The 72,089-nt window shown below is 41.5% G+C and overlaps 2 protein-coding genes across 4 annotated transcripts; one reads left to right on the top strand and one right to left on the bottom strand.

The window, feature by feature from the left end:
• The first annotated feature begins 34,197 nt into the window (after positions 1 to 34,197).
• LOC310992132 (nocturnin-like) lies at positions 34,198 to 40,554 on the top strand. The gene is made up of 3 exons (XM_083980135.1): positions 34,198 to 34,545; positions 38,888 to 39,166; positions 39,532 to 40,554. The coding sequence occupies exons 1-3, from the start codon at positions 34,350 to 34,352 to the stop codon at positions 40,395 to 40,397; spliced, it is 1,341 nt and encodes a 446-aa protein (XP_083836261.1). The 5' UTR covers positions 34,198 to 34,349; the 3' UTR covers positions 40,398 to 40,554.
• Positions 40,555 to 44,192: 3,638 nt separating this feature from the next.
• LOC310992126 (ETS-related transcription factor Elf-2-like) lies at positions 44,193 to 71,497 on the bottom strand. 3 transcript variants are annotated; one of them, XM_083980123.1, is made up of 9 exons: positions 71,225 to 71,497; positions 68,988 to 69,071; positions 61,368 to 61,659; positions 57,561 to 57,668; positions 51,350 to 51,466; positions 49,226 to 49,309; positions 47,516 to 47,708; positions 47,151 to 47,408; positions 44,193 to 45,326 (listed from the first exon to the last, which is right to left on the bottom strand). In XM_083980123.1, the coding sequence occupies exons 2-9, from the start codon at positions 69,060 to 69,062 to the stop codon at positions 44,771 to 44,773; spliced, it is 1,683 nt and encodes a 560-aa protein (XP_083836249.1). In that variant the 5' UTR covers positions 69,063 to 69,071; positions 71,225 to 71,497; the 3' UTR covers positions 44,193 to 44,770. The 3 variants fall into 3 exon arrangements, with proteins under 3 accessions (XP_083836249.1, XP_083836250.1, XP_083836251.1); XM_083980124.1 differs by having other exon boundaries at positions 51,350 to 51,463; XM_083980125.1 differs by lacking the exons at positions 68,988 to 69,071; positions 71,225 to 71,497 and adding an exon at positions 64,520 to 64,545.
• Between the last annotated feature and the right edge of the window lie 592 nt (positions 71,498 to 72,089).

Raw genomic sequence — 72,089 nt, 5'->3', positions numbered from 1 at the left:
TCTAGTTTGACTATATTATTCCAAACTAAAATTGAGTTTGCGATAATTGGTCCAAATTTGTTCAGACAGAATTTTGGGGAGAGGCCTGAGAAAAGAACATCTTTAAGCATATAAAAGGGGATACAATATGATGCTCTATATTCACCCAAGGTGTGTCTGCATTTTGGTCAAACCACCTTGATACAGATTTCAGCATAAAGGATAGGGAATACAATTCAAAATTAGGCACTGAGAGGCCTCCTAAGGTCTTACTCTTCTGAAGCGTGGACCTACTGATTCTTGGGTGCTGGTTTTGCCATATAAATTTAAATACCAACCCCTGTATCTTCTCCCAAAAACCAGCTGGTGGGGGTAAATGTAACATATTTGCATAAAAATTAACCATGGGAAGAATATGGGACTTAACCACTGATATTCGAGTAGAGAAGGAAATTGATAGTGCAGACCATCTGTTTAGTTAATCAGATATTGAGTTCTTTAGGCGCTTATAATTTTTAGAAACAATTGTTTCAAGAGATGGATATATGTCGATTCCAAGATACTTAAAATGTGTGGTTACTGGGATCCCCGCATCCAACTGCAGGTTGTTCATAGCGGTATTTAAAGGAAGCAGAGAGGACTTGCTCAGATTTATCTTGTGTCCAGATATTAAACTGAAATTATGGAAAATCTTCAATGCGGCAGGAAGGGAAAACAGCACATCATTAAGAAATAATAATAAATCATCCGCATACAGAGAGGTCTTATGATAAGTTCTGCACACTGATATTGGCTTTACCTCATCTGAAATTCAGATTTTTTTGTGCTAGGGGTTCCAGAGATAATGTGAACAACAGCGCAGAGACTGGACACCCTTGGCGAGCTCCTCTTTCTATAATAAAAGGAGTAGAGCTTTGTTTAGATGTAATGACCACAGCAGTTGGATTACAGTACAGCGTTTTAAGCATGCCAATGAAATTGTCACCAAAGCCCATAGTTTCCAGAGTATGCCACAGATATTCCCATTCGAGCCTGTCAAAGGCTTTTTCAGCATCTACTGAAAGCACTGCACAAGGTGAAGCCATATTAGTACCCGCATCGACAATATGTAAAAGACGTCTCATATTATCAGATGCATATCTTTGTTTAACAAAACCCGTTTGGTCAGGATGGACCAAAGTTGGCAAAACTGTCTCGAGCCTTTGAGCCAAGACCTTTGCATAGAGCTTTATATCTGCATTAAGCAGTGACAGCGGGCGGAAGCTGGAACATAAGGTGCTATCCTTGCCTCTTTTATGTAGCAAAGTGATGATAGCTGTATTTATATCTCTGTTGAAGGATCCCAAATTAATGGCTTGTTGAAACATTTCAAAAATAAATGGGCCCAAATCATCCCAAAATTTTAAATACAACTCGGGAGGGATTCTGTCCAGGCCTGGGGATTTGCCATGATTCATGCATTTAATTGCCTCATATAATTCATTACTTGTAAGTGGGGAATCTAATAAGTGTCTCTGCTCTTCTGATAATTTGGGTAAATTTAAGCCATCAAAAAAGGAAACAAGATCATTTTTTGAAAAGGTTGCTTCAGAAGAGTACAGCTGTTGATAGAATAACTTAAATTCATGATTAATTTCCAGGGGATCATATATCACTTCACCCTCTCTGTTTTGGATTGCGACAATGTCTGCTTTTTTTTATCATTACAGTGATTTTTTCTTGACAGAACAAAACTAGGTCTATTTCCATTTAAGTATTGAGTTTCTCTCGCTCTATGGATTAGAAACTCTGCTTTTCGCATAAGGCCCCCACTTGACCAAAAGGCCCTTTGAAGACCCTTTAAGTATAAATGTAGATGTTACTTGGTGCTCACAAAGGATTTCCACAACACACACTGATCAGATACAAGTGAAAACTCACTTCATTCAACTTTTAGAAAGTGTTTTTTCATCTCAAGTTAGAGCCAACTGTCTGTAACACCTTGCCATGGCACCAAGGTTGGCCGTCTTGTTTTGATCTGATTTCTGAAACAAGTCAAAATTCTCTGATTTCAGCTTCTTAAATGTGAATATTTCTGGTTTCTTTGCTCCTTTATGACAATAAACTGAGTCTCTCTATGGTTTGTGGAGAAAACAAGACATTTGCGGACGTCATCTGGTGGTTTGAGAAATACACTGATATTTTTCAACATTTTTTAACAGTTTATTGACCAAACAACTAATCAATTAATCTTACAATCAACATATCAACAGATTGATCGATGATGAAAATAATCGTTAGTTGCTGGGACCGGAGCGTCCCATCCTCTAGCTGCTGTGGAGCTGCTGGTGTTTCTTCAGGTTGTGGGACTGGCTGTAGGCCTTCCCACACTGCCCACACACGTACGTTTTTTCTCCGGTGTGGACGCGTTGGTGGACCATTAACCCACTGGACTTAAGGAACGCCTTCCCACACTGCTCGCAGCTGTACGGCCTCTCTCCGGTGTGGATCCGCTGGTGGACCGCTAACCCACTGTAGTTAGCAAACACCTTCCCACACTGCTCACAGCTGTACGGCCTCTCTCCGGTGTGGATGCGCCGGTGGATTGTTAATTCTGAGGAGGTAGCGAACGCCTTCCCACACTGCTCGCAGCTGTACGGCTTCTCTCCGGTGTGGATGCGCTGGTGGACCGTTAAATAACTAGAGCTTGTGAACGCCTTCCCACACTGCTCACAGCTGTACGGCCTCTCTCCGGTGTGGATCCGCTGGTGAATTTTCAGTTTGGACAAGTTGGTGCACGATGTGCCACACTGCTCGCACTTGTACACTGTCTGTCCACATTGGCGCCGCCGGCGGTGAGCGTTCAGATGAACTGAGGTCCTGAACGTGTTACCACACCCATTACAGCTGTGTGGTTTCACCATGGTGTAGTCCTGTTTCTATGGCAACACACAGGAAGAGAGAGAGAATCAATGATGATGGATGGACATTAACTCTTTCCAACCCCTCTTGGCGACTTTTTTTTTTACAAAAGCGACTGGCGACAAATCTGGCGACTTTTTCCGGTGCTGTTACAAACGTTTCTGGTTTGGAGACTCGGATCTGAAAGCCCGTTATCTCTGCTGTTTTCACCGTGCAAACAGTGCGGGCGCTGTGCAGCGGGTGCTGTGAGCCGGCCGCCCCCGCCCCGAAGCACTCAGCGCCGGCCAGTCACACAGCAGTGTCACGGAGCTGCTCCGCTGCGGCCAGAGACCCGCACCGCTGCACTGCTGCTCTCCAGGCTGCCACACCCCCCAGATTTACCTACAAATATATTTATTTAGCCATAGAAATAATTTGGGAGACATGCCACACTGCAGAGTAGCGGTAAAATGAGCGGATTGCCACTTGACACAAAAGTGAATTTTTCTGAAACTAGAGCGGCAGCTCCGTTTTTGGAGAAACCCAGCTCTCTTCTTCTCCTTCGTACTCACGAACGAAACCGCGGAAAAACTTGCCGTTTTTTCGAGGAGCACGTTGGAAAGTCACTCTTCAACCACGTGAAAACCGTTTGTTTGTAGGTGATGTGATGATGTAGGTGATGTACAGAGTTCGGTTCGTCGTGAGAAAAAAGGTAAAAAAATAGCCAAAAACATGTGGTCCGGAGCGGATGCGCTGAGCAATTAGTGTGGTTGCGAAAGAGTTAACTATCATAATCATACAGCTTGTTGATGTTTTGTTTTCCTTTTTAAATTCTTCATTAATACAAATCGTACAAGCAGAATTTGTTCCAGTACAAATTATACTTTGAAACTAAGCAAAATATGTCAGCGTTTTTCGTTTGATATAGCAACCAGTGATGGGAATTAGGCCATGTAACGGCTCAAAAAGTTATTCTTTCCCCCGTTATAACTCTGTTACCATTACTGACAATAAAACGCTCTGTTACTTGACTCAAGAAGTTAAACAGTTACTTTCTCGCATGAAAAAATATTAAAACTTAATAAAGTGATGTAACAGCACTACAGCAGGAAATAAAGTAGGCAGGTTAGGTTTTAGACTTTTTAGTGAACCACAATATAGAGTTCACAGCTAACAGTTAGCTTGAGCGCTTGACTCGCTCCCATTGAAAACAGAAACACAGACCTGTGGACCGGAACCGGACGGACCGGAGGGCTCCTTGTCCTGGTGGACCGTGTCCTGCTCCTCTCCCGTAGTCCCAGTCTGCCCAAACAAATCCGGATCCTGCTTCTCCTCCTTTATCATGATGTAGTCCTGGTCCTGGTTCTCCTCATTTATCATGATGTAGTCCTGGTCCTGGTTCTCCTCTTTAATTGCGGTTGTGTTCTTATCCAGGTTGCTAATTTCCAGGTCCAGGTTTTCCTCCTTCATCCAGGTCCTGGTCAGACGTGACCTCCTCTTGGTGCTTTTCCACTAGCTCAGTACGGTTCAGCACGGCTCTACTCGGTTTTATCCTCTTTTCCTCCAGCCCCTCCTACCTGGTACCTGCTACCAGGGCTGTTGCTAGGAATTCTGGGCCCCCTTAAAGAATACTAAAGTGGGCCCCTCCCCCTAACTTTTCCAGTTTTTTTTTCTTAGACTACGTATGTATTATCATTTATTATTTAGCCTACTTTGTTTTGATGCTAATGCAGCATTACACTGCAAAAACTCAAGTATCTTACCAAGAATATTTGTCTTATTTCTGGTCAAAATGCAAATATCATTCTACTTAAAATAAGACACATCATATTAAAAGTAGCTTGTTTTTAGACACTTTTTATTCCTTTCAAGCATATTTTCACTTGGAATAAGTAGAAAAAATCTGATAGTGGAGCAAGTTTTCCTTCCTTATTACAAGCACAAAAACATGTTTTCACTGGCAGATTTTTCTACTTATTTCAAGTGAAAATTAGTTTGAAACAAGTGAAAATGATCTAAAAACAAGTTAATTTTTAGGTTATGAGTCTTATTTTAAGTGGAAAGAGATTAGCTTTGGCTAGAAATTAGACATTTGGACAAGAAATAAGACAAATATTCTTGGAAAGATGTTGAGTTTTTACAGTGTACTATGAGTATTAGTCAGGGTCTTATGCAGAATAATTCAGTCATACAAAGATTAGACTACTGGGGTTTTTTATGGGCCCCAATGGGCGCTGGGCCCCTAGAATTATCATCACCTTTCTCCCCTATACAACGGCCCTGCCTGCTACTTCCCCTGATTGGCCAGAGCGTCGTCACTGGAAGACGAGTGAGTCTGGAGCTGACAAGAGGAGAGAAACAAGAGAGAAATGATGTGATATGACGACCCCACCCCCGCTGAGGAGCAACTATGAAGAACTCAGAGCTGGAGAAGCACCTCAACCGAGCCGGGTCGTTAGTGGAAAGCGCCATCTGTTTACCTTTGTATTCTTGCGATCTCTCACATCGCTAAGTCTCCTCCACTTTGATACCATTGCTAAGGTGTCGGAGTTGACGGTTGGAAGAATAGACTGGGCTGTAACTTCAGAATCATGTGACCCTGTAGAAATGTTGAGGAAGAGTGGAAAATGAGCGTGTGTTTACACATTCATTTCACCAGTCACACAACACTGTCTGGCTAACCTATTATACTCTGTGATTATCATCCTAAAAGGTATGCATGCAGCCCCCAACTTACCACCACACCCTACACTCCTGAACATTCACACCTGCTCCAGGACATTACCACCTCCAAGCATCCCCCACCACTGCTTTGACTATGACTGGATTAGAAAATGAGCAGGAATTTCTTTAGAAAGCCCTGGTCAGCTTTCTGTGATGAGAGGAAACTTCTCACAGAATTGAAGGTAGGCCTAGTTAGAAATTAAGTAGTAAATTAAAATGATAAGCCATGGAAATATATTTAATTCCTGTTGTAACAAAAAAGGTTATTAACAAAACAGTAGTTGATGTGGATTGAAAATCAAATCCTTTCATGATCTAGCCCAAGTGTTGTGATAAGAATTTACTTTAAACATATTTTGAGTTAAAGTATATTGGCGCTTTGTTTGAATGCATTTAAAACTTTATTTTTTCCAAAATTGAGTCTTGTGATATTTCCTCTGCCAGAGTTAAAGGTGAGCATAGTGACTACCAATAGTCGAGATATCATGGAACATTTGTTGTTTAGGGTATCTGTGAAGTGTTGAAGCAACAAAACAATTCATAGTCACTATATTTCATGTTTTAGGAGACATAGCTTACACTCAGGTAAAAAAAAAAAACATTTTATTCAAAGTCCTATGGTTAAAAGGTGAATTCATCTAGGTGTATCAGTTGACTGTGTATTAAAAAACTAAGTCCAAATTACTTTTGAGAAAATGACTTCAAAATTAGGGTTAAAAATACAATAAATGAACCCAGAAGCCTGCCCTAATGTGAGGTGTGGATATCACGAGGAGTCAGTTAGCAAGTAAAAAACTGTAGACTTTTTAAAAATTCTACATGCACTACAAATATGTGTGGCGGCCTGGGAAAACCCGTCGGATGTCGCGGACGTTCGATTGTGGCAAATAGCCAAAATAGGTAGAAATATACTATTTCCACGATTTTTATATTTTGTGTGATTCTGGTACTTTGAACTCCCTACTACATCGTTACGTTCGGATTAGCATCGATGCTACACTAGGTTAGCGTCTGTTCCCATACCATGTGATTACACGCACCCCATACGGTCCCTTCTTGTCACAGAGGCATCATTCAAGGACCCTCGGAAAGAAGAAAATCACACGATTCAGATACAGTTTACAGCCAATCTCTATTATAAACGGTTCAGAAGTTGTTTAATGTTTTGTAAAACACTCGTCTTTAGAGGGTTAAAACAGCAACGTTCTAGTTAAAGCCATTTTTCTCACTTTTAAGTTTTTTGGTCATAATAGATTAAAATGCCCATAACTTTTGATCTGAAAGGGCTATCTCAGTTATTCAAACAGTTATGAATGGCTGAAAACGTCTAGTTTATGGAAATATAAAAAATGAAAATGTCAAAATCCCACCATGTGAAGGGTTTTCCCAGGCCACCACACATGTTAATTGTAGTTACTTTGAAAATGTATCTTTATATTATTTATTTATGTTCTAAATGTTCAAAATTAAATCCATGATTATTTTTACATGAGGTGGGAGAAGTAAAAAACATCTTCTCCTAAAAAAAACAAAAAACAAACCGAAGCTGCATGTTACTGTCCCTTTAATTCAGGTGGCAGTTGTGAGGCGCTGTTTTCAGTGAGGAAAAAAGTGACAGGGGTGTGCATCTTACCTTAGTGCAGATCTCAGCTAGTCCCCTCGACCCTGATGCATGGTGTGTGAGTAGGCTAGATGCTGAAACAGAAGAGAAAATTAAAGAATTAGAACTGAACTGATAAGAACTCAGGAACCAGAAGTCAGGAAACTGAAGAGAAGAGACCGAGAGCTAGAAGAGATTATCGGCGACGTAAACTGTTGAAAACAATTGATTTCCTGGTGAGTCACGGTCAATAACATTAAAGCAGAAGTAAGCGATCCGGTCGTTTTGGCTAATGCTGCGTTCCAGGCAGGCTTTTGAAACCGTAAATTACAGCTTCAAGTCACAACTTACGACTTTGTAGCGTTCCAGGCAACCCACTCGTGTTTTTCCGACCTGTTTTACCTGTGAAAGTCACTATAACGGCCACTCGTAACTTCCGACCGGTGAACTCGTACCAGATTGAACTGGTATGACTTCACAGGTCGGAAAAACACGAGTTACGAGTTTCCTTGAACGCACCATAACAGTCCTCGTCCCTACGTCACCACATTCACGGCGTCCCTTGGCTGCACACACAGCCCTTCATGCCGTTCTCTCTCCTCATTGGATAAAAACTGTAGGATACGATAAATGTTTTCTCCTCGGCTCAGAGCAGAGCAGAGTGACTGACAGACCCGTGTTTCGGTCCAAACACTCTATGTAAGTGATTGCTGTCGGAAGATATAACTATTTAAGACTTATATTAACACAAATATATCACTCACTTCTGCTTTAACTTAGCATGCAAACTCGCTATCGGAGTGCTAGACACTGAAAATATCTCAATAATTAGCCTTGTACTCTCTCTAAAACCAATCGGGATAAACTCAAAACAGGTCGGAATAATTTATTAATGTCTGAAGCCTATGTTTACGTGCTTTATGATTCTTGTGCTGCCATTTCATTACTGTGTGTGTGTGATGGCCACAGCCGTGGCCACACAGCCATGACACATAGCCCTCTGCACCCACACCCACACTATTTGTTTCTATATTTAAGTTTTTTGTTTTTGCACATTATACATTCAATTAAGTTGGTTTATTAGTTTAACATTTAAGTAGGCTACTGAAATAAATCACACACAAGCTTTGGGTTTCATACAACACACTTTATTATTTGACAGTATATTAGTTTTCTATTTGAGCACGCATATTTAGTTAGCTTTTGTACAGTCTTTGTTTCAGTATTGTTTCTAATCTCTTTTTTGTTTTTGAGTTACCGGTGCTGCCGGTGCACCATGGGGGGGGGGATTTAATATTTTATTTAGTTATGTTTATTATTTTCCTTAGACAGTCATTTTATTTGGTTTGGTTTTAGATTGTGTTTGTTCTAATAAGTTACTTATCCTGAATTGCTTTGTTTCTAAGTTAGTTGTGGTCTTTTGTGTTTAGTGTTTATGTTAACCCCTCGTTTGTTAGTATGGGCTGACCACCCAGTATATAAGTTCCCCTCTTGTGTTCATTAGGTAGGTCTGTTTAGGTCTGTTTTGTCTTCTGTTAGTTTGTTCAGTTGACTTTTGGTAAAGTTCTGTTGATTTGACCTCTTTTATGGGCCCAGTGTTCATTTCCATTTGAGAAGTTTTGTTACTGTATGTTTTGGGTAAATAAGGCAAGGCAAGGCAAGGCAATTTTATTTGTATAGCCCGTTTTTACAAACAGTTTGTCTCAAAGGGCTTTACATGGAATCGTAACAACATCCTCTGTCCTTAGACCCTCACATCGACTGAGGAAAAACCCCATGGAAAACCCTTTTAACAGGGAATAAAAGAAACCCTTTTTTTAACCCATAAGGACCCACGGTGACACGGGTGTCACACCGCCTTCAAGTGTCCTGGAAAGCCCCTTACACATATTGATGTTGAATTTTTAACTCATGAAGTCCCTAAGTGACATCTACTCAACATCCTGGTGCAGTCACATGACTCTCTGTGAATCTCTCTATCCATGACAACATTTCCAAGATGGTGGCCAGCAGAGTTGGCAAATTTCACAGAGGCAGCTACTTTTAAAAAGCTTGCTTTCTGTCAATAAAATAAGCCACCACCAATTTCACAATGCAAATCCTTTTATAACATGTCCCTTGTTGTATTTAACCTGTTCTGACCTCATTTTTTGAAGAAACTCATATAAAACAACTTAAGAAAATATTGCTGTGACATATACGTCACATCGGGCCTTAGCCTTAAAAAAGTCAGGAAAAATACCATGTGACGCCTATGTCACAATGAGAAAAATGGGAAAGAACTGCTCAATTAAATTAGGTGATTCAGGTATTTTGAATTGATATACTCTATGTTGTTCAATTTAAAACATAATTTAAAAATGTTAACATAAAAATAATGTCAAATTCAATCAATATTTAATAAAATGATATATCAGTCCGGAAATTGAACCACAGATTTAGCAGAGACACTCTTCTCAGTAAATGAACAAGATTTTAGTATCCCATGCTGGTCCCATATTAATGTAATTATGCTTTTTTGCTGTATTTTTTGTAATAAAATAGGATACAGTGTTCAGGATGTACTGACGATCATCAGACGTGCAATAGATGTTGTATACAGAACAACAAATACAGCAAAGAAGAATGAGAGTTTACATAAGAAAATATTAGGAAACAAATAAGGAAAGTTAACACAGTCAAACAGTCATGAACCAGGTTTGAGACAAGGGTTCTGGACTGCTGTACTGATGGGAGAGAGGGTCCCATGTGGTGCATTGTGAGAGAAGGACGTTTTACCCAGCTCAGTTCTGACGAATGGAATATGACCCAACAATCAGTTCTGTGAGTGGGTACCAATGTTTTGTGATTTCATAGTTAACAGAGATGATAAATAAGGAGACATAACTGTGACAGGGCTTTAAAAATGGATAAAAACCAATGCTGTTGTCCCCTTACTGTCAGAAATGACTAGCCGACATTTTGATAAAGAGTGCCGTGATGAGTATTATATGAATCATTGGAAATGAAATGTAAGGCTGAGTGGTAAACAGCATCCAGGGGAATCAAAGTGGAACTAGCAGCTCTTCCATAGATGTCATCTCCATACTCTAAAACAGAGAAAAAATTGTGTCTCCAATTTTTTTTCCTGTGGTGAGTAGGGAAACGGTGCTTATTTCTGTATAGAAAGCCAAGTATTGTTCTTAGTTTAGCAATGAGGGTGGTGATATGGTGCTTAAAATTAAGACAACTGTCCATCCAGATGCCAAGGTATTTGTAGTTGGAAAGAAAATTGTGGTTGCACAGCTTTTAAGGCTTCAGTAACTGGTTAAAGCCTTCAATATGAGGCAATATTCGCATTTCTATAGTGTTTGCCCTTTTTTGTTGTGAAACTTGTCTTAAAAAGGTGTTAATAGTAACCAGCAAATTTGTAATTTTGATATATGTTATGGAAATGCAAATAAAAGGTCAAATTTGTGTTACAGAGCAAAAGAAAATGTTAAGCCCATTTATTTTCAAGTGAAAGTTTAAGTTACCAAAAACGCCCGATGTGACATATATGTAACATTCCAGATCTCTGACAATAGGTGGCGCTATTTCAAAAAAAACTTCAAAAATGTGTTCCATGCATTCCACTTGGTCTGTGTTTCACCCCACTTAATTTTCCTTCAAGTAAAAATGGGTCTGGGTTCTTATGGGTTAAGTTGCTATGTTGTCCTCATTGCCGACTGACTTGGTCCCTCACAGTGTGAAACAATTGATAGCCGCTCATTGCAGGCTAATGTTAGGCCCCGGTAGAACACCAATCAGTGTTAGGCCCCGGTAGAACATTTGTGCAGCTTAACGTTAGCTAATGAGTGTGTTGAGTTTAAATGGTGTTTTGTACTGTTATGAATAATAAAATTAAAGGTCCCATATTATGAAAAACAGGTTTTTTCTGGTCTCTACATACATGAACTGATGCTCCCTGAGCATACCAATTCGTAGAATCTCAATGACCATGTACTCATCACTCTTCATCTATGTGTTTATCTCCGGAACTCAATTTAGGTAAAGGCGGGCTTACACTGTACAATTTTGCCACGATTTTGTCGTCCCAGACGAGTCGCAGCCTAATTTGCATAATCTAAGAGGGATCGCGGGGTCGTGAGCATAATCGGGACGTATGGTTAGTGAGGCTCTGTCTGCGTCGCATCCCGACGTCCTAAAGACGAGTCGCCGACCTCCCGACAAATTTCTGACATGCCAGAAAATTTCTCGTCGTGACGGACAATGTATGGGGTCCTACGTCACGATTCTGCACATACGACAAGTTTTTGCCCCAAGTCTCCACACAAAAACACAAAAGCAGCTCAAATATGACTACCAGAGGTCGAGGTCGAGCTCCCGCTGCGCACACCCAGTGGTCCGAGGAGAAGGAGGAGAGATTAGTGGAGCTATGGAGGGAGCAAGAATGTCTTTTTGACGTCTCCGCTGCTTCCTACCATGATAGAAACATGAGGGACAATAGCTGGAGAGCCATCGCCTCAGCTCTTGGTCTACCTGGTAGGAAATGATTAGCTATATTCACATGGCTACAGCTTTGTTGACGTCGATGTTTTCACTGTTGATAATAATATAAGCAGTGGTGGACAGTAACGGAGTAAATTTACTTGAGTACTGTACTTAAGTACATATCTAGAGGATTTGTACTTTATTAGATTTCTTTGGTACTTATTATATATATTATTATTATATATATTGAATATATTTCCAAGACAAATATTTTTACTTTTACTCGAGTTAATATCTAGGAAGGCTGAAAAGTACTCGTTACTTTCAGGTCTGCTCTTTTTTTCTTTTTCTTTTTTTTCTAAAATCCTATTGGACACAAGCTGTGTTTGTCAAAGAAGGAAACCCTAACCCCTAAAAGCAGCACATCAGTGCAGCTGCTTTCAAAGAGTTCATTCTCACTAACAAGAGTTAAAAGCTCCTTACATTCATTTAGAAAAAAATATAGTAAATCATTGATGTGAAAAATAAGAAATTTACTCTTACTCTTACTTTTACTTAAAGTAAATTTAAAAGCATGTACTTTTGGATACTTAAGTACCTTTAAAAGCAGGTACTTTTTTTACTCTTACTGCAGTAACATGTCGACTGAGCTACTTTTACTTGTAACGGAGTAAATTTTGACCAGTAGTATTTGTACTCTTACTCAAGTACTGGGGTTGAGTACTCTGTCCATCTCTGAATATAAGTTTGCAATAGAGTTGCCCAATAGGTCCGTTCATGTTTGTTGCTATTATTGTAATTGCAGTCAGTGAAATCGAGAGGAGGACAGCTTCTCTGCGCACCCAATTTGGGAAGCTTCTGAGGCCAAAGCCAAGCGGGAGCGCTCAAAAGGCCCTGACACCGAGGCAAACCTGGATCCTCATGGAATTTTTAAGACCATTATGTCATTCACCGGCAGAGTCAATCCAGTGTAAGTAAACATAGCCACACATGCATATCCCTGTTCCCACTTTAATGTTGTCTCATCACTGGTTTGTGTATAACAGTACAAAAAGTTAGGCTATATCATAATCAGAATAAACTTTAATGTCCCAGAGGTGAAAACTGTCATCTGTGCTATGTGAGATTGTATCGGTTGCTCTTATACTTGCCAGCTCTTTAGCAATAACTGTAAAAATAACTACAATAATAACTTCATATAACTCATACATAATATGTTGTCATAATGACACAAAGTCTTTCCAAATTTGCCATAGATGTAAGATTAGTCTACAGTACTATTTACTTCTCATTAGAAATCTCAGCCTGTAGAATAGACTGCTTAGCACGGACAACATCAGACTACATTTTGAGAATACATCACTGACTTTTACCCTTCTCTAGTTGGATCTTGAAGAGGATGAATCGTCAGTGGAGGACAGTCAGGCAGAGGAGAGGCAGCAGGACCCAGAGGCCCAACTGGAGGTTCTGGATAAGCAACTGGAGGAACAAGGTATTGCTCCAGACCATGCACCCCACCAGACACTGCACCTTTTGAGTTTAGCATCATGGGCTATAGTACTTTTAAAATATCTCTACACCTGTACTTGCACCTCTATAGTGACAAAGTTCATTATTTTTTCCCTCCAGTGGATGTAGATGACAGTGATGAAACGCCAGCCCCAGCACCTCAGCGCCGGAGGGAGAAAAGAAGGAGAGCTGCAGCTGCTGATGGAGTCGAGCTTCAGAAACTTGAAATACTTAAACAAATGTCTTCTGCTTGCAAACCTCCAGATGACGAGGAAACATTTGGTAAACAGGTTTCAAGTGAGTTGAGGCAGATCAAAGATGAGGGCAAAAAGGAGCATCATGTCCTTGTTATACGATGCCCAGGAGTCAGACCAGAGAGGCTTCATGCCACAGTATGCCGCAGGAGGCCCATCCACTTCAAGACAGAGAGATCACTCACCCATGTTTTCTGCTACACTCATCTTACCTCCTACCACCTCCTCCTCAAGGTTATGCCCCTGCATTGCCCCCTCATGCTTATGCCTCCACACTTAGACCAACACAAAGCCTTCCTTTGCAGGGTTATAGCCCCTCAGCCTCCCACACACAAAGCCAGTCTCAAGGTTATGGCCCCTCAGCGTCAACCCACACTGATACCCAGGGCTTCATGGCATTGCTAGAAGAAGATGATGAGTAAAATCAGCAATACAGCATTCATATAAAAAATTTAAAAAAAAAAAGGTAACGCTTTACATTAACTACATGCACATAACGCATCCATAACACATCCATGACTTAACCGTAACTCATTCATAACCTATACACAGAACTCAGGACACAATCATAACATATGCATTGGATACGACGTTATCCTGCACTACACAATGGATATGTTATGCATGTGTCATGAGTCCCATGTACAGGTTATGAATGAGTGATGGAGTAATGGAAACTACATAAGGCATTTATGTATGCATTATGTGTGTGTAGTTAATGTAAAGCGTTACCAAAATTTGTTTGTTATTGGGTTTATCCGAATTGGATACGAGTAAACTTCTATGTAGTACAGAAATTTAGTAGGCTATATACTACATTACAACTTGCAGACTGTATTTCACCTACAGTTAGTTAGTCCTTTGAGAGTTCTCAGGTCTTGTTTGTTTTGGTAAATTTTGGTACATTTCTTTTTAAATGCAGAAGTGTCAGGTGATATTCCGTTTTTTATAACATAGTTACCTGTTTTAGCTGTTTGCAGTTTCCAGAAAGTCTATAATACAAGAAAGGAAGTAACAAGTAACCCTGTTTGCTTTATATATATATATCTTTTATTTTTTTAAACTTTGTATTTCAAAATGTTAATATTTGACTGAGAAAAATGAACATGTCAATATTTGACTGAGAAAATAAAGGTTCATTAACACAAAACAGTTGTCCAATCTACTTTTGTAATTTAATTGGGAATCTCAAACATAATGCAAAACAAAACCCATAGACTACTCTATGCTCCTGTTATCCGACCATTTGTTCTTCCCAGGGCACACTGCCAGCTGTGGACAGAGAGTACTCCTTGAGTTGATCCCGCTGCTGTTTCGCTAAGACCGTTGGGTTCCTGGCTCGTCCCATCTCTGTGCCTACTGACCGCATCTGTCCCTCCTGCCTCCATGTTCCCAGAACAAGGCAAGGCAAGGCAAGGCAATTTTATTTGTATAGCCCGTTTTTACAAACAGTTTATCTCAAAGGGCTTTCCATGGCATCGTAACAACATCCTCTGTCCTTAGACCCTCACATCGACTGAGGAAAAACTCCATGGAAAACCCTTTTAACAGGGAAAAATCGGAGAAACCTCAGGGTGAGCAACAGAGGAGGGATTCATCACCCAGGACGGACAGACGTGCAATAGATGTTGTTACATACAAGACAGTTTACAGTTTATGTCACAGAATGTGCGAAATATGGAAATGTTAGCAGGAGTTGATGAAGGCAGCCTCTGGTGGGGGGGGGTTGGGGCAGGGAGAGCTGGCCAGCTCGATGGGAGGACTGGGTGGCAGACTGGTCCATGGGAAGGGAGGGTAGGCCGGTCTAACAGCAGGGGAAAGGGTGGGAGGGGGGGACAAGCTGATGGCCCTGATCCTCCCCGTCCACGTAGCCAGGTTGCACATGGCACAGACCTTCTTAACCGCAAGAAGTTGTGGAGGCAGAGGGCGGCCATGGTGATTTTCACAACTCTGTCCGGCTCCAGGCAGATGGTGCTGCGGAAGACTCTCCAGCGATTTGCCAAAATTCCAAAGGTGTTTTCCACAATACAGCGTGCCCGAGAGAGCCTGTAGTTGTAAATGCGCTGCTCTTTGGAGAGCTGACGGTGAGGGTATGGCTTCATTAGGTCTTTCCGCAAGGGGTAAGCTTCATCCCCTACAAACATGAAGGGCATCTCCACATCAGTGTTTGGCAGTGGCTCAGGAGGAGGTATGTGCAGGAGGTTGCGGTCCATGGCGGCTCGGAGGTCAGATGCTGCAAACAACCCGGCATCCCCTACCCTACCCTGGACACCCACATTCACATAGTGAATTGGTAAGTGGCATCAACCACTGCCATCAGCAGGACAGAGAACCTTCCCTTGTAGTCTTGGAATGTGCTGCCAGAATCTGCGGGTGGCTGAATGAAGATGTGCTTGCCATCCATTGCGCCAAGACAATTTGGAAATTGCCACTTCATCCAGAAGCCGTTGGCGATCGCTCTCCAGGCCTCTTCTGATGTTGGTGTCTGAAAAACAATTTTTATACCGATATTAACAAATATATTCAGAATCAGTATCAGAATCACAAGGAACTTGTCTTGGTGTCAGGTGCAAACATAAACATACCAAAAATAGAATAGAATAAGAATTTGGAGACACGCTGCAGTTTGGCCTTGTCTCTGGCCGTAGCTGCAGCACACCAGACTGTCATGGAGGATGTGAGGATGGATTCGATGGTGGCAGTGTAGAAGTTCACCAGCATCTTCACAGGGAGGTGAAACTTCTTCAGCTGCCGCTAGAAGTACAGACTCTGCTGAGGCTTCTTGGTGAGGGAGCAGATGTTCTGCTCCCATCTGAGCTCCTGGGAGATGTTGGTGCCCAGGAAGCAGAAGGACTCAACCAGGGTCCCTGTAGAGTCACAGAGGATGACAGAAGTCCACTATCATCTCCACTGTCTTCAGAGCATTCAGCTCCAGCTTTTTCATGCTGCACCATGACACCAGACGGTGGAAGAAGCAGTAGTCTCTGCCTGGGTCACTGCTGTAGGCAGTCAGGAGCTGTATGTTTCCTATTCTAATACATGTTAACAGGTAAATATTGGGTAAGTATTTCCTTTACAGGCAACATGTTTTGCCACTGCTCGGGCTTCATCAGGGTGGAATGAATCAAAAAGAAAGCAAACAGTCATTTCAAATATTCAGTTCAAATAGTCAGTCTGCTAGGGAACAACGTCATAATTATTCTTTGGATATTTAATAGTGTATTTGTAAACCCCTAGTACATGTAGATCACATTTGTTCTATAGGGTGTTGTGCTGTTGATTCACAAGTGTAGTACCTTCACCTGTCCAGTAGATGGAGGCTGTTTTTTGTTATCTAGCCTTTTAATTGGTTGTGTTACAGCCCCCTATGGGTAGTCTTTAACTATGACGTTGTTCCCTAGACATTGTTTGAACTGAATATTTGAATTGACTGTTTGCTTTCTTTTTGATTAATTCTACCCTGATGAAGCATTGACCAAAAAGCACCTTCCTATTTTTACCATTTGTAACGCCAAAGCCCTCCTTTTTCTTGTTTAACAGTTAAATAATATTCCATGATCACAAATAATCCAAATAGTTATATGGGTCATTGGCTCTTATGGAAAAGGACAGCTACAGCTCCTCCAGGTCCAGGGTGGAGACCTCTTACATCTGATAGGCGTGTCGCTCATGTCGCCCCCTAGTGGAAACAGGAAGTGCCATTTTTTGCATTAACATTGTCTGATTTCCTCGAAACTTCACATGAGTGATGAGGGACTGACCCTGAACACACCTGCACGCATCCCATTACTGCCCCTTGGTGGATGAACCATTAACTGCTCATAACTCCCTCATGCTTTGTCCGATTCACTCCAAACTTCACATGAGTGATGATGGACTGACCCTGAACACACCTGCATGCATCCCATTACTGCCCCTTGGTGGATGAACCATTAACTGCTCATAACTCCCTCATGCTTTGTCCAATTCACTCCAAACTTCACATGAGTGATGAGGGGCCACCCCTAAACGCAACAGACCACATGTGGTGACTGCCCCCTGGTGGATGGATGAAAAATTGCATTTTTTGACTCGTTCCAGGTTTTTTCTCCCTTTCACCTTCACGCCACAGCCCCGGCATGCCTCAGGCCCCGCGGTTGAATCAATAAAGTATATCTAGGCTATCTAGCGTTGGTAGTGATGGCGGATGCGGAGCGCAGCGGGTCAGCTGGCCGCGGGCCTCGTACTAAACCTGAGATCTACAAAACCAACGATGGAAAGGTTATTGTAGAGGATGAATTTCTTAACTTTCTTGCTGTAAAAATGAGGACAATGACTCAAGATGAGATCGTTATGCTGGCTGCTAACACCTTTGATTCCGAGTGGATCGAAGCCTCGAAGAGAGTCCTGTTTGAGGTGTGCACCACCACGCAGCGCTGTGTGTTACACAAAGGCGCACAGAAAGACGTGAACAATGTAAAGAGCTGCCTTAAAGTAATGAACAAGTGTGGTGAGAATATGCCAAGATTTGTCTTGCATTTCCTGGATGAGCTGCCACCCGTCACGTTCACAAGCCTGGATGTTTCAAGCTTGTTGGTGAAACTTGAGCGTTTACATGCGGATGTGTGCTTCATGAAACACGCCATGCAGCTCCAGGCCAACGTCAGCGAGGATACGCGAGCCATCACTGCGGATTTTGAGCGACGATTGGCGGCATTGGAGGAATCAACAGACCGAGCTGCAGGAGAAGGCCGGGCTGGATCGAGCGAGACCGGAGGCTGCCCCGGTGCCGTGGCTGAACCGCGGAGCTCCTTCGTGGGTGATGCATCGCCAGGAGCGGCACGGGAGAGAGCCCCGATGACGATTGCGGAGCCCGGCTCCGAGTGCAGCCAACCCGCCAGGTGCCCCGGAGGATTGGCTTCGGTACCCGCCAGGTGTCCCGGAGGACTGGCTTCGGTAAATCGCTCCCCAAAGTGGAGTCAGGTTGTGAAGAAAAGACGCCATCCTGTTTCCACGCTGACAGCGCAGCCGAAAAAAACGCGGAGGAACGGGGACGGTGTTATTGGAACTGGAGCTGGCGGCAACATAAGAACAGTAAAGACCAAACTGGTGAGTGTATTTGCCACCAGGTTTGATCCTGATCTAGGTGCAGGGACTTTATCTGGCTATCTTAAAGAGAAACTAGGGCGGGATGTGGACTGTCAAAAGATTGGCACTGAAAACCGCAGATTCTGTTAATTTAAAGTTTCTGCTGAATGCAAGGAAGTGAATGAGATGTATAATCCCGATTTGTGGCCAGATGGAGCTCTGGTGCTGCGCTACTATGAGCCGCGGAAGGCACTCATCGGACAAAATTCTTATGGTACGGCTGAGGGTCTGCGTCTGCCTACAGTGGCAACTTCTCACTAACTATGTAAAATGTCTGTGCAGGTTTTGTCATACAATTGTCGTGGCCTGCGTTTGGGCCAGAGCGCAGGGGACAGAGCTCGCCGTAGAGTAATTGACAACCTGCTTAACCACTGTGATATACTATGTCTCCAAGAGACCTTCCTGTCAAAACAAGACCTTGGTCAGCTGAGCTCACTAAATCCTGACTTCCATGGAGCTGGGGAGGCTACAACCGACCTCAGCACGGGAATTGTCAGGGGTAGGATACCTGGGGGTGTAGCGATTCTTTGGCGGAAGTCGCTGGATCCGCTGATAAATATAATCAGAGATGCTGACTGGTGCATTGCAATAAACTACAAACATAACAATAAGGAATTTGTGATTATGAATGTGTACACAACTTTTGAGTGTGATCAGAATGACGATGACTTTTTAAATAAGCTTGCTTTTATCAATTCTTTTATTCAAGATAACTGTCACACTAGTGTGTATGTCATTGGGGATATGAATGCAGATATTACAGATAAGAGATCAAAATTTGGCAACCACCTGAGAGAGTTCTGTAAGAACAGTAATTTAATCCTATCTAGTGACACACTTATGCCCAGCGATAGCTATACCTATATAAGTGAAGCCTGGCACACCACGTCATGGCTGGACCACTGTATAAGTACAGCAGACGCCCATGCATCGCTAGGCAGTATGAGTATTTTGTATGGAACAACTGTATCTGATCATATACCCTTTACAATGTCAATTGAGATAGATGCCTTACCAGCTTTAAATAAAAATAAGAATATAAATATTAATATTGGAAAGCTTGACTGGTCTTCCCTTACTAAGGAGGAAATCCTGGGCTATCAGGCACGTACAGACCAATCCTTGAGTAACATCCACATACCAAGAGATGCTGTTATATGTAATGATGTTAACTGTTCCAGTGTGGAGCATCGTAATGCTCTCTGTTTTGTGTATGATTCCATTGTAAAATCGCTGCATGATGGCAGTAGGCATCTCTGCAAGCACAAGCAAAGGATACCTAATATGAAACCAGGGTGGAATCACTATGTAGCCATGCACCATGATGAGGCACGAGAAGCATTTAAAACCTGGGTAGCTTCAGGTAGACCATGACAAGGTCCAGTATTTGAATATAAGAAGTCTACCACTGCAAGATATAAGTATGCTGTGCGCTTTATCTGCAAAAATGAGCAGGCAATGAGAGCCGACTCACTAGCTAAAAAACTGTCTCATAATAATGTTGTTGGGTTCTGGAAGGAGGTGAGAGCACTCAGTAACTCCAAACCCTGTACCATGGAAGGCATATCGGGAACAGATGAGATTGCAGAACTATGGAGACAGCATTACAAAGAGTTGTTCAATACCATTAAAAGTGATGTTTATAGAGTGGGCAGTATTGCAAGCGATGAGATAGTGGGGGTCACACCACATCAAGTCTGTGAAGCAGTAAAAAAAACTATCTAACAACAAAGCTAGCAGCTTAGACCAAACTACAGCTGAGCATCTTAAATTTGCTAGTCCGAGGATTTTTCCTCTTCTTTCTATTTGTTTCACAGGCTTTCTGATACATGGGATCTTGCCGGATTCCATGTTATCAGTCCTGTTGGTTCCAGTTATTAAAGACAAGGCTGGCAAGCTATGTAACACTGACAATTACAGGCCCATAGCGTTAGCCAGCATTGTCTCTAAAGTGCTGAAGACTATACTGCTTGATAGGCTAATTAATGTAATTAATTCTTCAGACAATCAGTTTGGATTTAAGCGTAATCATGGCACTGACTTGTGTATATATGCCCTAAAAGAAATTGTTAGTAAGTATAAAAACCAGAATTCGTCTGTTCTCATGTGTTTTATTGATGCCTCCAAGGCCTTCGATCGAGTAAATCATAAAAAAACTGTTCACAAAAATGGCTGAAAGAGGTGTGCCCGCATGCATAGTGAGGGTGCTGGCATACTGGTACGCAAATCAAACTATGCAGGTTAAATGGGAACACAGTTTGTCTGCCCCTTTTGGTGTGAGCAATGGTGTCAGACAGGGGAGTATACTGTCCCCCTTTCTCTTTAACCTGTATATGGACGACCTATCACGGCAACTCACAGACTGTAGGACTGGTTGTATGATTGGTGACAAAAAAGTAAACCATCTGATGTATGCCGATGATTTGGTTGTGTTTTCCCCGAGCAGCGCTGGTTTTCAACAGTTGCTGAATGTCTGCTCTGTATATGGTGCTGAACATGACATAAAATATAATGCCAGCAAGAGTCACGTTCTAATCTGCCGCACTAGAGAGGACCAAAAAATGTCTTTTCCTGATTTTAATTTGTCTAATCATAATATTGCTCCATGTAAAAAGGTCAAATACCTCGGCCATTTCCTTACAGAGGACATGACAGATGATGATGATATTAGAAGGCAGTGCTGCAAAATGTATGCGCAGGCGAATACTCTTGCTCGCAGATTTCATTCGTGTACAGATGACGTTAAAATATCTCTGTTTAAAGCGTAGGGGAGAGTGGGGTAATTTGTGCCATGGGGCAAGTAGTTCCACCCCTGTTATCTAGAAAACCATAGAAGAAGTTGGTCATGTGACCACATATTTTTGAAGGGGCCCATTTCACTCATCCTATCAAGAAGGGAGACACATGGCTTGAAAGGAAAGCACATTTGTGTTCAAAAAACAAGTTTTTGCCCTCCAAAGTAAAATTTCTATGATCAAGGTTTTTTGATTGCGGTGTTTGAACAATTATAGATAACTTTGAAAACAGTTCACACATGTTTTAGTGCTTTATTAAGCTACACCATGTCTATACAGTTAGCATGATGCCAGCTCAAAACAGCTGGGGAATCATTTTTTTTCAAAATGCTGGGCTTGGGGTAATTTGTGCCAAAGGGCCTGGGTTAAGTTGTGCCAGTGGCAGTGCTGTCTGTGTATAGGAGAAACATGGCAGTGGGCACGGATTTGCTTGAAACTTAACATGTGTGATGAGGGACCGCCCCTGAACACACCTGCCCAGTCTGGTTGTGCTCGTAGTCTGGTGGATGAACAAAACATTGTGTTTCTTTGCGCCACACCCCCCAGAGTGCCTCAGGCCTCCGCGACTGCATGGGGACAAGCGAAGGCCCGCTCATCGCCGCTTCTGGCTTTAATTTTGTATTGAATGTCTTGCTTTTATATAGCATTAACATTTGTGAGATTAAAATGATCTGTTTTACTTCAATTATCAATGGCACAATTTACCCCAGTGTATTCTCTCTAATGGCACAATTTACCCCGCACCGGGGGCAAGTTGTGCCAGAATTTTTTTTTTTTTCTAAAGCTATATTTCTGAAACAGTTGATTTAAGATTCAAAGTGATTGTTCCCAGGGATGGAGGGCACAACATCCTGAACTATATGTACATAGTTGGGGGCATTATTATAATCCCCTTGCTTTAAAGGCAATTTAAGTAAAAATTGGCACTACTTACCCCGCTCTCCCCTACTGTACACCACTGTACACCGCATACCTGTGGGTTAACTACAAAAAAGCAAGTATGAAAAAGTTACAGGTTGCGTATAATGATGCATTAAGAATCCTACTTAAAAGACCTCGATGGTTAAGTGCGAGTGAAATGTTTGTAAATAGGGTTAGGGTTAGGGTCGGCACTCAACAACCAATCACCGTGTTGAGCACCTCAAATTCGTGCACGAGAATTGACGTAATCCATAGCAACAGGTTGTCACCAGGGCGTCACTCTTAGTTTGCTCTTAGTGATTTATCCTTAGTAAGAGTAGGTCTCAGCGGCTTTGTGAATAGCTTTTAAGAAAAAACTCCTACGTAAAAACTTTTAGCGCGAATTAGCACTCCTAGCGGTAAGATAAAAGGCTTTGTGAATACGATGTATAGATTTATGTGTCGGCTTGATGCCTCAGAAAACCATATTATCAACAGTCTGACCCACATCAACTGTAGTTCCATCAGGTATCAATCTCTGTTTTGGAGACACTGGTACAGTTGTCTCTTTTTAACTTTATAGTAATTCTATTTTTGATATCAGTGGTGTAAATTTCTATTTCTATGTTTTAGCTTTTTTTATTGTCTGTGTTGTGTTGTCTGTTGTTGTGTTGCATTATGTCTTGTGTTTTTTTTTTGCTATGGACCCTGAGTCTGAAATAAAGAAATATATATATATATATATATATATATATATATATATATATATATAAATGACTCTGTGATGTGAAAGACGTGACTCATAACGATGAACCCACACAATACCTGACTGTGCAGTCATATGTTTAAATATATTAGTTTTTATTGTGGTGCATTTATCACATTTATCATATGTGATTTATGTTTAGTGTGTTTAATCATACAGGAGGTTTCATGTCAGTATCACAAACTGTGTTTGGTTGATTAGACCATTTCTAAAGCTCAAATGTAGGTGCTTCACCACACATTTGGACATGCACACACGCGCACACACACACACTCACACACACGTATAACGAAATAGCTAGCTAGATAATTTATGACTTTACCTCCAAATCCTGCTGCAGGATTGAAAGTCCATATATGCTACGCTTCTGCAACCTACTTCTGGCCCACAATCTCTGTCTGCGCTTTGCGGCTTTTTCCTTTTCAGGGCACAGAAAAGCACCAACAAAAAGCCGAGATGCATAGGCGGCGCTATCAATAGGCTAGGGGAAGCTTAGCTTCCCCTAGATTGTCACAGAAAATAAAATAAAAATCATCACAAATAATAAAATGGAAAATTTAGATTTAGATTTAGAATTTTCGGTCGTATTTGACTGGTTACCTGCGTCATTACGTAGGTTTAAATGTGTCAGCATGTGTCATGCAGCGGCCGTAGAAACCACTGGCCATCTCGTTGTATTTCAGAGGAGAGGCAGCGAGTGTGGTGCTTTGCCTCTGTACGCCGAGGGAGGCTGAGGCTACGCAGCCTCACTGCCTCACTCTACTGAGTGTGAGCGGTGTCATGTTCGTGTTCCAAGGATGAGGCCGTGTTGATAGCAAGTAACTTAGTTTAATGTCTCACGTTCTCAACAACATACATGTGGCTCTATGCAGTCTTGCTCTACTCCGTTATATGGTACGGTAAGCTGACTACTAACCAGTACTGCCGCCTAGCGGTCAAACATGTAATAACATCCAATCATAACATCCCCCCTTTTCTAAGGTAAAATGCATTAACATGAATTATCATTAGCTGTGTCAGTTATTTTAACCATAACACATAAGCTGTATAAACAGTTTATCAGATTGCATAACTCATATCTAAGCCATCACTAGACCATTTAGAACACATTCACAACATCAATCAATATACATTTTGTTCAACATCTTTAACATGCATATTGAATTGTCTTTGTTTATAAGTTCAGTCTATCAGGCTTTCTGATTTCTCTTGTGGACCTTCTTAACTCAGGTTCGCTTGGAGTAGGTGTGTGAGAGTCAGTGTTACAGTCCATAGCAGGTGTGGGAGTTACCTGAGATTCACCACAAGTTACACTGAGCTCACCAACAGTCCCTTGAGGAGTCTTTAATAGACTGCGACGATTGCGTCTGAGGATTTGTCCATCATCAGTTTTCACTGTGTACGATCGTGGAGCAACTTCTTGCAGGACAGTTGCTTTTGTACTCCATCCATCAGCATCCTCAATCCTGACTGTGTCGTTGGTAGTCAGTGGAGGGAGATGCTTGGTTGTTCTGTCATAGAATGACTTTTGCATCATTTTCTGTTGTCGTAGCTTATGTTCAATCTTTGAGTGATTCTTTTGCTTTAATTTGTCGTTTTGATGACTCGGCAAAGTTGTTCGTAGCTTCCTCTTCATCAGCAGTTCAGCTGGTGATAGGCCGCACTGAAGAGGTGATGCTCTGTAGCTCAATAAAGCCAGATAGGGATCCGAGTCACTGTCAGCTGCTTTCTTTAGGAGTTGCTTGAGAATGTGAACTCCTTTTTCAGCTTGCCCGTTTGACTGTGCATAGTGTGGGCTTGACGTCACATGCTTGAAATCATATTGCTCTGCAAACTTCTGCCATTCTTTGCTGCTGAAGCAGGGGCCATTGTCGCTCACCACGGTGTGTGGGATGCCATGCCTGGCGAAGATAGATTTAGCATGTGTTATGACACAAGTTGATGTTGAGCTTGTTAGTAGCGCCATCTCAGGGAAGTTTGAGTAGTAATCCATTACCACTAAATAGTCTTTACCTCTGAGATGAAACAAGTCCATTCCTACTTTGTGCCATGGTGCTGTTGGCACCTCAGCTACCACCATAGGCTCTTTGCTCTGCTTGTTCCTGTGTTTCTGGCATGTTTCACATTTACTTATAAGTGTTTCAATGTCTTTGTTCAGTCCGGGCCAGAAAACCGTGTCTCTCGCCCTCCTTTTGCACTTTTCGATGCCGAGATGGCCTTCATGTATCCTGTGCAACATGTCCATTCTCAAAGCCCGTGGAATAACAATCCTGCCCTTTTTCAACAGCAGACCATCCACAGTACTAAGCTCACCTCTGACATGGTAAAATTGTGGACATGAACCAGCTGGCCATCCCTCATCCATGTTCTTCATGACATGCTGTAGCTCAGCATCCTTTGCTGTGGCCTCAGCTATTTGTCTTGACTTTGTGTCCGACACAGGCAGTGTAGCCGACACTATGTTCACGTGACACTGTATGTCTTCGTCTGTTTCACTCACACTGTCGCCTGTAGTTGCTCTGGATAGGGCATCAGCAAGGACTAGGTGTTTACCTGGAGTATATATCAGTTCAAAATCATACCTTTGCATCTTCATCATTAACCGCTGAATCCGTGGAGACATTTCATTCAGATTCTTTTTGATGATGGCGACCAGCGGTCGATGATCAGTTTCGACTGTGAAAGACGGCAGGCCGTACACGTAGCTATGAAACCGCTCCAAACCATACGCCAGTCCCAAACATTCTTTTTCGATCTGAGCGTATCGGCATTCAGTTTTTGTCATAGCCCGAGATGCATAGGCTACCGGTTTCCAGTGCTCACCCTCAGCCTGGAGTAGAACGGCACCAATACCATCTTTGGAAGCATCTGTAGACACTTTTATCCTCTTCGTGTGGTCATAAAATGACAACACAGGTGCTGTGCTCAGTGTGTCCTTGAGTTTTTGCCACTCATGCTCATGTTTCACTGTCCATTTAAACTCACAGTCCCTGTGCAGAAGCTCTCGTATGCATGATGTCTTTGCTGTCAGATTGGGAATGAATTTACCTATGAAATTCACCATCCCCATGATGCGTAGCACCCCTGTCTTGTCTGTGGGCCTTGGCATGTTCTGTATTGCATGTATTTTGTCTTTATCTGGTTGGACACCACGTGCAGACAGCTTGTCTCCCAGGAAGAGGATCTCTTGAACGCCAAACTCACATTTACTCTTGTTGAGTTTCAGTCCATACTTCTGTATGCGTTCCATAACTCTGTTCAGCCTCTCATTGTGCTCTTGGGCTGTGGAACCCCATATGATGATGTCATCAATGTAGACTCGAACTCCATCCAAGCCCTCGATGATCTGCTCCATCGCTCTGTGAAATATTTCAGGTGCTGACTTGATTCCAAAAGGCAGTCTGAGAAAGCAGTGTCTGCCGAAGGGCGTATTAAAGGTACAGTACTTGGTGCTGCTTTCATCCAGTTTCAGCTGCCAGAAGCCTTGTGAGGCGTCAAGCTTTGTGAAGTAGTTGGCACCTGACATTTCACTGATGATCTCTTCACGTGTAGGTATTTGATAATGTTCACGCTTTATGCTCTCATTTAAGTCTTTAGGGTCCATACATATTCTCAACTCACCATTCTTTTTCTTTGTGATGACCAATGAGTTGACCCAGTCTGTAGGCTCATTAACCTTTTTGATCACTCCTAGCATGATCATTCTGTCGAGTTCTTTCTTTAGGCAGTCTTTCAGTGGCGCCGGAACTCTGCGTGCTGCATGCACAACTGGTTGGGCTCCTTCTTTCAACTGTATTTTATATGTGAAGGGCAAAACACCAAAACCCTTGAAAACATCTGAAAAGTTCTGAACAATTGTGTCCATAGAGTCATTTGTTGGGTTTATGGTTGGAACGATGCGATACACTCTTTTCACAAGCCCCAGTTCTTCACAGGCTCTGTCACCAAGAAGTGATTCACGTCCCTCATTCACAACAAAGAAGAATAGGTGGTGCACTTTTCCTTTAACTGTGACATTCAACCTGCATGTGCCCAAACATTTGATTGGCCGCCCATTGTAGTCTTTCAGTCCAGATTCTTTTCTTTTTATTTGTGGCTTATTTTTCATTGCCTTCACATCACACATGCTTATGAGATTTGCTTTCGCACCAGTGTCCAATCTCATGGTGACTACAGTCCCATTTATCATTAGAGGAGCTATCCACTTATCTTCTGTAGTGACATCATTTACATTGTCTGGTTTATTTATTTGTTCACTTTCACAATTCACCATTCCAACAAAGAACGTGTCACTTAGATCAGGCTCGTCTATTAAGTTTACAGTTTTTCCTTTTTTCCACTCTTTCCGTTTGGAGAAGCATTGTTTAGCAAAATGATTCTTGCCTTGGCAAGTAGAGCATTGCTTACCAAACGCTGGACACTGTCTAGGCTTGTGCTGTGAGCCGCAGCGCTTGCAGTTTATCATCACGTCCTCCTGCTGTGCAGGCCGGGTCTGTGTGCGCCGTCTCCACTGATACGACACTGCTCCAACCGCTGCCGCGCTGTCGCTCTGCGCCGAGGCAACTGCAGACATCTCGCTGAACGTCCTCACGTGCCTTTGGGACAGCTCACTGGCCTGGCAGATCTTAATGGCACCTGCCAGCGTCAGCTCCATCTCCCGTAGTAGCCTCTCTCTGACCTTTTTATCCTCCACGCCGTATACAATCTGGTCCCGGACCATGGAGTCCGTCAGCATTGCGAAGTTGCAGGACTGCGCCTTTAGCCGCAAGTCCGTCAGGAAGCTATCGAAGGGCTCATGCTGCAGCTGTGTACGAGACCGAAACACGTACCTCTCGTACGTCTCGTTCTTCTTCGGAGAACAGTGAGCATCAAACTTGCTAAGCACTACATCCAACTTTTCATTATCTTCAGGACTGTCAAACACGAACGTGTTAAATACTTCTATGGCCTGTGGCCCTGCTATTGTTAGCAGCAGCGCTACCTTTCTTGCTTCCGGCTTTGCCTCAAGTCCCATAGCAGCAACATACAGGTGAAACTGTTGTTTGAAGGTGCGCCAGTTCTCGTCGACATTCCCCGTCAGTTTCAAACTTTCCGGTGATTTTAAATCCATGTCGCCCATTCGAGTTTACTCCTGGTACCATGTCATGTTCGTGTTCCAAGGATGAGGCCGTGTTGATAGCAAGTAACTTAGTTTAATGTCTCACGTTCTCAACAACATACATGTGGCTCTATGCAGTCTTGCTCTACTCCGTTATATGGTACGGTAAGCTGACTACTAACCAGTACTGCCGCCTAGCGGTCAAACATGTAATAACATCCTATCATAACAAGCGGCACATACGTTCACGTTGCTTTCGTGAATTGTAAACAAACAGTCGCCCCCTCGGTTTTAGCTTCCAGCAGTCTGGCGGGTAATTCAACAGCAGTGATGGATAACTGTACCGGAGAGGCTCAACAACTGCATGAGCTTCATTTGAGGAATAAACGGCAGCTTTTACCTGACGGACCGACGCCTGAGCTACGGTAGTTAACAGCTAACAGGTTACGTACTTTCTCTTCCCTCCCTCTCTTTTTTATACACGCACACACACAGCCTGTCATATCTGTTGTAAACCTTGTAATAACAGCTTGTTGAGTACAGTTAACACTATTGTTGCTTCGGTTTGAGTGTGGATTCATTGTTAACGGTTTGTTGTGTAATGTGAGCGGTGGTCATCGCGTCCTGATGAGTTGGGTTTTAATAACCGCTGATGGCGTGGATTGTGATGAGAAGGTGTTGCACATATTTTAAGACTTATCTGTGCAAACCATTGTGCAAAACCTGTTTGTTGTGACTTTTTGCGTGATAAGATGATTTGCCGAATTCTTCTTCCATTCCTGCAGCCTTTTGTCTCAATGTTAACGACGGCAAAATGTCGAGATATTTTATTACTTTATGAAAATAAATGTCTGTGAGTTAAAAAGATGTGGGCTACGCATTTCTGATTTGATTTGGCTTTTCGTGCATTTGGTGAAACACATATAAGTAACAGGAGAGAGAGAGAGAGACGAGGAGAGAGAGGGGTCCACTGGGTGAGCTAGATTAACTTTTAACGGGAGAGAGAGAGGCGCACCGCGCTGTCAAAGCTCGTCTCAGCAGAAATTATGTGTGCTTTCAATATAGACACGAACGAGTCATTCAGAAATAATTTCCAACTCTATGTATGTTAGTGTTATTTTTTTCCTAAGTAGTGGCCCATCCAAAATTACTGTGGCCCGTCCAAAATTGAAATCCTGTCACCTGACACCTGTGTGAGCGCACATTCTCAGCGATGCAGCGGGTGCGCAACTGGATGAGGACAACTATGGCACAGCAGATACTGTCAACTGTGTCGCTTCTGTACACCGAGAGCAATAACTACGGTAAAAGGATTTAACCCTGAAGAAATAGTTGAGAAATATGACACAAACGCCCCGTGGCGTATGCTAAGAACATTGATTAATTGATTATGGGCTACTACATCAGCAAAAATTATTTTATTATGTGTAAAGCACTTTGGGTTGCATGTCCATGTATGAAAAGTGCTATATAAATAAAGTTTGATTTGATTTGATATAGAGTGATTGAGCAGTATCTTTATTTTTTTCCAAATCCTCCATTATTTAATACAGTTGTAAATAGTAAGAGAAATACTGTTGCAGGTGACTTGTGATGAATGCAAAATAATCTCTCTTGCAATGTACCCAAACGCCTGAACACTTCTTTCCTTTCTTCTTGTCTGTAACAACATCTATGTCCCGTCTGTCCATCCTGGTATGGGTGAGGGATCCCTCTCCTGTTGCTCACCCTGAGCTTTCTCCTGGTTTTCCCTGTTAAAGGGGTTTTCCATGGAGTTTTTCCTCAGTGGGTGAGGGTCTAAGGGCAGAGGATGTTGTTATGACGCCATGTAAAGCCCTTTGATCTCCTTGTACTCTTTTGCAGCTCATCTTTCAAAATATCTGTTGTTGCAAGATTGCCGTTCTAGGAAGCCTGTACTGCCTCAGTAATACATGATCCGGCAGTCGGAGAGGATCCATTCTGTCCCTCATCTGGGTTTTCTTCCCCAGTGCATTGAGAATATACTATGTATTGAAGTGCACTACCCCCTTATGGACATGGTAGGCAATGGCATTGTCTGATAGATGAGTTATAACGCCAATGTTAAAGGGATAGTTCACCCAAAATTGAAATTTCACTCATTATCTACTCCCCCTCATGTGGACTAAGGGCTGGGAGAAGTTTCAGAGTCCTCCGTGGCTTCTCTGAGTTACAGGGGGTCTCGGCGTAGCAGTGCATGTCCATATAACGGTTGCAAATGGATACCAACTGTCTTCGTAACAAATTTGACGAACCGGGAAGAGGAGCTTCTGCTACAAAACAAGCTTGAAATATAGACTTATTTAATTTTTTCGGAACAATTTCGCATTTCTAGGCTTCAATACAAGACGGACATTACATACGAGCAGCATGGAGGTATTTGGATGTTTTTTGGTGTGTCTTTTTGTTGTGAAGACAGTTGGTATCCATTTGCAACCGTTATATGGACATGCACTGCTACACCGAGACCCCCTGTAACTCAGAGAAGCCACGGAGGACTCTGAAACTTCTCCCACATGAGGGGGAGTAGATAATGAGTGTAATTTCAATTTTGGGTGAACTATCCCTTCAAGACTCACAGTGGGCTCAAATTAAATTTTCTTTCCTGAACACCTTCAAGGTGCTGGGGGTGGAAGGAGTCATAATGCAGCAGGGAGTTACAATCTGTGGGTTTTCTGTATGAGGTAGCGGAAATGCACGCACATCCATAAACAACACTGTGCAGGTGCAGAGCTAAAAAATAAGACTGAAAAAAATGAAGATATTGGTCTTACACATCCTATTTGTTATATAAAGTTATCCACCGCTCCATATTGATTTTTCGCCGGCTTCGTTGTCAACAAACCCACATGGCCAGACGGGGAGAGGAGGGGAGAGGAGGGGAGGGGCGGGGGGGACAGCGACAGCGGAAAAGCGACCAGACTTGCATAGTTTGTTCATTTTAAAACATATATTTATTGAAATGTGGTGATATCTGATGACCCGCGGCCACCGGTGACGACTCTCTGACCAATCAGCAGTCACATACACGTCACATTTTAGTACCGCTTCAGCCGTTTTGGAACCGCGGCTGAGCAGCTACTAAAAAAATAGTACCGGGTACCAGATTCCAGGTACTTTTACGTAATGGAAACGCAAAAAGGCCGAGTCGAGTCGAGTCGAGTCGAGTCGAGCCGGTACCATGTAGAAACGCGGCTCATATGTACTTATTATTGGTCTTATGTACTTATTATTGGTCTTATGTAGGCTACTATTTTTCAATTAGACAGTGTTCCATTTACTGTACTTAGGTATAGGTACACTGTCATGTGTGTTTACATACAAGAGGCGCCTCTTTGTAGCAGGTCTGATACAGTATGACGGGTTTTCCTGATGTTTGATGTATCCAGACTGCTTCAAGTGTGTTACATTTTTGATGTTATGGTGTTTTGATGTGTTATTGTTCCCTAGCACATCTAACATTCACTAGGTGAATGTCTTATACAGTATAAGACATTCAAATATAGTATAAGTTTTTATTCATGGTCAGGCAGTTGACACTGTTCAACAGTACAAGTACCTGGGCACTATCATCAACAGCAACCTCTCATTTGAGGCTAACACTGATGCCATTTGCACAAAGGCCCACCAACGCATGTATTTTTATCGAAAGCTGAGAAGTTTTAATGTAGACACCACTTTTATGAAGATATTTTATTCTTGTTTTATCGAGTCTATTTTAACCTTCTCTTTCATCTGTTGGTTTGGGTCCCTCACTGCTAAAGATAAAAAAAAGGCTCAGTAGCACAGTGAGGATGTGTGGCAGGATTGCAGGGACAAGCTTGGAGGAGCTCTCTGTTTTGTACAGAGCCAGGGCGACTAGGAGAGCAAAGATGATCCTGTCCGACCCTGTTCACCCGCTGGCCTCCCATTACAGGCTCCTGCCGTCTGGCCGCCGGTACATGGTACCCAGGCTAAGAACTAACACATTCAGGAATACTTTTGTGCCGATTACTATTGGTTTTATAAATCAGCCACTGTGAGCCTGCCCCCCTCCCCCTCGAGGCACTGGTGCCCAGAGTCTTAATGTTTGTGATTGAAATGCACTTGTTTCGTTTTGTATTTGACTTGTTTGTGTTTTTGTGTTGTTCTGCCTGTCGCACAACAAATTGCCCCCTCTGGAGATAATAACGTTTTCTGAACTGAACTGAACTGAACTAAGACATATTTGAGTGTGTATACTGCATCGTAAACATTTTCTCTATTTTTCTATTGTCTCCAATCAATGTGGAAGTGGCATCAGCTGTGTGATCATGTGACCACTCACCCTTTAAAGATGGCGTCTCCCATTATTGTGTATGACCTGAGGAAGAGCAATAGCTCGAAACGTTGTCAATATTAAATTATACTTATAGGAGCCCTTGCAGTGTGCAAGCTTTTCTTCATTTTTTTCTGTATAAGGTAGCATGTAATTTGTTGTCAGCCCCTTTATAAATAGATAAATCTAGGAAACTGATCTTGTCTTTGGAGTAGCTACTCTATAAACAAATTGATGTTCTCGTTGGTGTTGTTCAGGTATTTGTGAAAGTCAATCAGATAAGTATGACACCCTTTAAACAGGAGGAAAATGTCGTCAATGAATCGTACATACAATTTGATGTGGTCTCTAAAAAGATTCTTTTCTTTTCTTTGAAAATGAACTCTGACTCCCAGAGTCCCAAATAAAGACAGGCATATTCTGGGCCCTTGCATTGTTTAAACAATCTGTCTTGAAACAAAAACACATTATTATTCAACACCCATTCAGTTAGTTCTAATAAGAAACCAGTAGGGGGCACCTCATCCTCTCTGTCTGAGAGGTAGTGATACTCTGAGGCCATCTCAATGATCAATATTAGTGCAAGTGCCTCAACATCCATCGTAACCATATAGTCCCAACAAACATCGAACACCTGGTCTTATTTATTTAAAACATCTGTGGTATCTTTGACATGAAGGTAATTTCTGAACATATGGTTTAAAAAAATAATCAATATATTGAGATGCCGGTTCTGTTATAGTTCCATTTGCTGCCACAGGATTTTATAGGGTTTTTATTCTGTAGCTAATAAGTCTCCTTTTATTGTCAATCTGAATTTACAGGGAACACACAGTGAAAATTAAAAAAAAGTTGTGGGCTTTCCTTTGAAAATTCGTTTGGGGAAATCAGTTTTGGAAGGTCACCTTTATTTAAAACGTCCTTAAACGCTGTTAGGCCTTTTAACATCTAATATCTAGTGTACATGCATTGTAGCCTATGTAGCCTATATATTTTTCTAAGTGGAGAATATAATAGATCAAAGGCTCAATAATAATAATAATATATATAAAAAAGATTTTTTTTTTTTTTTTTTTTTTAAATACCAACACAAACACAACTCATTCTACTGAATGAGACACTGATGAGGTCATCACCTGAACCGCATCTGGTTTTATAGGAAGATTATAAAAACCACTGCTGGATTAAACATTGACATTATCCCACAAAAACTGATTTATAAACTAAAAAATATATATTTTCTTTTCTTGACAATGTATCAAAAATCAAGAGTAGGCCTGATCTACGAAGCCGCTCAATAAAGGCTTATATAACTGAGAAAACCTTGGGCACAGGCTGGTGAAACCTGGCCGGAGGGGTGTGATGTTTAGCCTACTGTACGTCAGAACCGTGACCGTCATTCCTGTAACAAACACTTAACGCTCATTGGCTTTTGTGAAGTTCTGCCGCATGGCCTGAACCACTGCAGACACCGCAGGGTTGTCTGTAGCTTTTCTAGATTTGCACTTTCGTCTGCGTTGTAATAAAACAGTCAGATGGGCTACACTGACCACAAAATAAATTAACTTTATATATTACATTCCTATAGCCTGTCAATTGTGAGTCAACTTACAAAGCGTGACGTGATCCCATCTTGAATATTTCATGGTCTAGTCCTCTGTAGCCGGGCGGGCGGGGCTATGGGCGGGGCACCGTGACTCACCACCGGAAGAATGATGCAACGTTGCTGACGTCACTCCCAGAAGTACACGGGGTAAATTACCGGTGTGAGGGTTTCTTTCCGCGTGTTATATTCTGTCTTCTGAATGGTGATGACTTGACTCCCTCACCGTCCATCTTTTCTTTCTAGACTCCCGAACAGAACAGAACAGAACGGAACAGAACGGAACGGAACGGAACGGAACAGAACAGAACAGAAGAGTCGGCTAAATGATGAATCCAGCTCGGCGGCGCTGCTCGTCTCTGTTGAACCAGCTGTGTGTGTCCTCTTCCTCTCGGACTGGACCCTTCTCAACGGGAGCTGTCTCCAACCCGACCGGACAACACTCTGGAGTAGGAGAGAGGACAGTCGCTGGGACGTCCAAACTGAAGCTGAGCGGAACTTCCATCAATGGTGGAACATCAGGTAAACTAAGCTGCTAAAGGATACTGGGCTATAAGCTACTACCAGAGATGGACAGAGTACTCCACCCCAGTACTTGAGTAAGAGTACAAATACTAGGCTACTTGTCAAAATGTACTCCGTTCCAAGTAAAAGTAGCTCAGTCAACATGTTACTGAGTAAAAAAGTACTTGCTTTTAAAGGTACTTAAGTATCCAAAAGTACATGCTTTTAAATGTACTTTAAGTCAAAATCAAGTCAAGAGTAAATTTCTTATTCTTCACATCAATGAATGACTCTAATTGTTTGTAAATGAATGTAAGGAGCTTTTAACTCTTGTTAGTGAGAATGAACTCTTTGAAAGCAGCTGCACTGATGTGCTGCTTTTAGGGGTTAGGGTTTCCTTCTTTGACAAACACAGCTTGTGTCCAATAGGATTTTAGAAAAAAAAAGAGCAGACCTGAAAGTAACGAGTACTTTTCAGCCTTCCTAGATATTAAGTAAAAATATTTGTCTTGGAAATGTATTCAAGTAAGAGTAATAAGTACCAAAGAAATCTAGGCTAATACTCAAGTAAAATTCTCTGGATATGTAGGCTATTTAAGTAGCCTACAGTACTCAAGTCAGGGCCGTTGCTAAGAATTCTGGCCCCCCTGAAAGAATACTAAAGTGGGCCCCTGCCCCCTGACTTTTCCACTTTTTTTCGTAGACTACGGATGTATTATCATTTCTTATTCAGCCTACTTTGTTTTGATGCTAATGCAGCATTACTATGAGTATTAGTCAGGGTCTTAAATGCAGAATAATTCAGTCATACAAAGATTAGACTACTGGAGTTTTTATGGGTCCTACTGGGCGCTGGGCCCCTAGAATTATCATCACCTTTCTCCCCTATACAACGGCCCTGACTCAAGTAAATTTACTCCGTTACTGTCCACCACTGCCTACTACTCATAAAACAAGTCGAGTCGACGGGACACTCCACAAACTATTAAGGGGAGACACTACAGGTGAAGAGGGTAAAAATGTTAACTAACAGATATCACCATGAAACTTCCCAAGTTTATCACTGACATTAGGCTAAGACAAATATTTTTGTATTACAAGTATTGTCAAAGTTTAAATATGTAAATGAGACAATACCTAATGAAGTATGCCCTAATTTGCATACAGAACTGGAATCTGAACACTGAATAAAGCCACTTTCAAAATTCTAGTTTTATTTTGTTGACATCTTAGAGTCAGAAGTTTTTACAGCGGGGATTTTGGATATCTCTTTGTATCACTCTGTAAATGAGAAAATACTGTCACCAGCCCTAAAAAAGAAAAATCAAATTTTTATACCCTTTTTTTTTTACTTTTCTGAAAGAATACATGTTAAGGAAGAAAAATAGCCCAAAATCTCAAAATTGATCAGTGCATGAAAAAACAGTGTTTTTGCCTGTGGTGTCACGCCTTAATTCTAACGGCTCTAGTTGTTGTTTGAGCTTGTAGAGCAGATACACAGGTCCCTTCAGAAGTCTTTCCACCCTACGGACAAACCCATCAGTTAAACTGTGTGTATTTACAATAGTGTTTTTCTTTTTTTTTTTTGCGAACAGACCCCTTATCTGCCCATCCTTTGACCTTTCATCCAAATTATTATTGTATATTATATAAATATTATTGTAGCCTATTTCTTGGAGCTATAGGTGGCGCTATTCATTATCACTAGCACATAGGCTAGTCTACTCTCTCTCTAAGGTGGTGACAGGATGATCTAGGTGTCCTAGGTCCTAGGTCCTAGCAACCTCCACTTCCTGTCATTAAGAACCATGCCACTGCACTCTTCTAGTCTTGTAGCATTAAAGGGATAGTAGCATTTTTTTAAGTGGGGTTGTATGATCTACAAATAGCCCCTAAGTACTTTAATTGCAGTAGAAGACTCTCTGCACTCCTCCTGTTAGCAACGCCATCCCATAGCCCTGCCCAGAGATTTACAACATACAGTGTTGTGAACAGACCCAAAGAAACGGCCTATTTTCACGGCCTAAAAGAGGTTTTACCTGAAAAAAAATACACAGTTCCATTGTTCGCTATAATATAATTTTTCCAGCCCCTCAAAGTGCAGGAGAAACCCAGTTTTTATTTGGACCTAACCAACTGCTGATCGGCGGGCGCTAACCCTGGGCGGAGGGATACGTGAGTTGGTTAGGTCCAAATAAAAACTGTGTTTTTCCTGCACTTTGAAGGGCTGGAAAAAATTATATTATAGTGAACAATGGAACTGTGTATTTTTTTCAGGTAAAACCTCTTTTAGGCCGTGAAAATAGGCCGTTTCTTTGGGTCTGTTCACAACACTGTATGTTGTAAATCTCTGGGCAGGGCTATGGGCTGGCGTTGCTAACGGGAGGAGTGCAGAGAGTCTTCTACTGCAATTAAAGTACTTAGGGGCTATTTGGAGATCATACAACCCCACTTTAAAAAAATGCTACTATCCCTTTAATGCTCCTCTTCTTGATGATGGACTCATAGGGCTGTGTGGAGAGCAAAGGGCAGGACGTGGTGTTCAGAGGGTTATATTTTGCTTATTATTTGCCTCTACACCAACAGTTGTCATTATTGTATCATTGATAAAAGAGCAGCAGACTCTATGAGTAACATGTTTTTAAGGCCAAAAAGCAGAGTGAGCAGAACTTCAGCCAAAGATGAGCATTAAAACAATAGTTTAGTAGCACTAGGTGGAAGATAAAATAACCTGACAGCACTGGTTTCTGTAAGTAGGCCTCTAATTCTAAAGGCTAATAAAGTCTTAATTTAACCCCACAGGTAACAGGATTACTCAGGCTGAGTTAGATAACCATCCACTAAAGACAACGGTCAAGAGAGTCCACATCCCTTACATCATCAAAGCAAGCATTTAATATTAACAGACCTGTTTAATGCAGGCTCTAGAAAAGCAGATGCTCTCTGTAGATGATTATTCATTTTAGATGTGTGTCATACTTAACCACCTTCATAGTGGTCCATCGTTGTAAATGTATTAAAATACAAATCAATATTTCACTCACTTTTTTTTTTTTACCCTGTAGCACCTGGTTTACTATGTCTCTATAATTCAATGAGCCTACATGAGCTTTCCCACAGCGGAGGGAGTGACTGGAATTTGATCTGTGTGTGTGTAGTCAGCACACAGCCTGGCTTATTATTAAATAGACGATGAAAACAGTTTGACATGAACATTTAGTTCTGGATTGGAAAGAACATGGACATGTTCCTGTTTTTGTTGACTTACTGTCCTCTGTGTGTGTGTCACTGGTGCTTGATGATGATGTAACCTCAGACTGTCTGACGTGGTCTTGCTATGATCACAGTGGTGAACGTACTGTAGATCTTTATTGTTTAATGGCTCCAATGGCAGGGGCATAGGGGGATAAAGAACAAACACATAGGACAAGGATCCATTTCCTATTTATTTTTATTATTATTATTATTATTATTATTATTTTTTTTTACATATTTTGATCTTTGTTTCTCAGGTGACTGGCTGTACAGATGAGTGTTTATGGGATGTAATCTAAAAACTCAAACACCATCACAACTCTGAAAATATCTGATTTTTTTGCAAAATTCTTTGCAAAATTCTGGGAATTTTCAAAGTTGGAAACTTAATGGGAATAAATGGGAATAAATTCGAAATTTACAAAATTGAAGGTTGGCCCTTAACAGGGAACTTAAATATAGTTGGTGAAAATATATTGTAGCATAATCTTGGCTCAAACAACCAGATTTAATGCAAGTACTTGAATATCTATGTTATTCCTCAATCACATGCAGCAAAATCTGTTGAAATGTCATGTTTTTAATTGTATTATTTTGCATGGATGTGTGCTTATGACTAAACTAAATATTCACATGATACAGTTTGTTTAAATTAGCCCCAATTTTCAGTTTATTTCCACAAATTCCCATAAATTCCCATGATTCCCATAATTCCCATGGAAAGTTTCCAATTTGGAATATTTCCAAAATTCCCCAGCTTAACTTCCCATGGAAAGTTTCAATTTTTCAATTTTCCGCCCCTTTGCAACCCTAATTATGGATATTGGATTATATTTCATTTCTGATTTGGTTTACATTAAAAAAAAAAGACGATTACGTGTCCCGTCATTCTGAGACAAAGTTTGTGTTTAGTGCCAATTAGCCTACCAAATGTTAGCATGTTATCAGGCCTACTAAGAAGATGAACATGTTGAACCCTGATTCCAAACATGAACATTGTTGTAGTGGAGTCTGAATAACACACAGTGATTTGCATCAACATCATTCAGTGGCTTATTCCCCTTTACTGACCAGACATGTCTCTCACTTGTCTCCTCTCCTGCAGTTTGTCCAATGGGTGGCAGCAGTAACCGGCTGTTTGGTAAGATGGCCCAGTTGCTGAACAGCTCCTCCTTGGCCCAGCCAGACCTGTACCCAGACCAGGGACCAGACCAGGACCTGGCAGAAGCAGCAGACCCAGACCAGCTGCTCAAACAGTGTGAGGATGCTCTGCAGAGACGACCGGCCCGGCCGCACCGGGAGCTGGTCTATCCCAGCGGCGCAGCGCCCCGTCACCATAACAACCCCTCTATACGGGTCATGCAGTGGAACATACTCGCACAAGGTAGAGATCTGTTCTAGTATTCAGCTGTGTCTGCGTGTCTACGTTCTGCTTCACCAACCTGTAAATACTAAATATTGTCTGGTTTTTCATATTTCAATTTTAGGCTCAGATCACAAATACCAAATGGAAAAGCAGGCAGCAGGTCCGTGTACTTCGCGGCCCAGCAGGACTCCCGTTTTTCCATTTTGTATTTTTGATCTGAGCCTAAAATTGAAACAACATTTTTTCGTTTTATGTGTTCGATTAAAAAAACAAAAAACAAAATAATCTGTCACTTTTTCATTTTTGGATTTTTGATTTCCAATTGAAAATGGAAAGAAGGAATGATACACGGATTGAAAACGAATGTGTCTGTTTGGTTCCAGCTCTTGGAGAAGGGAAGGACGACTTTGTCCGCTGTCCACTGGACGCTCTCAACTGGCAGGAAAGGAAGTACTTGATTCTGGAGGAGATCCTCACCCACCGCCCCGACATCCTGTGTCTTCAGGAAGTGGACCACTACTACGACACCTTTCAGCCAATCATGGCCAGTCTGGGTTATAACGGGAGTTTCCTAGCAAAGCCGTGGTCTCCCTGTCTGGATGTGGAGCAGAACAACGGTCCTGACGGCTGTGCTCTCTTTTATCTCGACTCCCGCTTCTCCCACCAGGCCACGGTCCACACGCGGCTGTCGGACCGGACGCTGCCCACCAACCAGGTGGCCATCATTCAGACGCTGAAGTGCCGGTCCACGGGCCGGCAGCTGTGTGTGGCCGTGACGCATTTAAAAGCTTGTAACGGGTGGGAGAGGCTGCGGAGTTCGCAGGGCGCCGACCTGCTGCAGAGATTACACAGCATCACCTCGCGGGCCGGCGGTCCGAGCGAAGCGGCAGCAGCATCCATCACACCTTTAGTAGTGTGCGGGGACTTTAACGCAGAACCCTCAGAGGACGTTTACAAACGCTTCAGCTCCTCCGACCTCGGCCTGAACTCCGCCTACACCTCGCTGAGCTCCGACGGACGGACGGAGCCGGCCTACACCACGTGGAAGATCCGCCCCTCCGGAGAGAGCTGCAGCACGCTGGACTACATCTGGTATTCCCACGACGCCCTGAGCGTGGACTGTCTGTTGGACATTCCTACTGAAGAGCAGATAGGCCCAGACCGCCTCCCCTCCTACCACTACCCCTCTGACCATCTATCACTGCTGTGTGACATCAGTTTCAGGGAGGAACCTCATAGGTTGATGTAAGCTTGTATCACAGGGACTCTGGACCAATAGGAAGACTCAAGGAGGAGAACATGTTTCAAGCAAAGTCATAGCAAAAGTGAATAATTGTGTCACTGCCTGTATATGGCGAGCCATTTGAACATTTAAAGCCAGACTGGATATGTGTTGTAGATATCTGTAATTCAGTTTTGCCTCTAGTCAAAAAGAACATTTCAGATATCTGCAACTACATTCTTCCTAGGACAAATGACGTCACTTTAGCCATTCATGTGTATGGGGTTTGTCATTACAGATATCTACAATTCAGTTGCAGCTATCCGCTATGTGAATTACAGATATCTGTAACTGAATTACGACTAGTACTAATTCCAGTTTGAGATATCTACAATTTGATTCTGACTCGTCATAATTCCAGTTCAAGATATCTTTAATTCACCTCAATTAAAGATATCTACATGTCCCTTTTCGGATATCTTAAAGAGACAACGAGGAGTTTGTTATAAAAAAGTCTCACGTTAATGTGGATGAATCTACGTTACCACTTGTTAATGGCTCCATTTTCGATAAATATATCGTTATTTTGTTATTTTAATTAATGGTGGGCGAGCCGACCAGCATTTCCTTACTTTCGGTTTCACGGACGCTCATGAGAATAACGCCGCCGAATCGCCGTTTATGGTCGGAACTACGACAGTAACTGAACCTCTTTGAACCTCTGACTTTAATTCTTGATTCTTGCGCCGGTCAAAGAATTTCACGGTGCGCGGAGGCTCATAAATGTAGTGTGAAAACGCTTCGCTTTTCCAAAACTCCTCGTTGTCCCTTTAAATTAAGTTTTGACTAGTCAAAATGACGTTGTAGATATCTCAAACTGGAATTCATACTAGTCGTAATTTAGTTACAGATATCCGTAATTCACATAGTGGATATCTGCAACTGAATTGTAGATATCTGTAATGACAAACCCCATACACATGAATGTTAAAGTGACATCATTTGTCAAAGGAAGAATGTAGTTGTAGATCTGAAATTACAATTGTGGATAGGAAGAATGTAGTTGCAGATATCTGAAACGTTCTTTTTGACTCGGCAAAACTGAATGACAGATATCTTGAATAAAAATCCAACTATTCAAAATGTAATTACGACTAGTCAGAAAGACGTTGTTGATATCTACAATGTTAATTCCGGATAGTCAAACTTAGCTTTTAAATGTTAAATCCGCTTGCCATACCTGTATCATTAAAGGCATAAGACATAATGAGAACATAAAACTGTTAAGAAATGAATGGGCCCATTTTTGGATGCTCCAAAGTTTCTTTTGGCTGTAGCCTTTCTATGTTGCATAGAAGTCACATTTCCAGGCGACATCAGGCTGGTGGAAGATCTCCTGTAGTCTGCATTCTGTAGTAGGTGTAGACCTACTGCAAAATGAAAGTAGTTAGTAAGCTGAATCCCGTACAAAGCATCTCCTCTGATTTTGAGACTAAATGTTATTTTGTACATTGTCCCTGATGCAAATAAACGTATTAAATTAAACTAAACTAAAGCTTAAAATGCACTGTATACAGCATTGGAACATGTTGCTGGAGAACAGGTCCCAATGTGATTTTTTTTAATGACAGATATTAATAGTCAATCATTAAAACAGGCCACGAAAGGGTTGATGTATAAATATATTCATTAAATAAGACATCACTCTTCAGAAAACAATTTAAGTTAAGCAACTAAAAAAAAACCCGTAATAGCTATTTTTACTTTGAGGTGTTGTGAGGAGTTGGTTTTAACAGGACCAGAGAGTTAAATCATATCACTGTTCTGAACATTAGAATAACTATTATTGTACATAATAAAGAAATTAATTTGATTCATACTGTTGCTTTTTTGATTTCTTGACTCTTAGTCCACAGACTACCTGGTAAAGGCTTCACTGTGAAATTCAGTTGATTCTGGGGCAACTGTGGTATTAAAACATACACTGCACAACATAAAACAAAAAAACGAGGTATCATACAAATTACTTTATTAATCCCCAAGGGGGAATTCATTTGTTCGTCAGCTCTTCTTCCATTTGCAGAGGAATTAAAAAGCCTGATGGCTGAAGGTATAAAGGATCTTCTTTATCTCATTTGACCTGCTATGTTTGCTTGTTTTTTTCAGGTTTAGCAGCTCCTCTCTCTTGACTGCAGGATGGGATGGGGAGATAAAGTGCACAATATTGCACTAGTAGGAATCCGTGTACCTTTCGTTCTTTCGTTTCAAAACCAAATAAAAAAAACAACGTTGTTTTTCTGTTATTCCGTTTTAAAACCAGAACGGAAAAACAGAATAGCACAAAATGGATAAGTTGGGGTTGCAGAGTCACTGTGTGTGTAGAGTTTGTTGCCTGATGGCTGTTTACTATCACTGTCCAGGAGATGAGCAAACTTAGGGAGTGCACCAACACAGCTGTGACATCCAAAAAAGTCAACTAACCATGAGTGCTGGTAAATTGACTTTTGGAGCTTTCCTGGCCTTCAACAAGCTTTCACAAAGATTTAAACTGAGTGGTTTAAATATATACTGCACAAAGAAAAATACTTGACTATGTTAACAGCTGAAGGAGTCCTTGTCTTCTTTATTATAGTGGTCTAAACTACAGGAACAATGCTTTTTGTGCTGCAGGGGATTTTTCTTTGCAATACTCGTTCCCACTGGGTAAATTGGCAGCAAGGCAGGAAAAACACCGTTCTATTGACAAACCACGTCAACAAATGTCCTGTTTACCGTAATCTTCATTTTTATTGGGATGTCTTGATGAGTATAAACAAAATTATATAATTTAAAGGGACAACGAGGAGTTTCTCCATCGGCAGAACGAAAAATTCCACAACAATAAAAAAGTCTCATATTAATGTGGATGAATCTACGTTACCACTTGTTAATGGGCCAATTTTCCATAAATATATCGTTTTGTCTCTATTGTTATTTTGTTATTATTAGTGGTGGAGGAAACGCTGGTCGAGCCGACCAGCGTTTCTTTACTTTCGGTTTCGTGGCGAGTCATGAGAATAACGCCGCCTAATCTCCGTTTATGGTGGGAACTACGACGGTATGTGATCGTCTTCCAACCTCTGACTTTAATTCTTGATGAATGGAAACATGAGTCTGTCTTGCACCGGTCAAAGAATTTCACGGTGCGGAGGCTCATAAATGTAGTGTGGAAACACTTCGCTTTTCCAAAACTCCTCGTTGTCCCTTTAATAATTATAATTGTAAAAAAAATTTAAAGTCTAAATAAAATTACTTTTTTAAATTGATTGTAGGCATGGTCATAGGAATACATGAGATTAGCATGTTTCATTACATGCATTTTATCAAGTGTTACTCAAGCTGTTAGATCAGTCCCCAAATAATTGTTGAAATGCACCATCCCATATGTCCGTCTATCCGATGTCTAGAACGCTTATCCATGCAGGATCACAGGGGGATTGGAGCCAATCCCAAATGTACAAGACGCATCATTGGTTGCCACATTTTTCACGGCGAAGAGAAATAATCCTGACATTCTGGACGTCTGACAGTTTGTGCGGGAAAATGAGACAGACAGAAACCGTCTGTGGCTTCAACTTCTGAATGTAACAAGAGTGATCAGATCTCAAATGCAGTCTGAGTCTGTTTTGTGCTTCACAATTGTATCAAGAGCTGTCGATTTGCGATGGAATCATCCTGAACAGATATTAATACCAGTTCTGAACTGGTCTTAAAAAGGCACTGAAGATACAGCGTTTATTTTTTCAGATGGGTGAAAAAAACAACAACTTTAGACAGTTTTAATTCACATTTGTCTTTTTTATAATACATATTCAGTAAAATCTACTTCATTACACTGATAATACAAGAAAAAAATAGTATATCATATTTCAAATGTGGAAGATACCATTCAGTTGTTCCGTATCAACAGACATCCTTAACTCCCTTTTTCTGAAGAGATTGAAATCGAGGAGAAAACAAAGATGAAACCTGACTACATTTGTATTAACACATAACCTGCCAAGTATCAAAAAATGTTTGTACACTTCTGTTTACAACAAAGTCTTATCAGGCTTTATATTAGGTTTGCTTACAAAAGGATTTTCATGTACAATCTAAGGCTGCCCATGTTCTCTGAGCTCTGAAGGGTGTGTGTGTGTGTGTGTGTGTGTCTGTGTGAGCGTGCATGTACACGCACGTATGCGTAGAGTCCCTTTAATCCATGGTAGGGCTTCAGTGTCCCTGGAGACGAACATTAGGCTGACAGTCTAAGCCAATGAAAGAGAAGGTCTGAGGCGAAGGAGGTGTGGTATGTGTCCTGCACTCCTTCAGCAGTGCCCCCCCCCTCCCTCCCTCCCTCCCCCCACCCCCAAACCGCTCTTTCAGGACGATGTGGAATCTGCTGATGCTGCAACAACCGGGCTGGAGGAGAGCAGGGCCTCTGCGTCTGCTACTTGTGATTGTGTGGCCTCGGGCTGACAGTTGGAGGGTTTTTGGGGCTGGGTGGGGGTGGGGGTGGGGGCTTTGGGCAGGGCGGGGTGAGGTTGGCTCATTTGGAACTGGGGCAACGGCTGGGCCACTGCTGCTGGTTTGGCCAGGATGAGCTGCGGCACGGCCCGGCCGGCCGTCAGCTGGACTGCAGCCGTGTTGCCGGCTGCGGGTTTGGCCTGGATGAGTTGTGTGATTTGGCCGGTCGGGTTGGCCTGCATGAGCGTGGCGAGCTGGTTGGCTGGGATGGTGATGATGGTGATCTTCTCTCCTGCTTTGGAGCCAGAGAGCATGGTGGGCAGAGCCTGGATCACCAGTTTCGGGGTAGAACTGGTGGAAGCGTTCCCTACGGTTACCGGGACTCCTGTGGTGGTGGTCAGGATGGAGGAGGAATTTAACGTCACCTGACCTAGAGAGTTGGTCATGACCAAGGGCATGGCTCTGATGGGCCTGTGGAGCGGAGCACAGGGGAGGGAGGAGATGTTACATGAGCATGAAACAGACAGCGGATAAAGTAGGCTAATTCATAGGGGCTGAGACGATTCGCCTTTCCCCCGATTTTTGGATGCCGATTCGATTTAAATTGCGATTCTACAATTTTTCGACAATATTCGATATTCTCGAATTTTAGTCTGTAGACAATCATAATCATTCAACTGTTTCGCTGGTGTTAAAAATGCAGACTATTCCAGGAACCATATTCCCCCCAAAATACACATCACATGTAAGTCAGTTTTTAAGGTTTATTGAATGAGATATAGACTGAGGTAAAATGCTGCATTTTAACATTTATCTGCACACAAACACTGTAGGAGCCAATAAATGAACATACTCCATTATAAAGTGAACTTAAACCCTTTTCAAAACCTGGACTCTCGGTATTTAAAAAAGGCGAACAAATGCACATTGCACAATATATGAAAAAAAAAATCGATTTTTGTAAAAAGAAATCGATTTAAAAATCATCAAAAAAATATTGCGATACTTATGTGAATCGATTTTTTCTCCCACCCCTACTAATTCAGCCCATTTGGTCTGGTCCATTATGTTTGCAGCCTCCATGTGCATGCAAGTTCAGAATTTTAAGCTAACAAAGACTACTTAAAGCCCCAGTATGGAACTTATTTTGCTTTTTATTAGCAAAAATCTAATATTGCTGGCGGACCACTTGTTAACATAGACAACAGACGCTGCATGTAACAGGATAAACAAGCCTCTGTCTGACGTCTGCCCCATTTCACCTGAATGCAACATCAAGAATATGTTCAACCGCACCGCTAGATGGGGGGGAATTCTTACATACTACACCTTTAAACTATGTTTAGCTAAATTATGTAGAATATCCATTATTTGTATAAATAAAAATAATCAAGTGTTGCTTAAAGTATCAGTTTTACTGAACAGATTGAAAAAAGTGTTGAAGTAAAAAGAAAATACCATAGAAAAGTTTCCCTGTAAGATGTTTGCATTAAATAACAGCAGCAATGGTTAGTCATTGGGTGTTAGGCCTAGTGAAATATAATCTGTTTAGCAAAAGGAGAACACTCTCCATGCCTTTTTCTAAGGGTGCTATAAAAATATCTCTACAAGTTAGGGTTAGAAACACTACTTTGAGTCTGGCATAGACCTAAACACTTTGTTAAATGTCCTCTTGGAGGCCAACAGTCTGTGTTTCCTGTCTCTTTTCACCAGGGATGCACATTTTCAATTTTTTTTCCGACCGATAACCGACGCTCGTTAACCGACGATCCTTGACACTTTCAAACGTAGGCAAAAAACCCATCTCTTTAATCTGGCTTTCATGTTATAGTCTCATAGTGATTTTATTCTATTTTACAGTTTTACATTCTTCTATTTTATTACTTTTTTTCTCTCTTATTGTTATCTTTCTTTTGAGTGTTTATTTTTTGCCCTATATTTCTATCCTGCATTTTATTTTATTCTATTTTATTACATTTTATTGTTGTTAAAAGTTGTTATTTTCTACTATTGCTATATTTTATTGTTGTTTTTAATCTTCGTGCATTAGTCTCCATGTTATTCTTCTTGTTTCAACTCTTTATATATATATATATATATATATATATATATATATACACACTTTTTCAATCAAAATGTAAAGCACTTTGAACGGCATTGATTTGCTTTGAAAGGTGCTATATAAATAAAATTTGATGATGATGATGAATTGACGACATAATGAGCTAATAAAAAAAAAAAATCAACTTTCAATCAGCTTTTTCTAACATAGTAAATGATAAAGAAGACTCAGACCTGGTGGCTGCATTGCTGGGGATGACAGTGACATAGGTCTGCTGAGGCTGGGTGGCAGAATGGGAGGTGACCAGGCTGGCAGGGCCCTGATGGTGAGCCGGGTGCTGGCCAGACACAGACACCACACACTCAGCGTCTTCTACTTCGACGCCCTCCTCCTCCTCGTCGATCACGCGAATGTTTTTTGGCATGTCTTTAAACTGGTAGGCCAGCCGCTGGCCCTCCACCTTGGCCAGGATGCCACGCTGGTAGTAGTACCTACACACAGAGAGGAGCGTCAACGTGAGCGTCAGGACCGGGTTCTTCTCTACCACAGAGACAAACTGCTCACGACTAGCACACATATGTGGAGAGAAGAGGGGGACCTCAGTGCTCGGCCCATGGTCTCGTAGTTCATGTCGGGCTTGTTCTTGTGTTTCCCCCATAGTTTGGACACGGCCTTGGAGTCCACCAGCTTGAAGATGCCCTTCTCTCTCTGCATCCACTTGATGTACCGGGGACAGGTGTTCTTATCCTGCAGTAGTTCCAGCAGGAACTCCCAAAGATAGGTGGTGTTGCCTTGAGAAAACAACACAGCAGCAGAGCATGAAGCATTATATAGTTACCTTTACAGTCTTCTATGTAAAAGCCTTGCTTTTAATTCTTTTTGACAAACAGGACACAGCAGGTTTTAGTTAATGGGGTCCGGTCTAAAACTCTAGATTTCTAATACTGGTTCACCACAAGGATGTGTCCTCTCCCCATTACTTTTTATGTTATATACTGACAGCTGTAGGTGATAGGGATAGTTCACTCAAAATTGAAATTTCATTATCTACTCCCCCCCATGTGGACTAAGGGCTGGGAGAAGTTTCAGAGTCCTCCGTGGCTTCTCTGAGTTACTGGGGGTCTCGGCGTAGCAGTGCATGTCCATATAACGGTTGCAAATGGATACCAACTGTCTTCGTAACAAGAAGACACACCAAAAAACATCCAAATACCTCCAAGCTGCTCGTATGTAATGTCCGTCTTGTATTGAAGCCCCGAAATGCGAAATTGTCCCGAAAAAAATTAAATAAGTCTATATTTCAAGCTTGTTTGCAGCAGAAGCTTCTCGAAGCTCCTCTTCCTGGTCCGGCCAAATCTTGCGCGATTTGTGCCGGCGTCAGTAATCGCACTGACGCCGGCCGGACCAGGAAGAGAAGCTTCCGCTACAAAACAAGCTTGAAATATAGACTTATTTAATTTTTTTCGGGAAAATTTCACATTTCGGGGCTTCAATACAAGACGGACATTACATACGAGCAGCATGGAGGTATTTGGATGTTTTTTGGTGTGTCTTTTTGTTATGAAGACAGTTGGTATCCATTTGCAACCGTTATATGGACATGCACTGCTACGCCGAGACCCCCAGTAACTCAGAGAAGCCACGGAGGACTCTGAAACTTCTCCCAGCAGTCGACATGAGGGTGAGTAGATAATGAGTGAAATTTCAATTTTGGGTGAACTATCCCTTTAAGTAGCCTATCTTAGTAAACCCAGAACAGTTCGATATCAAACATGAACTAAAAAAAAATAGAAACAATACAGAGCTACAGAAGCCACGGGAGGGGGAGGCTCTTCACAGCCTCAGCTGTAGAGGACTATGGACTATGTTCCAGTCTGGGATCGAATCCCAGTGTGGAGTCTTATGCTAAACGCGCTGAATCTGTAATTGTCCAGCTGTCAGCGAGCGGGGGGTGGGGTGCGAGGAGGTGGCTGGGCGGGTGCAGAGCAGCGCAGTCTCCGCCCACCCTCCAGAAGCGCATTGCTAATGTGCATGGCTAATGAGCTGGTTTTAAAATGACTGAAAAGGGTCACGGGAGTGGGACTTGCAAGTCAACTTTAATCATCATTTACGTGCCTTTTCTCAATTATCTGGACTGTGAAACTTTGAATGTCATTGCTTTGAAATTAGGGTAAACATTTTTTTTTTGATTTTCTATGGGTTTTCCATGTTATCAGCTGATTATCTAAAAATGGAACGTTGCGACATCCGACTCATTTTGATAGAACGGGTCACATATGTGCTTCATGTTGTGAGAGCTGATGCAAACCTTTGCCCTCCCTCTGTCTCTTCTTGATCCCCAGGTCAAAGGAGCCGTTGGAAGCAGGCTGGTGTGATTTAGGCTTACGACCACCTGCCGTCACAACACAAAAACACATACATACAAAAATGAACACACAAAACGGTCATGATAATCTGGAAGCACCATTCACAGATTCCCTCCTGAGGTAAATGCTCCCTCATCACTCTCAGTCTGTGTCATATCAAACAAGCTCTGTATCACTGTTCACATTTCCCCACCTCACCGGCCCATCTCTTCCACTCTCAAGACATTTTAATGGGTGATAAAGGCCCATACACAAGGAGCCTGGTTTCAGAGTTTCTGCAACAGTTTTTTGTTTTTTTTCATATTGGCATTTCTTCCACATAGAAACCCTAAAACTCTATTTTTAAGGGTTAGGGTTAGACTTTTTATGAGAGTCAATAGCGCCCGACACAAAAAAGTCCATAAAACTACAAAAAAACCATGTAATATTCCATTTTACTGCTTGTCTGCTGCAATCCAAGTGTCCTGAAGAGATATAGTCCAGAGTTTGCTCGAAAAACAACGTCATTTAGGACATTTTTACAGCCTAAACAGTCCTGTATTGAGCTTGTTTCGAGTAAACTCTGGACTATATCCATTCAGGACACTTGGAATGCAGCGGACGAGAAGTACAGAGGACTATTACAAGGTTTTTGTGTAGTTTTATGGACCTGTTTGTGTCCAGGACTGTTTAGGCTGTAAAAATGTCCTAAATGAGGTCGTTTCCAGTAAACTCTGGACTATCTCCCTTCAGGACACTTGGATTGCAGTGGACAAGCAGTGTGGAGGAATATTAAATGGTTTTTGTGTAGTTTTATGGACCTTTTTGTGTCAGGCCCTATTACTCTCATGTAAAGTTTTCGTTGGACTATGAACCCCCCTCCCGCCGGGTCTCCAGATGCACTTTGAGGGATAAAAAACTACTCTGCAGTATTCATCAGCATGAGGGTGAGTCACTAATGACTGAATTTCATTTTTTTTGGTGAACTATTTCTTTAAATGGCCGCTGTGCGCAAAACCACACTGTCTGTTAATTGTTTGTATTACTCAATTAATGGAAAATGTCCAAAACTGAGTTGAGTGGAATAGAGCCGAGCAGTGCTATAACTCAGGGATGGAAAAGTGCCACTATAGTCCAGTAATTTTAGGCCAAAAAAGGGGTCAACGTTGAACAAATTGCAACAGAAGCAAACTCAACTGATTTTGTATCCTCAACATGACCTGAGTGAGGGAAAAAAAGCCCCGAAGAATCCCATTAGGGGAAAGTTTCGAAAAAGACACAAATATATCCCATTTATACGCCTATTAATTATTTTTCTCACGTGAATAGGGTAAAATTTTTAACCTTTAGATATCTCCATGAAAATTGCTGTGTTGATTACTTACATTAAGACAAACAAAAAATGTATTACAAGTTTTTTTGAAATTCTTTGTTAACATGAGCAAACTTGCATAAATTTGCATCAATTCCACCGTTTTGACGCCACATGTAAAGGTGCTGTGGTTTAATTGGATTATTCACTGTTTGCTCATACCTGCTCTACTAAGGATGTGGCTATCTTGAAAAATTGCAGTCATCTTGAAATTTAAAGTGGTTCCTTGTCGGTTGACCGATGGAGTCAACTCATTCCAATTTTCAAGCTGGTACCACCACAGCATGTATTATATATACGCACATGTGCCGTCAAAACGGTGGAATTTATGCAAATGTATGCAAATTTGCTCATGTTAACAAAGAATTTCAAAAACTTGTTATACATTTTGTGTTTGTTTTAATGTAAGTAATCAACTCAGTAATTTTCATGGAGATATCTAAAGGTTAAACATTTTACCCTATTCACGTGAGAAAAATAATGAATAGGCGTATAAATGGGATATATTTGGGTCTTTTTCTAAACTTTCTCCTAATGGGATTCTTCTGGGCTTTTTTTCCCTCACTCAGGACATGTTGAGGATACAAAATCAGTTGAGTTTGCTTCTGTTGCAATTTGTTCAACCTTTTTTCATAAAAGGACTGGACTAAGTTACTGGACAGAAGCGGGACACATCAGAGAGCCTGTGTTTTACAATCAGTTCAGAGACACTGACCTCCTCTTTTCTTCTTTGCAGCAGGTTCACACTCAGGAGGGATAGGGAAGGACTCCTCCTCTATGGGCCCACACTCTGTAGAGACCTCCACCACCGTCTCCATCATCACATCTTCTGCTGGAGTCAAATGAGACAACATTCACACTGTTGTTGGTGCCAGATTAGTGAATGACATAGCTATATGGTCCAAGCAGCATCTCACAGCAGGAGGATTATCTGAAGAGACTAGATCCAGATAGACCCCAGACCAGACCAGCATCAAAACATGTAGACACATCCATGCCATGTCATGTCAATGATCTGTGCAGACCAAAACTGAAACAAAGCATTCAAAACTGAGCTACTGAATGTAGGACAACCTACACAATGCTAAAATGATTAATTCAACTGTAGTGTCTGGTTACTTAACATTGAACTAAATTCCTTACAAAAAAGAGGAAATGTTTTCCAAAACGTTATGTTCAACCACACACATTTGTACCGTAGTTTTATACAAATACTCATTATTAAACAAAAACAAAAAGCTTATTTCAAGGAAATAAAAAGCAGAAAAGCGTTTGAATTTCTTTTCAGAAAACTAGAATCGATTTACGACAGACTAATTGTAATAGAATTTTTTTCACCATACATCATTTCTATGAGGTGTCCAGAACAACATACCAAAAGTCCTAAGAAATCCTAGTTGGGGAAATATGTTTAATTCTCATCAATCCAAGTTTGATTTACTCTATATAAAGTCTATGGTGCCAATAAGGCCAGAACAATACACCCCAATGGGGATATTTTCTTCCTTACTCCTACCACAATGAAACTTTACACAATGAAAGTATCTATGAAAAGTAAAAATCTTTGTATTACAAGTTCCTTTGAAAATGAATCTGAATATGCAAATGAGTCATACACTAATCAAATATGCCCAAAATACACCCGAATAGGCTTCTTCTTTTCCTTTACTCCTACCACAATGAAACTTCACACAATGAAAGTATACATGAAAAGTAAAATTTTTTTGTATAACAAGTTTCTTGGAAAATTTATTTGGGCTCAACACTAACTGACTTATAGTCAAGAAGCCATAAAGCCACAAGCGAACAAGCCTTACCTAATGACTTTCCCCCAAATTTGCAGAGAACATCAGAAGAAAGTCAGAATACATCAAAGTCATTTCAACGACTGTGTGTGATGTTATGTTAAATATGCTGAACTATGTTCAACAACATAAGAGCAGGACTAAGAACTAAGTTATTTGGCCCCTGTTTTTGCTGCTTTATGGCTTCTTGACCATAAGTCAATTAGTGTTGAGCTCATTTACATATTTAAAATTAATTTTCCAAGAAACTTGAAACACAGAAATGTTACTTTTCATGTATACTTTCATTGTGTGAAGTTTGATTGTGGTAGGAGTAAAGCAAAAAATATGCCTATTCGGGTTTGTGCATATTTGATTAGTGTATGACTCATTTACATATTCAAACAAATTTTCAAAGAAACTTGTAATACAAAAAATGTTACATTTCATGGATACTTTCATTGTGTAAAGTTTCATTGTGATAGCAGTAAAGGAAAAAGATATAGCCTAATTGGGTTGTATATCGTTGTCTGGCCTTATTGGCACCATAGACTTTATATACAGTAAATCAATGAGAATTAAACATATTTCCCCAACTAGGATGTCTTAGGACTTTTAGTATGTTGTTCTGGACACCTCATAGAAATGATGTATGGTGAAAAGAAATTCTATTACAATTAGTTCTGTTTTTGGGTCCAGAATGAGCTAGATTATTACCTCCTTGTGGCTGTCTTCCTTCACCACCCTCTTTATCCAGAGTCATGTAAAACAGTAACCATTTGTGCACAATTTTGTCCCATTTGCTCCATGAGTCATTGCTAAAAAAAAAAGTGTTTTGTGAGGTCAAACTGACCTCTAACTTTGAAAACCAAAATTCTATCCTTGAGCACATGAAAAGGGATCAGCAAGTAGTCAGTGAGGTGCACGGCTCGAATAAACATAAAAAGGGTAGAAAGGCCAACACTCTCAAAATGTCCTTACGGTGTTTTAATGAAGCAGGTGGTGAGGTACAAACGTTTCGACAGCAATTTCTTCCTGAGTGTTCAAAGAACCAGGAAATGCTTGACGTTTAAATACTGTCAGCTAATCATCCCTTCCGCTTTTCAAAATAAAATGTACACAAATGAACAAAATACAAATCATATTGCACAGTGAAGTAAATAAAGTGCATATAAAATATATGAAGAATAAAGGCCATAAAGCACAGTGAGGTAGATAAAGTGCATATGCTAAATAAGAAAAAGAAAAATAGTAATAAAATTCAGATCATGAAGCGCAATGAAGTAGAAATGGTATAAAATAAACGTTACAAGATAAACTGGAGTAATCAGATTCAGATCATAAAGCACAGTAAAATAAATAAAGTGCATATGAAGAAAAAATACAATAAACACAATCAATAGGACCACAGGGGCTAATAGGACATGATGTAGAAGCTAGAAAAACATGTCGCAGCCAAATAGGTGAGCCACAGAACATGTCATTAAAACATGACCATATATGGATCATAAAAAACATACAAAGAATCATAAAAAAAACACACATCTCAACAATAATTAAGTCCTTTAGGACAGGGTGAATCACTGTGGACCGTTCACTAGTGGACAATTTTACATTCTCCTGTTTACATTACACATATAATACAAAAACGACTGTAGACGGTCACATGGTTTTCCGTTACGTTTTTAATGCAATTATTGCATTCTTTTTTACAACTCACCATAATATAATAATAATATATAATCAGTCATCTTTTCCAGCGCTTGTGGACCTGCCTGCTAATTGCTCAGCGCTGGGAAGACGCACAGAAGGAAGTGCCGTGGAAAAATTTCCAAAATAAAACGACCGGAAGTGTAGATTGGGCCCCGTTTACACGAAAATGCTCGCGGATGAAAACGGCACTATAAGCCCTATAATAATGCAATATATATGTGTAATGTATGTTTATTGATAAATCAAAATGGGTTGAGACACTTTAGGGGGGGTTTATGGTCCTTTCCCACACGTCTCGACACGGTTCTACTCGGTTTTTATGTATTTATTATTTTTTTGCTTTTACACACTCAAGTGTGACGTTCGACAAGAATCAAACCCACCGAGTTTAAAAACAGACGGGCAGCAGCGCACACTGATCTACTGAGACTTGTTATTCTGTCACCTGAGTTAACGAGGTGCAGACGAGTGTTTGGAGCTGACGAGAGGAGAGAAAAAAGAGAGCAGGACCGAGTCTGAGTCGAGTAGAGCTGGAACTGCCTAGTGGAAAGGGCTGCAAATTGTTTGTGACATCATCTAAAATAAAGGGGCAGATTAAATATGATTATTCTTCTTTCTGCTCTGTTTCATTCAGATTTGGGAGTTCTTTGTTTTTATTGTAGCTGTGTTATTTCAATGCAAGATCATTTTTCTGACTGATATTGCCGTGTATCTCGCTTTCAGAGAAATTTCGCTTCTTTCCCCGTTCTCCGTCCGTTGTCTTCACCGTCTTCCACTGACGTCACTCCACACATTTCCAGAGCACACATGGCTACTTAATATGCACGTGCTGATTTGCATTGACCATATGGTGACCTGGGAAAACCCTTCACATGGTGGGATTTTGACATTTAAATGTTTTGATATTTCCATAAACTAGAAGTTTTCAGCCATTCATAACTGTTTGAATAACTGAGATAGCCCTTTCAGATCAAAAGTTATGGGCATTTTAATCCATTGTGACCAAAAAACTGAAAAGTGAGAAAAATGGCTTTAACTAGAACGTTTCTGTTTTAACCCTCTAAAGACGAGTGTTTTACAAAACATTAAACAACTTCTGAACCGTTTATGATAGAGATTAGCTGTAAACTGTATCCAGTGTTAATTTCGTCAGACGAGACGAGACGAAAAATATTCGTCAACGATGGTTTTTTTCATGACGAAAACGAGACGAAGACGAGACGAAATCAATGCCCTTAAACACTGACTGTGACGAAATTTACACGCATTTTTGTTGACGAAAAAAGACGAGACAAAATCTACTTAATCAAATAAAAACTTAATAAAATGTCTCTTTCTTTTTTCGTCACAGACTTTTAAATTACAATCCAAAAAGTGCCTTCACTGGATGCATGTCATGTTTTTCTCCTCCTGCGCTGCTGCCAAGGGTGTGTGTGTGTGTGTGTGTGTGTGCCTGAGTGAGGAACACACACACACACCGGTGCTGTCTGTGCTATGTGCGGCGAGTAGGCTACAAACTGGTTATGGGGGGCGGGGGGCGCAGGCGCTGTAAACCGGCGGCGGAATCGCTGCGAAGCTCCGAGCAACGGAGATCATGTGCGAACCGGAGCCCTCCCGTTCACATCATTGCATTTGTCAATCGCCGTGTTTTATTTTGAAAATTAACCGGATTCTCTCGTTGTTTCTTTGTGCGACTTCCTGCCCAGCTTGACAGTCAGCTTGACAGCTGCGCCGCGGCGCTGGTGTGAACGACACAATCGTTAACATCAAAGGGCTCCGCTTCTCGGCGCCTCGCTTCTGCGGCCGGTGTGTCCCTGGCCGAGACGCGTCTCCGCGCTGGTCGGTCGCTTCTGCGCTGTGTGTGTGTGTGTGTGTGTGTGTGTGTGTGTGTGTGTGTGTGTGTGTGTGTGCATCTCTGTTTAGATACTGACAAATAGCCTACATAAACGCACACACAAGCTGGAAAGTTGGCTCATCTGACAGCTGCCTGTCAATATTGGTTTGAGTAGATTAGTTGTGATTAACATAGCCTACTGTCAATCTGCTTTCAAAAACTAAAAAAAGACTATTGACTAAACTAGACTAAAATACTTTGGATTTTCTTTGACTAAAACTAGACTAAAATGCCAAGACTTTTCGTCGACTAAATGTGACTAAACAAAAAAGAATACAAGCTGACTACATATGACTAAAACTTATAAGGGCATTTGACACAAGACTAAGACTAAAACTAAATTGAAAAATAGCCGACAAAATTAACACTGACTGTATCTGAATCGTGTGATTTTCTGCTTTCCGAGGGTCCTTGAATGGTGCCTCTATGACAAGAAGGGACCGTATAGGGTGCGTGTAATCACGCGGTACGGGAACAGACGCTAAACCTAGCTTAGCTTCGATGCTAAACCGAACGTAGCATCAATGCTAAACTGAACGTAGCATCGGCGCTAAACCGAACGTAGCTTCGATGCTAAACAGAACGTAGCATCGGCGCTAAACCGGACTTATCGGTACTTGCACATGTTTTACAAAACATCAACAACATATTATAACTTCCGAACCGTTTATGATAAAGATCAGCTGTGAAAAAGCATCTGAATCGCGGGATTCTCTGCTTTCCGAGGGTCCTTGAATGTTACCTCTACAACAACAACGGAGCTCCTCTCCTCTAGTGCTGCTGCTGCAGATCAGCTGTGCTGTGGCTCAGCTGAAAAATAAACACTTTACTCGCCACAAAAACATAAAAATAAGTACTTTCCGTTTTGTTTTCTTAAAATATTTATTCACCACGATGTAGTAGAGAGTTCAAAGTACCAGAATCACACAAAATATCAAAATCGTGGAAATAGTACTCATAGTTCCACCTATTTTGGCTATTTGCCACATTAGAACGTCAGTGACTTCCGACGGGTTTTCCCAGGCCGCCACACGGTTGTGTTTGGCTGTTTAGGGCGCGGAATATGAGGCATCTGCACTTTTCTTGGGTCCGGTGTGATTTATCAATGGAAACTGCGGAGAGTTGTGCGTACGCGCAATTTGATAGATCTGAAAAGGGTGTAAATATTTTGGGTGTACGCCATTTTTGGCTTCGGCCATACGTCAAAATTTAGTAGCACTTTTACACTCTGTTTGATAAATGAGGCCCCTGGTCGTTGGGAACCCCTGCTTTAGGGGAAACTCAGTCTGGAGCTGATGGATCCAAAAGGCTTCTCTCTGCAAAAGAGCAATTACCTCCCCTCCAAGATGAACTCACAACCTCTAACCTCTTTTATTTTGAAGAGCGGAAGTGATGATTAGCTGACAGTATTTAAACGTGATGCATTTCCTGGTTCTTTGTGCATTGAGGAAGACCATTGCTGTTGAAATGTTTGTACCTCGCCACCAACACAGAGACGACAGACAGTACCAGCCCACAGGAGGAAGTGTGTTTACCCGTGTTGCGTTCACTGTGCAGTCCTCCAGGAGACTCCATGTGGAGAAGCGCTTCAGCTGCCTCAAATGTTTTGTCGAAACACATGATGTCATGACCCGTCATCTCCACTGAGAAAGAAAACAAACAGACACATGCCTACTGTTAATGATCAAGTTATAATCAAGACTTGTGACATCACATAACAACACAAAGAGAAGCATAGCGTCGCTGTCAGGCACAAACCTCCTATGTCCAAAAATCATGATTTTTATTTTTTTCCCATAAATCAGTACTATTGGTCACCCTTTACGTCTGACTATGGTCTATAATACATCCATGGATTGGAGACACTCAGACGGTGTTTGCATTGTTAGATTACAGTAAATAACTTTACATAGCTACAAAATGTTTAATTTACACATACGCTGTAAAGGAAAATGATTTATTTTGAGGCCTGAGATGCGGAGGAGGTGCTGCGAAGTGGAGGTGCTGGTGGAAAGCGGTAGGTTGAAGTGCAGTTTAGTCCGTCATTTACCTGTTTATAGTGCACTTCTTTTATAGATTTCGGCCACATGTATTAAACAACAGGAAAAACATAGTTTTTTGAGAAAAATAGAATACAATAAACTATGTAACCTGTAAGTTGATGATAACGTAACGCAATAAGCTACTGTAGCCGATGCGTCCGTCAATAATCAGTGACGGCAAAAACCTTCTATCCCCACTTCCGTTGGTCATAAACCTCCTAACTCCACGTGAGCCTGATTTGGGTAAAATATTAATAAAGTAATGACACATTCAAATATCTAAATAAAAAAATATCTAAATATATATATTTGTAAAGACACAATACCAAGTTTGATGATGTTATGTCCAGTTATTACAAAACCACAAGGTTTTTTTCATTTCCTGAAAAATAACAATTCTGGACTTTCACAACATGACAAAAATGCAAACTCAGCCATTTTGAAATGTGTACTTCCTTATTTATGTTTTGTAGTGGCAGTCTGGTCCTCCCTCTTCACATGTCATGTGCTCTGCTATGACAACTACATTTCCTTCCAGCAGGAGGCACTTTACTGATGTTGGACCTAAAAGTAGCAGCACTTCTCTCCAAGAAGTCTAGAAGCTACATGATTTGAATACATGTATCATGTTTAAAAATAATTTTTAAAAATATTTAAAATCATGTCAAGAACTAATTTGAAATCATCAACCAAAATGACAGTGGCTGAACTCTAAACTGTGGATGCAGGATGCACAGTTTGCTACCAACACTGATGTGGATGAACTGTTTACGACACCACGGCCACAAACAGAATCAAGTTACAACAATGAGAGGAGAGGAGAGCTGCTGTCACACACTGTTGACACTAACATGACAGCTGCAGCTTTGTCACCAATGGGCTCTATGCACAGCTCCACTACTTCCTGAACTTAACGCTGCTCCTTTGTTTCCTGTCTTACATGATTGGACAAAACTGATGAATCCAGGTGTGTCTGAGTAGTCACAATGGTCAGACACACCTGGATTCATCAGTTTGTCCAATCATGTAAGACAGGAAACAAAGGAGCAGCGTTAAGTTCAGGAAGTAGTGGAGCTGTGCATTAGAGCCCATAATCAAGTTAAAGTAGAATTCCGGTCATTTTTGACCCCTAAATCGTTTTCCTGATGGTCACCCAGTGTTGGTTGGAGCAAAAAAAGTGACTAAAATTGATGCAGGCAAACCGGAGTTACACCATGGCTAACAGGCGTTAGGGATAGCCACAACGCTAACCTATGGGGGCAATTCTTTCAACCACAACAAACACTCAGAAAACAATCAAATATCTATGGTACATGACTGGAATCCTTATGACACACTACTTAATTTATATAGTGTACAGTATAAACAGTATAAACTTTGTGTTTTTGCATGTAATCACTAGGCAAGGCAATTTTATTTGTCACCACCACGTCACCGACACAGCTACCAGACACACATTTCAAAACATGGTGGAGAAGATTACTGTGGCTGTAGTCTCTCACCAGACCCTCCTCCAGAGAAGAACTGTGGCTGTGTAAAAAAAAAAACAACCCAGGGGCTGTGTGTATTTTCCTCAGATCAATAATATACATTCAAGCCCGTTTCCTGGAGCTTTATGACACAACGTCGTACTTTTACCGCGATCGGAATAAAAAAGATAACGCATGCAGAGGGTCAGAGGACCTACAGCTTCCTCCTAGTGAATATTTCATATATTAATATTTCTCAGCCATGGTTGAGGAGAGAAAGAAAATAGCGGGAGGTGGGTTGCATCATAGCGCGATGAAGTGATGGTGAAAAATGTGACAAATGTGTCAAGCGACTAGGGCTGTCCCGATTAATCGACCTAATCGATTACGTCGATGACGTAAATAGTTACGTCGACACGTGCAACACACCATCGAGTTGTTTACAATTACGTCGATGACGTAAATACGTCGACAGGTACAACACACCGTCGGGTTGTGAACCATAGACTGTAACGTGCAGCAGAAAAACACGTGCTGTACCACAGCAGCACCACGGTGAGGAACCAGCACCTGAAGCTGCAACATCGTTCCGTTCATTCATCTCCGCATAGCGCTCTGTCGCCGGTATTGACGCTCTCTCTCTCTCTCTCTCTCACACGCACACACAGAGCGAAGGGTGCGCGGTAAAAACGAAACTCATACGGTCCAATCGTGGACCCCACGCGCCCTCCTCCCTCGTCGGACAATCAGACCACCAGCCACAGTCTCTTTGCTTTATGTATCCTTAGATGTAAACACGTCCTTGTGTCGTCTTTTCTTTTTTTTTTTTTTATCCACTCCGCTGCTGCTCTGTGCACCCGGACGCAGCACAGCAGCAGATCATAAGTGAGGGTGATGTCCTGCACCCCCGGCTTAAAGAACAATCCTAGAGGAAACACTGGTCTGCTCCATGACTATACTAAATAAATGTGCCTATTCAAAATCATTGTGCTAATATTTCAGTGTGCACTCTGCTTTATCTGTCTATTTTCCAGGTTAAAGCAAACTGATGTGGCATAGTTTTTCCCCTCCAAAAAAAAAAGATTATTTAGAGCACTGGTTCCCAACCTTGGGTCCAGGCCCCCTTCAGGGGGGCGTCAGAGATGTCAGGGGGTCCACAGAGCTTTGTTTGTTCTGAGGTTGTGAGGTTATCAAAATTAGATTTGTGCATATTGAAATTTTAAAATTCCAATAATACATCCAATACATTACAATTGGATAATCAAAATCATCAAAATCTATCAAAATCAATAGGAACAAAAACCTACATAAAACCTACCTGCTTATAGGGACTTGATAACAATTATGACACAACAAAGGAAAATTGACATAAAGACAAAATAAAAATAGAACAAAATATAATAAAACAAAATAAGGATGGATAAGGATGGCACAAAATAGAATAAAAAGGCTTGTCTTTGACAAAAGGAAAAAAGGTTGGGAACCACTGATTTAGAGGAATGCACACCAGAAAGAGTATCTGAAGAATTTAAATAAGAGAAGTGTTCAGAGGTGTCTTTTTGTAAATGACTAATCGTCAACCAAAAAATAATCGTTAGATTAGTCAAAAAATTAATCGTTAGACTAATCGACTAATCGAAAAAATAGTCGATAGATTAATTGGGAGAAAAATAATTGTTTGGGACAGCCCTACAAGCGACAAGATACTCGCGTTACGGGCGATGACACTGTGTCCATTGCGTTTGGTGTGAACGCACCATGAGACTGAATCATGTTATAAATCATTTGCCAGGAGACAGATGGTTGATGAAGTGATGTATCACAGCCTCACCGGTCTCAGCCACCTCGGTCACCACCTCCTGCTCCTCTGCCACGTCCTGCATCAGATACGTCTCGTCATCGTAGACCAGGACCTGGGCCGAGTAGCACTCCTCCACCTGGGCGCTGGGCACTTCCTCCACGATGACGGCCGGACAGCCCTCCTCCTGCAGCACCACGCCCTCCTCCTCCTCCACCTCCCCCTCCATGATCACTGCCTCCACCTCCTGCTGGACCACCTCTTCCTCCTCCTCCTCCTCCTCTTCCCCTTCCTCCTCCTCCGCCTCAGTGGGATGCTGCTCACTCTGAAAGACACAATTGGGAAAGATACGGCAAAGTGTCACAGTCACTCTGTTCGCAGTTCAGAAATTAAAGGGGGATTGCCGTTTATTTTTTACAATCTGGACCTTATTTCTAGCATAAAATACGATCATTTCCTCCCCCAGATAACTTTGGTGTCATTACAAGTGGTTGTGATGAAATGAGCTCCAGCCGAGAGCCGCGTATATCCATATAATGGAGTCTACAGGGCAGCAGAATGCAGCCTCTAAATAACACATTATCTGCAGAGAAACTCCTTCATTTCACCAATATTTTGTTCTGATAGGCTAGTGCTATTCCCCTCTGAGTCCGGGGTTAGCTGTTATCAACATCCGGGGTCTGTAGGTTGACCTACTGACCTCTGACCTGGATGATGTCATCTCCAACCGCTGCCCGGCTCATTTTGATCATAATGATTCCGCATCGGCATCCGGGTCCATTTTTAGCTCAACTAGCCAGAGCTTTAGCTAACCCTAACCCCTAGAAATAAGGTCCAGATTGTAAAAAACGGCAATTCCCCTTTAACTGGGTGAGTAGTACAGTGTTACAACTGAGATATAGCGCTGCAGCTGAGCAATTAGCGCGATATAGCGCATTTAGCGTGCGCCCTTGTCTGTGTGTATGTGTTTATGTGCGGGCAGAGATCAGAGATGGAGTGCTAAGCGGAGATGAATTAACGGAACGATATTGCGTTGACGGGGGGGGGGCAGAATCAATTTGGTCTACATATGGGAAACGATAGGTGAGTGTGTTTGAGTAACATGAACGTTTGCGTTTCATTCTATAAACTACTGATAACAATTTCTCCCAAAAATGACAACTGGTCAAAATAACAAAAAAAGATGCAGTGTTTTCAGACCTCAAATAATGCAAAGAAAACAAGTTGATATTCATTTTAAACAGACCACTAATGTTTTAATTTAGGAAGAGTTCAGATTAATATTGATGGAAATTGAATCCTGCAGCAGCAGTGACTGTTTACTGATTTACTGATTATTTACTGATGCATATGTTATAGTTCTAAGAATTTATATTAACTCATTGAGTGCCAACCACGTAATTTCTCGTTTTTCGTTCCCATGCGTTGAGTGCCGAAAACGTAATTTTACGTTTTTTGCTTTTTTTTTAAATTATGAAAATAGACACTTTAATACACATTATATGTAAATTTGGGGACTCTACGACGAGGAGAACTGAAATAGATGACGATCAAAGTCACATGACAGCTCATGATCTGGAAGTTTTTATCATAACTCGGCTTCTGCAAACGGAGTTCTGCATGCAGATGCAGCGCAGCTGCTCTGCTCTCACCCGCGCTGCTGCTCCAGCTGCTCGGAGCTGAAACAGGAAGCTCTCAGCCGACTGTCCCGCCTGGTCTTCATCTGGAGCAACACCGTGTCCTCCCCAAAGTCCTCCCGCGGTAAAATCTGATGGTCTCTGGGCCAAAGCAGACCGGCATCACCGACCCGAACCACAGAAGGACCGCGACCACCGGCGGGACCGGTCTTCCCGAGCCGCGGTGGCCGACTGACCCTCACGCTCCGCGGCGAGAAGCTGTGACACGGCACGGTGCGTCTGTGTTATTGTTGTTTAGTGGCGCCCCCCGCCCCCGCTGGTGGTTTTGTGAATAGAACAACAACTGTTGTATATATTTATCTTATACGAGCCCTTTGATCCAGAAATGCGAGTGTCAGAAGAGCGACAGACACATGCAGCGCACCTTTCATAAAAGACGCTGTATCTCCTTTTCTAGAAAAAAAGGAGGGATTTTGGTGAAACCCAGCTATGTTTAGCTTGACTTTTCTCAGGAACAGAGGTACGTAGAAACAAACGGTTTGTGGCCACTTGAAGCATTAAGGTAAACCTTTCAATTGAGCCACAGTATGTGTTGGTGGCAATAATATAGAATACACTGTGGCTCTACATAAAAAGTCAAAAATGGTCTAAATTGCCAGTACACTTGACTAAAACTTTGGAAAGGAGCGCGGCACTCAATGAGTTAAAATAGAGCCAATAATGACATTTTTTGTGTTCTCTTTTTATTTGGAAAAGTAGCGTCAATTTTTTTTTTTTCTGTGGCGGCCCGCCACACTCTCGTTAATGGGCTCTATGCACAGCTCCACTACTTCCTGAACTTAAGGCAGCTCCTTTACTTCCTGTCTTACATTATTGGACAAACTGATTAATCCAGGTGTGTCTGACCATTGTGCCAACTTAGACACACCTGGATTAATCAGTTTGTCCAATAATGTAAGACAGGAAGTAAAGGAGCTGCCTTAAGTTCAGGAAGTAGTGGAGCTGTGCATAGAGCCCATTAATGTGAAACACTGCTGTCTATCTCTACTATGTGCTATCGAATAAAGGCAAAAAGCCAAAAAAAAATACTTAAAAAAAAATGACAAATCAATGTTTAACTCATTGAGTGCCGCGCTCCTTTCCAAAGTTTTAGTCAAGTGTACCGGCAATTTAGACCATTTTTGACTTTTTATGTAGAGCCATAGTGTATTCTATATTATTGCCACCAACACATACTGTAGCTCAATTGAAAGGTTTACCTTAATGCTTCAAATGACCACAAACCGTTTGTTTCTACGTGCCTCCGTTCCTGAGAAAAGTCAAGCTAAACATGGCTGGGTTTCACCAAAATCCCTCCTTTTTTCCTAGAAAAGGAGATAGAGCGTCTTTTATGAAAGGTGCTCTGTTTGTGTCTGTCGCTCTTCTGACACTCGCATTTCTGGATCAAAGGGTTCGTATAAGATAAATATATACAACAATGGTTGTTCTATTCACAAAACCACCAGCGGGGGCGGGGGGCGCCACTAAACAACAATAACACAGACGCACCGTGCCGTGTCACAGCTTCTCGCCGCGGAGCGTGAGGGTCAGTCGGCCACAGCGCCTCGGGAAGACCGGTCCCACCGGTGGTCGCGGTCCTTCTGTGGTACGGGTCGGTGATGCCGGTCTGCTTTGGTCCAGAGACCATCAGATTTTACCGCGGGAGGACTTTGGGGAGGACACGGTGTTGCTCCAGATGAAGACCGGGCGGGACAGTCGGCTGAGAGCTTCCTGTTTCTGCTCCGAGCTGCTGGAGCCTCGCGGGTGAGAGCAGAGCAGCTGCGCTGCATCTGCATGCAGAACTCCGTTTGCAAAAGCCGAGTTATGATAAAAACTTCCAGATCATGAGCTGTCATGTGACTTTGATCGTCATCTATTTCAGTTCTCCTCGTCGTAGAGTCCCCAAATTTACATATAATGTGTATTAAAGTGTCTATTTTCATAATTTAAAAAAAAAGCAAAAAACGAAAAATTTCGTTTTTGGCACTCAACGCATGGGAACAAAAAACGAGAAATTACGTGGTTGGCACTCAATGAGTTTTGTCATGTAATTTGAAAACATATTTGGCAATTGACAATGTAATGTAGCGTAGCTCCAAGCCCCCTCTTCAGCCAGTGACAGGTGGTGACAACCTAGAAATATCTAGGTGTACACCTGGATAACAAGTTGGACTGGTCCCTTAACACAGATGCACGAAGGGGCAGAGCCGCAGTGATGGTACATCCACTTATAACAGGTTGAATGACACCTCTGTCATGGCCTGAGGGGGTCTGTATCATTATGGTCTGTATCTCCTTCACTGGCACTAAGCAGCTTTGAGGAGCATGGCAGGAACCCGGCTCTCACTTAAGTTTCACTTTCGCGAGTCACGACGAGGAGGGAGCAGCAATGATTGTGTATGTGTGTTTACTGTGAAATGATCCGCTGGTAACAGAAACTTAGTTTGGACGTCTTCTGTTCATTTCCATGCATCGGGAGATCAGGATGTTTACAACGCTACATGCTAGTGCTCATGGGAAATGGAGTCTTCCTTCAGGCAAAACACTACCGCTTTGGGCCACTGGCGCCGCCAAACTCAACCAAAAATAAAAGTTCTTTAGTATCGCTTTAATAAGAAATGTTTTGATTGTGTATGGATATATTTTCTGTATGTCCTTTCCTCAAAATCTCAGAGTTCAAAACAAGGTACTGTGTTTAATTAATTGTATTATTATTATTATCATCATCATAGGTTTTATATTATAGGTTTTGTAAACAGTGAAGATTTACAAAAATGACTTTTAATGTTGGCTTTGTATGTAACAATTCTGATGACCATTGTCTCATTCTCAGACTCTGATCCATGATCAGCTGCACCTGACTTTCACACTGATCACAATATAATCCACATAGTGCCACAAAAGCAGTTAAAGATGGCAGAAATCTACTTGGGATAGGTTATTCTAATGGATACATTCTGTGTTAGTTGGTATTGTCTAAGGAGCCCTGCATCTTATACTGCATGTGTCTCACAGTCCTGACTCCAACCAACCACTGTGCCAGCTTTTTGACCAGTTTATCCACTCTCCTTGTGTTAAGGTCAGATATGCTGCTGCCCCAGCAGACTGCAGCATAAAACAGTAGAATGGTAGTATGGCAGTAGACTGACTATCAAAACAAATTGAGGTCAGAAGGACTGGACAATCTGTAGCCTACATTACATTGTGTGTTTTAACCAATCCTGTAATGCGCCAGTAATACAACTTTTTTTTTTCTTCCAGATATGATGAACTATTCGATTTTTAACGATTTAACGACTGTTTGAATATTCGAAAATCGATGCCCATCCCTAGCGCGCGCCACTTTGTTTGTGTGCACGTGTGTGTGTGTGTGAGAGAGAGAGAGAGAATCAACACTACATTATCCCCCCCCCCACACACACACACACTCTTTGAGAGCAGACAGGAAAGACAGTAGAGCAGTGTTTTTCAACCTTGGGATCAGGACCCCATGTGGGGTCGCCTGGAATTCAGATGGGGTCGCCTTAAATGTCTAGTAATTGAAAAAAAGAAATTCCTGATAAAAATATTTTTTTAACTAATTATTATTCTTTTTAAAAAATATGATTAAAAACACCACACACAATCCTAAACAACTAATGATAGTTCATGTGTTTCTATTCTGTCTGTTCAGCAGGTGGTGGTGGATTCATAATGGATTAGAATTAGAAGTGTATCTCAAAAAAACTGGATTTTTACACCTATTTTGAATTTTACTCGAACACAAATACAAATAGAAATACTTTCCCCCCCTCAACAAATACAAATACCGGATGCTTTGCACACCCCTAATTGCTAGTATTAGTGCATACTACTAGAATATTGATTGAGAATCGCATATAAGACCCAAATGACACGTTAAATAATACTGATAGCAATATACAGCACTTAAACGCAATTTTTACTTGGTTGGCTGGTAAAATATCTGCCTGGCTGGTAAAAAAAATTCACTTACCAGCCAGAATGAAGTTTTGGACCCTGCTCTTCATGAACATAAACTTTAACCTCAAAGCTCTTCAGACTGTCCTGACCTGTCCCTGAACATCACACAGGAACATGCAGCTGCTTGTGTGACTGGATATGGAGTTTTATTCTGTTTGCATCAGGCTGAGATCAACAAATCAGTATGCCCCTGTGATTTAAGTAGTTAAATAATAACATATAGTTCATATCAGAGCTAATATCATAATAACAGTGTAGTGGCAGGAAAGACCAATTCACCAAATATTGTGTTGGTCATAATATACCTAGAAAAAGTTACTGCCTGTGTCTGTTGGTATTGATATGTTAAAGGGATAGTTCAACATTTTGGCAAATTGGCCCATTGGCATAATCCCTATAGTCATAGCAGTAGGTTTGTTACCTTTAATTGTCAGTGTAAGCTATTTTTAGAACGGCGGAGCAGAGCCGTGAGCTGCTCAGAGCTACGCTACGGAGGCTAATGGGATTTCTTGGTTTCCCTCATCAAACTCATCAAATAGCCTACACAATCCAACAACTCCACAACGCTTTCGTGGACAAGCTGTGACCTGCACATTCACCACGCTATGAGATAATAACACAACGTTACGAAACGGAGCCGTTTTCGAGGTAAATACAGAGTCTGCTTGCTGAAAAACTGTCCCTGAACACAACACGCATCAGCGGTTTTGCATAAATTTCCCTCTAAAACAACTCTGTCTCGTAATGTTCCGTTATTATCTCATAGCGTGGTGAATGTGCAGCTCACAACTTGTCCACGACAGCCTTTTGGAGTTGTTGGGTTTTGTATTTGATGAGTTTGATGACTGGGTTGTAGAGTTGTCACGATACCAAAATGAGTAACCACGGTACTATACCAGACAAAGTATCACGGTTCCGGGTAATATCACGATACTGCAACCTGTTTTTATTATTACTATTTTTATGAACTGCAATGTATTTGTACAAGTTATAAATACTTATTAATTACTTATAATGTTGTTTGGTGCATGATAAACATAATACTGGTGAAGTAGGAACTAGATTGAAACAAATATTTTTAAATAAGCAATAAAAAACAAATAAATGAAGTTAGAATTGATATGGTTGAAAATAAATAACCATTCAGTCTCTTGCACATTCATTAATGTTTAACAAATATAAATAATCAACTTAGGATAAAAACAAATCCACTGTCTTTAAAAAAAATCTATTTGACAATAATGCTTCTTCTCCAACATAATAAACCATAGAAGACAAGATACAATGAACAGGAACTGATTCCCTGTGAAAACTATATTTTTATGCATTTTCTAGGTGCTTTATACTTGGACATCCTTTAACTCTTTATTCCTCAGCCTGTACACGGAGCATATAGCCTGATATTAGCCAATGAGAAAATAAACAGAGCTAAATTAATTAAGTGCCACTGACGACGACGACGACGCCGCGGCAGACTCGCCGCTCGCGCCCGGTGCTTCTGCCGTGGTCAGTGTGTTGTCTCGTGTTTGTGAAGCCGTGTGCGCGTCTGGGCGAGACAGAACTTTAGCTCGTTGTTTGTTTTGAAGCAAATTTCTATCGGAGCGGAGCTGTCTCAGCTGTCTTCATGGAGTCCGAACAGCCAATCAGATAACAGACGGGCGGACCCAGCGTACGGAAACAGCCTATCATATCCCCGGACATCACCAGTAACAGGCAAACAGCCAATCATTCAGCAGCTGTGTAGTTAGGTTGCAGTGGGTGCATGTGGGTTTTGTTTACATGCAGTGAGAAGCCGAGAGGAGAGGAGAGGCGGCCGCTATGTAGCGGAAACTGGCACCGTAGTAGTAATCCACGGTAGTACCGTCGTGTAGAATTTCTAGTATAGTAGGAACCGTTACGTTTCGGCACCGCGGGGTACCGTGGCTACCGTGGGTATCGTGCAACTCTACTGGGTTGTTGATATAGCTGCCAGTAGCAGCAGTAGCAACAGGCTTACCTGTATGGGCTCCTCCACCACAGTGACATATTCCACTATGTTTCCTCCACCGTCTGACACCACCACAGAAGTCATCACTCATTCCTATAAAAAAGAAAAGACAAGAAGTCAGGATGGGGAAGGTATACTAATGCATCAAAGCTGGAGGATTTACAGTTTAAGTGTGATAATGTCATTCCACTTAAATACAGTCAGAACCTTGTCCTGATAACTTCAACATTAAGTCTTCAGCTAACCAAATGTGATGAAATTATTGGTGATTTCCCGTCATCAAGCATCCAACTTAAAACAAGACACAACAAAACATCTTTGACTTATAAAAACGTATCAAAACCCTGAACGATGAACCCTGATAAAAGTCAGGTGGATTTTTGACCTGTATATTGACACAATAAATCCCATGAAGCCGCTTCACACATTTGCCCTCTGTGATACGTAGTACTGCTGGTAGTAGCTGGTTATGACTTGGTTAATCGCTCATAGTGACAGTTAAACTCTGCTGAAGTGCATGGGCGTAACCACGCATTCTTTGGGGGGGGGCATGCCCCCCCAAAAAAGCATTAGGGGAACACCAATCACCCCCCCCCCCCAATAATATATAAAAATATAAGAACCACAGCTGTTAACGCATCCGTCTCTTGTTATTTCCGATTTATTTTCCATTTAATCCTATAGTTTAATTCATTTGTTAGGGAAACATGTCAGCAGTAAATGAAACTACCAGAGCAGAGAGAGAGTCCTCAAAACTATGTTCTAAAATAGCTCATTTTCATAAATTAACATCATAGATTGTGGGAAATGCTTTAGAAAATACAGAGGAATGGATCTCAGTGTTTCCCATTAATTAGCCTAACTCGTTTGGGTCCGCCACAGATTCTCAGAAAAGAAAAAAAAAAAAGTAACTCAGGAAGAGTTTATAAATCAGTTTTTGTGGGATAATGTCAATGTTTAATCCCAGCAGTGTTTTTTATATAAAACCAGATGTGGTTCAGGTGATGACCTCATCAGTGTCTCATTAAGTAGAATGAGTTGTGTTTGTGTTGGTGTTTAAAAAAGAAAAGAAAAGAATGACTGTCATACATACGGAGATGCTTTTAAGAAACATTTGTGAAAGTGGTCTCTTAATTTTTTCCGAAACAAACAAAGAGACCACTTTCACTAAATGTTTCTTCAAAGCATCTCTACATGTACGACACTCATTCTTTTCTTTTCCTGAATTAAAATATTCTTGCTGTGTTCTTTAGGAATAAATATGAAAATGTTTTCTTTGCATTATTATTATTATTCAAGGTCTGAAAAGACTTGATATTTTACTCAAACACATAGTCTACCTATAAATAGTAAAACCAGATAAACTGATCATTTGGGGATTGGTCTCTTCATTTTTTCCAGAGCTGTATATACAGTATGTTATTATACTATATTATTGTTGCGTTTCACCATCTCTCATAGCCAATAAACGCCAAATGTGTAAGTTGTACAGTGTTCAACCCCCCCACGTCCTATTTGTCATTTCAACCCCCCCAATGTCGATGTCCTTGCTGAAGTGTAAGACATATATTGCTAATGTATAAGCAGCTGGGTTCGGTTTACACCGTCAGATTGTGCTTTTACATGAATAAAATGGCAAAAGTACGATTCAACTGCTATGTTGGGGGGGGGGGGGACTTCTTCGGACAGTCCGTTAACAACTCAGTTAAACGTGCACGTAAGAAAATAGACCCACTTGCCGAAGACCAGTCCCTGTCAAAAAAAATAGTAAAACCGGGAACGTCCAACAACACCGGCTTGTTCTTCGGGACGCCACTCAGCGACCTTTCTGTCCACACAGGCTAATGTTTACTTTCTGAGCTTCCCCGTGCTGAGTCTGCAGTCGTAGCTCTACAGCCAAGTGACGTTACTGAGCTAACGTTAATGTTTCTCAACTCATGTCCCGCTACTTACTAAGTCAACTCAGCCGCATCATCATATCACAAATCCAGCAAGATACAAATTAATACACACGAGCTTCTTCAAAACAGAGATCTCACAGAGCCCAATAACTCAGCGAAGGCTAACGTTAGTTACTGAGCTGGAACCAGTTAGCAAGACGGCTAGCTAGCGAGTGTATACATCGTATTTTAACCAAGGAGTCCATCAACAATGACTATGTAGCAGTAAATTGTGGCATCTACACTCGGGGTTGTGGCGTATTAGAGCCAGTTGGTGTGTTAAAGCAACGGATTTCCTCATCTTACCTTGTTTTGCTTTGATAACGAAAGGAAAGCTCCACGGCTAACACTAGCTGGGGCCTAATGTTGGCTAATGCTAGCCAAGTTGACGAGGCCAAAATGCGTTACTTTGCCAGCATAAACAACCGTTTGCAACTGCCCCGTCCTCGGAAATCACTCTGCAGACACCTATAACATCCCAGGTTCAAATCCGAAGGATGCACGCGTATGCAGGCCCTCAAGTTGTCTTTAGAAAGCTGGTAGGTTTGTGCTATCTGTAGCTTTCCGGCGCGCCGCCTCTTCACGACAGCGGAGCAGGCACAGACCGTTCTGACGTCACCCCCGACACCACCAAAAAAAAAAAAAAAAAACATCATCAGTTACTTTTATCTACTAGTCCAGGCAAAATAGCGTTTTACGACACGACAGATTAATTGTAATATAATTTTTTTCACCATACATCATTTCTATGAGGTGTCCAGAACAACATATTAAAAGTCCTAAGGAATCCTAGTTGGGGAAATATGTTTAATTCTCATCAATCCAACATTGATTTACTGTATATAAAGTCTATGGTGCCAATAAGGCCAGAACAATACACCCCAATGGGGATATTTTTTCCCTTTACTCCTACCACAATGGAACTTTACACAATGAAAGTATCTATGAAATGTAACATTTTTTGTATTACAAGTTTATTTGAAAATTAATTTGAATATGCAAATGAGTCATAGGCCTACACTAATCAAATATGCCCAAAATACACCCCGAATAGACTTATATTTTCCTTTACTCCTACCACAATGAAACCAGAGACGTTGAAAGTACATGAAAAGTAACATTTCTGTATTTCAAGTTTATTGGAAAATTAATTTTAAATATGCAAATGAGC

Source organism: Trachurus trachurus (assembly GCF_905171665.1).
Source record: "Trachurus trachurus genome assembly, chromosome: 10".
In the NCBI taxonomy this organism is placed as follows: Eukaryota; Metazoa; Chordata; class Actinopteri; order Carangiformes; family Carangidae; genus Trachurus; species Trachurus trachurus.
Note: the sequence above shows the minus strand (reverse complement) of the source record. Positions and strands in the feature narration are given on the sequence as shown.

What these genes read in the sequence shown, in the direction of transcription:
- LOC310992126 (XM_083980123.1), bottom strand. Translation starts at nt 69,062, where the DNA reads ATGACTTCTGTGGTGGTGTCAGACGGTGGAGGAAACATAGTGGAATAT. An exon ending in GACCGAGGTGGCTGAGACCG is followed by an intron (nt 57,669 to 61,367) that starts GTGAGGCTGTGA and finishes TTTCTTTCTCAG; the next exon opens with TGGAGATGACGGGTCATGAC. An exon ending in ACCATGGGCCGAGCACTGAG is followed by an intron (nt 47,409 to 47,515) that starts GTCCCCCTCTTC and finishes CTCTGTGTGTAG; the next exon opens with GTACTACTACCAGCGTGGCA.
- LOC310992132 (XM_083980135.1), top strand. Translation starts at nt 34,350, where the DNA reads ATGATGAATCCAGCTCGGCGGCGCTGCTCGTCTCTGTTGAACCAGCTG. An exon ending in CATCAATGGTGGAACATCAG is followed by an intron (nt 34,546 to 38,887) that starts GTAAACTAAGCT and finishes CCTCTCCTGCAG; the next exon opens with TTTGTCCAATGGGTGGCAGC. An exon ending in GTGGAACATACTCGCACAAG is followed by an intron (nt 39,167 to 39,531) that starts GTAGAGATCTGT and finishes GTTTGGTTCCAG; the next exon opens with CTCTTGGAGAAGGGAAGGAC.